At 38.6% G+C, this 72,089-nt stretch overlaps 1 pseudogene; it reads left to right on the top strand.

Moving 5' to 3' along the window:
- The first annotated feature begins 39,733 nt into the window (after nt 1-39,733).
- On the top strand, nt 39,734-54,115 carry LOC145086870 (3beta-hydroxysteroid-dehydrogenase/decarboxylase-like; annotated as a pseudogene).
- Nucleotides 54,116-72,089: the final 17,974 nt, after the last annotated feature.

Below are 72,089 nucleotides of genomic sequence, written 5' to 3'. Positions count from 1 at the left end.
TAAATGATGCAGGCAACATAAGACAGTGAATTTATGTATTAATAAGTGAGCAGGTTGTGAAAATAAGTCTCACCCCATATCCAATAATGAAGAGAGACATAAGGATTATGATCTGAGGAATAGTAGTCGTACTGAAAGCTTATCATGCGCAAAACAACTGCCAGAAAGGAATAAAAGGAAATTATGTGAGAAAAGAAAAAAGTAGCTCAAATAAGGTCATTGGACTATAAAAAGGAAATGGATGTGTTATGCTATTTCTGTGGCATTTTTGGTAAAAATAAAGAAATCCAAATGTTCTTTGTTATGGAAGTAGCAATAAGCACAAGCATGTGGAATTTCTAAAAGTGTATAGAGCTAGAAAGAGGCAGATAGAGAGAGAGAGAGAGGTAATACCAAAGTTAAAGCAGATATGCCATCTAAAGGTACCCCTAAATTTGTCCAAGTAAGCTCAATGGTCTCTACAAGTGCATTCCCAAAATAAATACAAATCCATACATGATAACACAACACAGAGTGATTAAAATTTTAAATGAAGCAACAAATGAGAAATTAACCCACCCAAAACTGGAAAATGAGTATCCCTCATAAACACGTTTATAAAGAAGAAATGATAAGTTTAAGACCCAAAGTATAAATGCGAAGTATTTTGTGCGTCCAAAAGGTTAGCTACCTGCCAAATAGATATAAGGGTAAAATGGTCATTTTCAAATTCTTTTAAATTAAACCACCATATCCATGGTAATAAGCAAAGCATTGGGACCTAGATTTTTTTTATATTATAATAAGTAAATACAATATATAGTTCTGACTCTACTGTGTCCGAAAGGTTAGCTACCTGCCAATATATAGTTCTGACTCTACTGGATTTGCAGACTCACTGGAGCTTTCAGCAGCCCTGAACACCACCAAATCAATAAATTCAGCTGTAGATTCATTCAATAGGAAAGATTCATTGAAATAACTATACAAATAAAAAGCACCGCATAAGATCAAGAAACAGTAAAAAAGAACAAATGTTCAAAGAAAAACAAAAATTAAGTATCTAAGGCACCTTCCATATGGGTCCAGTCACTACTATCCAAGCACTTGACAAGGGTATGCAAAAACTTCATTACCAATCACAATTTATTCGATTACCAAGGGAATTTTGGTTGGGTAGCTCTGCATCAACAAATATGATTTATTACAAAAAGGAATCAATCAACAATGATTAGAAAATATTGAAATAGATAATTGATTACCTGTATTAGTTTTAGGGCTTGTGTTCCCGTTTCTCTTATGCATTTTATACATGAGATTCCTCCCAAATTAAGAGATTCATGAAGATACTTTGAAACAACAAATCCAAAGTAAACAGGCTGCAATAATTTTTTTTAAATAGTAAAATTGGTGAGCAGAAAAGATCAAGTTCTTGGAGATTTCAAAAATATCAAATTTGAGAATTTGCAATGCTTAATGGCCATTGTTCATCGTCAATCCAGAATTTGCAATGTTCATTCAACGCAGTGCTAAGAACCTCAATATTAAACGCCTCTGTTGACTTCAAATTTCCACCCGATGCAGCAGCTGCAGATGCCATTACTGCAGGAATGTTGGCAGTTTTTTTACCCTTCCAACAATCCGTTTTCCCTGTTCCTATTTTTATTTCAGGTAAAAGAGAGACAACGTCTGTAGTGGGCTGTGCTTTTTGCCATGTGTTTGCTTTACAAAGTTGCTCCTGAAATGTTTATGTTTGGACACAGTCAGTTTGTTAGACTTAATAAACTACAACAAAGTGAACCTTTTGAGACTACAGGCTTGTTTCTTTTTTTACTTAAACTGGACAGAATGACTTAACGAGTTAAATTTAAAATTGATGAATATTGTGAAATTTGTTTTTTTGGAATACAAGGGTAATATGGTCATTAAGTCTCATTTAAAAGGCTTGTTCAGTCTAGAATATAAGGGTAATATGGTCATTAACGTCACAAACCTGAAGAAGACCTTGGGTGGTGCATGGAGCATAGGATAGCGAATCAACAATCCACTCCTTGACAACTCTTTGGTACAAAGAGCGAACAGAAGCTACTGAAGCAGGATCATTCACGAGAGATGAAGGTGGATCACCATTCACAGAGTACAAAAGAGAATCCAAACAAGATGATTTCCACAGAATCTGCACCCAATAGAATGTTACTTAAAGTAAAGGGCAAATCATTTACTCTTTTTACCATTATAGGTAATGTAATTTATTTTTTACAGGAGATAATATATAAAAGCTCATAAATTTGTAATATAGGTCAACAGTTTACCTGTGGAAATCTCTCTCTTAATTGAGACAACAGATTAACAGATACATCCCGAATGTGTTCTTCTCTAACAGACAAACTCTTTATGAGAAAACAAGCATGGACAGCCAAAGTTGACTCTCTGACCTCAGCAGCATCTCCTGTCTCGCATATTTGAGCCTCCTGCATCCATTACAAGATTCACCTAACATTCCACACATAAAAATAAAAATGCATAATATAAAGGAATTCATAAGAAAAAGAATCACCAGCCATGATAATGCAGTCTCAAAAGCACGATGAACAATGGCCATTAAGCATTGCAAGACAGCTGGCATAAGATTTGGGTTCATTCACATGGAATCTTTCCAGTATGTTACATTTTCAGGTGGAATCACAACCAAAAACCTAAAAGACTTCATCATTACTAGCAAGTTCCTGCTACTTCCATGATCAAATAAGCAGTAATAGTGTAATAAAGCAACAAATTTATCCTCATTAGAATTGACAAAAAACATTAGTTAACAGGTGAAATCATAAACACAAGTTCATAAGTACAAGTCAACAACTTTGACTGGAATATTATATTGAAATGTCTACATACAATTTAGGATGAACACGTTTTGGAGGGATGAGCTATAATTGCAACAAATACTCATACAAAAGGTAATTATGCATTGTTTCAGCAACAATGTTTGCAACCTGTACATATTTTTCATAGATAGTAAGTTCAAGTCTCCTCATTAGATTTGACAATAACTTAAGTTAACAGGTGAGTGAATTGGACTATGTTTTAAAAAAGTTGTTTGAAGAAAGCTATCCTAATTTTCGTTGCTATCCTAATTCTCAAGATTTCACCAAACTGTTTGAAGAAAGTTGCATAAACAGTGGAATAATTGAATCAACTTCAAGTTATAATAGATTTCCATAGAGCTCCTTTGAGGCATAAGATGTATAATTTGCTTGTGTATATATGAACACAAGTTAAAATGGCCATTTACGCATACACACAGAGAATCAAATTACACATACACACGCAAAGATATCTGTTCATACCTGGTTTGGATTGAAGAAGGCCATGGTTCAGGGGAAGGGGCAAGCAGATAATGCAACAAATGTATCATACAGGGAGGAATGCTTAATTCCATTCCTTCACACACAATCACATTTAGGGCTTCACGCCCATAAACTGCCTCTCAATATTCAACATGTCCTTATCTTCACTATCTAGATGCGAGATTTAGACATGTTGTTCATAGGTCTGGAGCAGTTGATGGTATCGTAGAGGCAGTGATCGACGATCTGTTGAACGGATGAAGCAGAGAAGTCGTCGACAAATGCTCCTAGGTTGGGGAAAAGGGAAGGGTAGGGCTGGTCAAAGAAGGCAGCAATGGCGACCACCGGAGAGGAAGGGAGGAGAAAGAATACCGATAAGAAAAGGAAGAGGAAGAAAAGAAAAATTGTACGTACCGTAGGTTTCTTGAGAGCAAAAGTGGTCTGAGGGTTGCGTTTTGCCCTGATTGGCTCCCAATTACCGTAAAGGGTTTGGGTTATGCTATTTATTTGAATCCCCTAGTTTAAGAATGTTGTATTTTACACACCATAAACTCTCTCTCTAGCTCCACTATCGACTGTGAGAACGTGGGTGAAGGCGGAGGCCCTAGGGCTTCTTCTTGCTAATTCAAAGATCAACATCGATGGTAGAAGGTGGAGGCATCAGTAGAGGGAACAATCTAAAAAGAGAGGAGATCGAACCATTTAGTGTGAGGTTCGATTTGGAAGAAATCTCAAACCCTTAACCTTAAACATGATGTGAAGCGATTGATCCATAATTTTCTTCGTCTACGTCAATTCATTGGGCTCACATAATCGGATGATGGTCGTAAATTTAGCATTCTTCGAGAAGGAAGGTGCATCGCCATAGTTTAAGGCTGGAAGAGGCAATAAGGATTGGAGGTAGTGGATGTGGATGAGGGGTGGAGACGAGGGAGAAGAGGTGGGGTTTAAAAATTTTGGGGATTTCATTTTCCCACCGAGACGCGCGTTTCTTAAAAGAAAATATAAAACGACATTCACATACGACGCACAAGTGCCTTCCGTTTTTTTAATATTTTTACATGAGACACTAATTTAAGGGCACTCAGTAATGCACGACCTAAATCCTTAAATTTTTTGAAGAGATGACACTTTTTTAAGGTCGCTCTCTAATGCGTAACATAAATCAAAGAGCGTCGTGTTTTGCGCGTCGTAAAAGACCTTTTTTCTACTAGTGCCGGTTGGAATGCTCACATACTACGAGTCCAATCATCCTCGGGATGGAATACTCTCGGCCCACAACCATCGGGTTGGAATGCCCCTATAAACAATCAAACATGTGCACCTATATAAGATAATCATATAACAGTTTATAAAGACAACATACTAGGGTCATATGATCCTCGAGATGGAATACCCTCAACTACCAATCAATTATGTGCACATATAGCAGGTAATCTCCTACCAGCATATAGACAGTTACACTAAACTATAGGTCAGTAAGCATATAACCATCCTATCTACTAGGATACCGAGCTAACATATCACAATTTTAACAATACCAAATAACAAATCAAAGGGCTAGCCTTGGTGCCTTAGACCCTTGAGTACAGTGAGGATAAATCACCTCGCAATGCTGATCTAAACTAAAGAATCGAACTCCCGAATCGCTGCCTCACCAAAAATCCCTAACTATCCAAATAATGGTTGAGAATTAAACTCTGATCGATTAGATCTCTCACATGTATGAATATTGAAATCAAACAAGTCAAGAATAGTAAAGGAATGAACACAGAATAGAATCAAATGTATGCTTATGATTCAAAATAAAGTCCCGCCTCAGCAGAGCTCGATGAAGAAATTCCGCTGTACAGGCGAGCTAGGGTTTACAAAACTTTAGAGAAAATAAACAATGAAAGCGATAACTTCTAAGTTTGCATGCATTCAACTTATATACTAAACCCTAGTACAAAAATATGCACGGTTGGACATGACCAATACTGGTAATCGAACTGGGCTAAGGACCGAGCCCATGATGCAATCTAATACACTCAACAATAATAAATACTAATTCATTACATTTACACCATGTAACATTCTTGACTAGGGGTCCGCACAATCCATCATGTCAATTCTCTTTATTGGGCCAAGGCCCAATGCCAATTCCATAACCTTGAAAGATCTTATGCAAACCCTGTTATTTGCCCAATTTACCAAATTGGGCCCAACTACCTAATTGGGCCTAATTATAAGATCCATTATAAAAACTTGGTCCAAAACATAATATTTGTAATGTCCAGCAAAGGCCCAAATCCAACTAGTCCATAAATAACCCAAAACTCGAAGCCCAATTGCCAAATGCCCAACAGATGACGTACGCGGTGTGTACTCCTCTGGTATGCGGGGTGTACTCGTCAAGATGATGACCCATTACGTTGGGCACTTAAGCCCTAATTAATGCTTAATATCTTAAGCACTTAAGCCCAAACTCCAAATCCATCAACCAAATGTACCATAGGACTATAAAGTCTCGAACTTTATGAATTTAGACGTCTAGAAAGTTCTTAACACATGGTATTAATCCATTAAGACCTTCCTACTTCATGCATGAGACAAATCTAGATATTGGGACACCGTTTTTATCACTTAGGATCTCTTCTAATGTCTGAAAGGAGAACTCATTTTGTCCAAATCATAACATGCACCATTTTGGGACTTTTGGGACAAGAATGCTTCCATAAAGATAAAATGACTAGATCTATCTCATAAAAGTATAAAGTTCCAAGCATTTTACCTTCTGGAGATTCTAGGGTACAAACCAACTTCAGATCTACAAGCTTGATCTTCTTCTAGAACTTCTTGATGCAACACTTTCTTCTTAAAAGACTGAAAGAACACTCAATAAGCACAAAAATTGAAGTAAATGGATAAGGTTTGGGGAGAACGAATCTAAGCAGTGGAGCTTAGGATATGGGAGGGTATTATGCTCATAATGTTGCTTATATAGTCCCCAAACCCTAAATATTAGGGATGCCTTCTGTCATGAGTAGGCCCAACGTACTAGGGCGTGCCTAGTACGCTCAACGTACCCCTATGTACGTGCAACGTACTCCTCCTGATCCCAAAATTGCAATTTAACCCTTAGACTTTTAATGGCTTCACCCTTCCATCCACATGGACTATAAATGGGAAATCTTGATTGTTACAACTCTACCACACTTAAACTAGGCTTCGCCCTCGAAGTCTGTTGCGGTGAACAATTCAAGATAATGCTCCCGAATCTTGGACTCTGGCTCCCAAGTCTACTCGGACCCTTTCCGATGCTACCACTAGTCTCCCTACATAGTTCAGGTATGCTTCAACCTGAACATCACTCAACGATACAACCGGCTACTCACTAAGTAGATTTTAATGGATTAGAGTTAGAAGTTGTGTAGTTGCATTCTCAAATTCGATTATGATTACAAAATCCCTTTTTATAGTTGGAATTGTGAGAAATGGAAAATAGTTTGAACATTCGGGACTCATTAGTGTATGTTCTGAAAGGTTCAAACACACACATGTTCTATTTAATATAAAAAGTGTATGGGCTTGAGATGTCTTGTAGAGACTTATCGGAGCATCAAGTATTAGAAATCCGAACTTTGGAAAGGATGTCCAACTGCTTTTTGGATACATGTCAAAGCTAGTGGGAGCATAAGGGTTATGCTATTAAGGATATAATTATCATGTTAGTAGGATCACGATTATTATATTAAGTGTTGCAAGTTATCCATGTTAATTATAGAAAACAAAAGTTTTAATTTGCAAAGTTGTAGGGTTTGAAAAGTTGTTTTGCTATAATTAAGGGAGAGGAAATTATACTTCATCCCAATTGTAAAAGCTTATATTGAGATTTTAATCAAATTTAGTCATATATATATATATATATATATATATATATATATATGAATGTTATGTTGGAATGGTTCAACATAAGGAAATTCAATATATGGAAATGTTAATTGTGTTCTCAAATTTCAATTATGATTACAACATCCCTCTTTATAGTCTGAATTGTGAGAACATGGCAAATAGAAACATTATAGCAAAAGACTGGTCGAGTATCACGTATTTATGTGAGACATTATCAATCGTATCCCATATGCTTCGGGTATAGGATTGATTGCATATACTATAATATTTCTATGTGTTCTAAAAAAGGACCAGAACTGTAAATGACTAAAATGATTAAGAAATTGTCGAGGACAATCTGAGACTTACCAAAGATTGGTTTCTCATGGGCAGTTAGAAGTATAGTGTAATTTTGGAGGGACCATATTGACATATTCTAAAAAGTGGCAACTCTTGTTTAGAAGTGATAGTCAAAATGGGAATATGGAAATGTTTCCATAGGTGGAAGTTATTTTTTAAGTCTGTGCAAGATTTGAAAACTTAATGGAAGAATGATGTTCAAATGAATGTACTTTGAATGTGAGAGTTCGTTTCCATGGAAATTCTTTCCATTGGAATACTTTGAAATGTGTGTTGCCAAGTGTCTGTGACTTTTATGTATAGTCATTATAAGAGGATAATTACATATAAGTTTAGAATCTAACAGATTTCAGTAAATGGAAAAGAATCTTGTATTCTTACATTCACGGTAAGGATTTGGAATTGTGAAGTGAGCATCATTGAATGTTATCAATTAATCTATTTCACAAAGAAAGGACCGTATGTAAACATAGTGTGCATGCTTGGAGCATGGGACAACTGTTGTTTTAATTCAAGTATTATGCTGATTATTCAAAAGAATATATAATCAAGAATGAGTAATCAATATGGCACTCAAAGGTTTTAGGGCCATATACGAATAATATTATTTCTGTATTTCACTTTGCATGTTTTGACTTCCCGAATAACTTGGTTATTCAAACCGTCCATAGTTGATCATACTTTGGAATTAGGTATTGAGGTAAGACTGTCATGAATGGGTATGTAGTTTGTCTATATGTTTTGGATATAGCTACAATATTCATGAGTGCTACTGGAATAAGATTCGAGTATTGGATTAAACCCATGCTCATTTAAATAACATCATGGATTTTATCACGAGTGATCATGAGACCAATAAGCTTCCAATTGGACTATCTTGGGCTTAGAACTCTTGAATGGGCTCTTATTGGACCCACTTTCATTTATTTTAATATTTTGGGCCATATTGGGCCTAGAATGAAACAAAATATTTAAATGAACCTTCTTGGGCTATAACTAAACTAATTTAGCCCTAATAGGTCATAAAAATCACATTTATATTTCTTTGGACCAAAAATCACTCAACATAACCATGAAATTGGGCTTAAGCATTTAAGGCCCAAAAATTCTCTTTTCTCTCTCCATTCTCGGCCCAAGCCCAACCCATTAAGAAGAGTTGACTTAGGCTTGCCACCTCATTTTTACATGGAGGTTATCCATGCAAATAACCCAAATCTCCATGCACCATCTTATCACACTCTCTCTTATTCCTCTTTCCTTTGCTCTCGGCTGAGTCCAAACACACACACACACACACACACACACTTCATTCGAAATTTTCTCAAAAAACTCTCTCTCCATTCTCTCCAAATTTTCGAGATCTAAGAGGTGTTCAAGGAATTTCTTCAATAAAAATCATCATTCAAGGTAAGTTGGTGCTTAAATCTATGATCTAACTCACTTCTTTCCATCAAAATTCATCTCTTAATCCATTCAAGTTCATGATCTTGCATCTTAGAACCCACGAAGTTCGAGATCCATACAAGGAACTTGATAGGGCCGAAAATAGCACCAAACGTCTCCAAATCTTCTTCAAAACCGATCCACAACTCAAGGTGAGTTTCATACCCCTTTCTTTTCGGTTTTTGATGAGTTTTATGGGGGAGAATACAAGAAAATGTGTAGATCTAGATCTTTTAAGATTCATTGAACTTTTCAATGAAATGTTTAATCTTGATTATGCTCTTCATGTTTGTGACGGGGATATTATGGATCACAAACATGGTCTAAATGACCATGCAAATTAGCTTGGCACTTTCGATGGTATTAATCAGTTAATCAATGTGCCGGTTAACCATACACGCTCCATTGATCAACGATAATTTACGAGAAACCCATTGCCATCCTTCCTTATTCCGATATTAATGTGCCGATTAACTACCCAGGCTCCACTAACGACCAATAATGTTCAATGTGCAATTTGATGGGTTAGCATCAAATTCACATTTTGCTAATGTAACTAAGATTGGGAATTTATAAAAGCATTTACTTACTTTATAATTCATTATACTTTTAATGAGGATTTAGAGTCCTATCCTACCTATTCGGCTAACGACTCTCCACTAGTCAAGAGTGTGGTAGGTAAGAGTGGATACTAAATGACGGCCATTTTACAGGCCCCTTCCTTAAGCACCCCTTATAGACCAACTTCGTGAATGAGGTTTACTAACGGCAAGACTAGCTTTTCTTATACATATATAATATACTAGACTTTTAATGTTATATAGTATAAGGGTGTATTTTAAACTTTTAAAATACCATGGTTTAATCTTTTAATAAATTAATCTTTTAATTTAATTAAATTTAGACCATATCATGGAATTATTAATTGTCTTTTAATTAAACTTTTAATGAAATTATTAATAAAATCATAATGATATCTTCTAGGTTTTTTCCATTTAAATATCCAAAATTAAACTTGTAATTTTAAATTTAAATCACAAAACCAAAAGGGTGTACTTTAAAACATTTCAAAATACCAGGGTTTTAGAATTTCATATTTCAAAATTAAACATTTAATTAATTTTTAAATTCTAAAACCAAAAGGGTGCAATTTGAAGCTTTCCAAAATCTAGGTTAAATCTTTGAATCAAAATAATCTTATATTATTCAAAATTAATAAAATCCTTTAATTTTGATAAGGATATGATGATACCAATCAGAAAAATCGATTTTTGGAAATAAAACAATTTATGGTAATTTTATAAATCAAAATTTAATCTAAAAATGGACGTTTTAGGTAACTGACGCGTCAACTCGTCGAGTTGGGCTTTGAACTCGACGAGCTCACCCGAATTGTCGAGTTCATGATGGACTCGTCAAATTCTTGTGCCAGACAAGCAAAAAATTCGATTTCTTGTACTACTCTTGCACCAATTCAATTGAAAAACATCATAGGCTCTGATACCACTGTTGGGTTATGAGCATATCTACGTTCTTATGTGATCATGCAACCCTAATTTCTTTGGATCTATGTTTTTCTCTATTGAGCATGCAAATATAAACACCAAAGCAATTACCCTAGATCTAGTGTATACAATTTCATGGAAATTCACACACACACACACACACATATATATATATATATATATATATATATATATAAGGGTTGAAGATTACCACACTTGTTATATTGTAATAACAAGAACAATCCTTACTTCATCTGGACTTCTAAAAGCCTAGTGCCCCAAGTGTTGAACCTCTAATGTAGTCGAAAATACTTAATGCAAAGAATGACTTGGAGAGAGGTGAAAGTTCTCTATCCTAGGGTTTCTCAAGCTTAGGGCCGAAATTCCAAGAGGCGTAGGGGATTTATATAGTTGGTTGGGCTGTTAGGGTTCTGGAGAAAACCCTAATTCCTGCTTAAGGCTTAAGAAGCCCATGGACCTCCTCTTTAGTGCCCTTAGATGAAATCTTATTGTCTTACCCATAAATTCCGTCCACTCCACTCTTTGGAGTCGATTAGCCCAGTTTTGCAACTATAAGTGATTTGCAAAATGGCCCTCCATTATTAATCAGTTCCTCGAATCCCAAAATTAGTATGTAATTAATTTCTAATTAATTACTAATTAATAATATGATTTCCAAATAATATATTAATCTTATAATATATTAATAAAATCATTGACTACCAATTTATTTTGCATATAATAAATCATACTCTCTCTCCGCTAGTCATCTGATCAAGTTGCATGAGTGAAGAACACCCAAAAGGACCATGCTACAAATCAAATAAAGTATATACAAAATATAGTTATGGGCTTAGAAACCTATTCCAACAGATGTAACACATTTTTGATGCAATGCAGTGACTAAAAAGTTTCTGCTTGCCATGAATAAAGCACAACTAATTCATCATCTTCCTTAATATTATCATTTCAATTTGCATCGCTAAATTCATATTTAAAACAAATATATAAGTAATCTACTTACCATAGACCACTTTCTTTAGGTTTGATAGGAATCAAAGTATTAGACCAATTTTTCGTCTAACCCAGGAAGGATTGAAACAAGATCAAGTAAAAATCAGAATCAGAAAAAAATCATTTTGTATAAACGTTATAGGTAGAAATAAAAAGAGTTGTGCCTAAAGAAGGATTTGAGTCATGCTCCAACGATATATGTTAGGACTAAAAACTAGTATATAAATAGTTTGTAAACTACCATTACCTGTAGAATATTGATTATATTAAAATAATAAACTGAATTACTTTCTAAAGTCCAATGTTATATGCCTAAACAAACATCATACCTGTTAATGTAATTCCATGGGATATTACCAACATGATGCCTAAAAGTTTAAAGCTTGGAGACTTCAGCCTACAAAAAAATTTATATAAATTGTCAAATATTAGGTTAGAGTAATCAAGCACCTGTTCTCTCCTTTTCAATTCAGCCTCTATAGCTTTTAGTTCCTTGTCCTTACTTATAAAATCCTGAATATATATTGTCAAATATTAGGTTAAATGAAGATTTCAATAGATTCCAACGGAATTGGAACTGGAATTGGATTTGGAATTCGAATATCTAGACATAAATTTCTAAATGAATTGAAATTTTTTTAGGATTAACATAAATTTCATTTAGCATATAGTATCTTCCCATTATAACAGAGGCCAGAGCAGATCTTATTGTATTAGGTGTTTAAGACCATAACTATAATTGGTATGTACTTCACCCGATAGTAGCTTGGTCCTTTTAGGTTGCCTTCACCGGAGCAATTTGACAAAGTGGATATTTGAGAATGAGGTTATTTGTGATTTATTAATATATTATAAAAATAATATACTATTTGAGAAATCATATTATTTAATTAGTATTGGTCAATAATTAATTTGGAATCAATTTATTGATCAAAAGAGATAGATTAAATTAACAGGGACTGATTAAGTAAATTATTAATACATATACTTTGGGCTAATGATCCATGTTGATTTGGATAGACTAATTTTATGTGGGAGTCCATGAAGAGTTAGTCCAAAGGGCTTATCATATGTATTATTGGATTAAATGCCCAAGGAAGTGAATTAGGGTTTATAAGTGAAACCCTAGGAATTCCACACTATAATTGTAACCCCTAGCTTCACCAATAATGGTCCTAAGAGTTTCAAGAAGAAGCATAGTCGTTTTATGTGCCTCAAAGCCTCACTCTCTTTTTCATCCATTTGGTTTTGGTGTTTATGACACATTAGAGGTATCACACTTGAGGTACTAAGCTCTTGAAAGGTCAAGTTCTACAACCTACAACAAAGAGGTATTCATATAACTAGTTTTTATGTTGTATATCTCCAATTGCCTACTAGCTTGGGTATATGTTTTGGATAAAATTTTATTGCATGTATAACTTAAGAATACTTAGATCCAAAGCATTAGGGTTGTATGTGCACCATAGGATTGTTATAGTGCTCAAAACCCATCGGTGGTATCAAAGCCTAGGGTGTTTTCGGTTATATTTATGAAATTATGTTATTTTCAAAGCTAAAAAAACTTCATTTTTTGCCTCTGACTGTTGGACTCAATGATTCCCATGAGGGAAATCGACACGTCCATGCCATCAACTCGACAAGTTGGATCATATGTTTGTAATTTTTCGGGTTTATTGGCCAGAATGGGATTAGGATCATTACCACAAACTGTTTTGTATCATAATCAATTTTTATGATAAGGTAATGATTATATTCATCCAATTAAATGATGATGGTCAAATTTTAAGATAATTACTTGATTTTGTAAAAACTAATTATTTGTAGAATTTTAATCATCTTGCTATATGAAATTAGATTTGATCAATTTTGTGATATAGTTAATTATATGATTATTTTAATTGTTGTCAAATTGTTCCAAGAACTTAGAAAATGGTTTCAAAATTTGTCCTCAAAATTTTGAATTTAAAAGGTTTTAATTATGAAACGTTAAATTCTAAAACCCTAGTAATTTGAAAAGGTTCAAATGTGCACCTATTGGTTTTGTAATTTAAAATTTAATTAATAGCCGTAATTTTTAAATCTTAAATTTAGAACCTTGATTATTTGAATAGTTTAAATTACACCCTGATGGTTTTATTAACTTAATTAAGTGGTTAATTAAAAGAGATAATTAATAAATTCATAATGACATGGTTTAAGTTTAATTAAATTAAAAATCTAATTTATTAACATATTAAACCACTTAGTATTTTAAATGAGTAAAATTAAAGGCCTAATATATTTTATATGTATGAGTTAAAAGTCGGTCTTACCATTAGTAGGCCTCATTCATGAAGCTGGTCTATAAAGGGTGTTTTGTAACGCCCCGATTCTCAGGTATTGAATAAATAAAAGGTTCTTTGGATTTAAGTCCTACTCGACGAGTTGGTTTCCCTACTCGTCGAGTAGCAGTGGGGTGGGATTGTATGTTTAGTGACCTACTCGCCGAGTCCTTAAGGGGACTTGACGAGTAGGAGATGGCAGATGAAACCCTAAATAACAGGGTATTTCACCCTATTTAAAGGATCATTGGCCTTCTCCAGCCTCCCCTTCACTGCTTCGTCTCCCTCTAAATCCCTAATCGTGTGTGTGAGCTCATTTTGTGCATTCTTAAGCTTGGAGGAGGATTTTCTTCGAGAAAAGAGCTTGGGATCAAGCATTCAGATGCAAGGAGCTTGATGGACCTGAAATATATTGTATTTACAATCTTCTGGAAGGTATAAATCGTTACCCAAACCAAAATTACTCTAGATCCCCTCTTTGGTCAAATTATGGGGTTTTCATAGTATGATTGCAAGCTATTCTTCTTTGCAATCTCAAATCTGAAGTTGTAACTTCGGAACTGAGCTCCTTTGGGCTTCTTAGTACATAAAGTTTCCAGCTTGTGCAAGAATGAGACTCTCCCATGGTGTAAAGCTCCATTGGGGGCATACATTGGTCGTTTAGGGCCTTTATAACCTTACATGTGCGTATAGTTTGCATCTTTACGTGATAATCATGCCTTAGAAGCTTGGATCTATAATCTGGAGCCTTGGCATGGCTTAAAAAGCATCTGCATGGAAGAAGGTCTGCGTGGACTCGGCGAGTTAAATGAAAAACTGGGCGAGCCTGATGAAGATGGCCATGAGCTCGACGATTTGGATGAAAACATCGGCGAGTCCGTTGAGGTTTGCCTTCAACTCGGCGAGTCGTTAGAAGACTTGGCGAGTCGGCTGGGGTTTCTGCCAATTCTTGGACACGTATGAACTCGACGAGCCAATCTAGGATTTCACGACTCCTTGAGTTCAGGAAGGACTCGACGAGTAGATGAAGTGCACTCTACGAGTCGAGTCAACATGGACTATTGACTTTGACTGTGGACTTTGATTTTGATCATGAGTTGACAAGTTGACTTCTGAGAGTATTCTGGTAATTTGGAGATTTATGAAAGAGGATTTTATGGTATCTATAGGTAGTGAAGTTCGTGGTGGTGATCCGGGAGTTGAGCTTTCTATTTCATACGATAGTTGTGAGGTGAGTTATCCTCACTATACTAAGAGGTCTAAGGCATCAAGGCCGTCCCATTGGATATGTTATTCTAGTAATGTTAAATGTTGAGTATGATTTAGTGTTGCATGCTAGTGGTTATGCTAGTTAGGTAGACCTGTAGGACTACCTGTGATGTTATATGATTATCGCATGCTCAGTAGTTATGTTATATGTTATGTGGGTTGAGTTGAGGTTGTACTGCTCCATGCGGTAGCCAACAAAACCTAGAGTATTTCAGATATGAGTTGAGGGCCCGGTAGGCATTCCAGACTCATACTGAGGACTCGGGAGCATTCAAGATTCGAGCTGAGGGCCCGGTAGGCATTCCAGACTCATATTGATGGCTCGATGGCATTCCAGATACGAGCTGAGGGCCCGATAGGCATTCCAGACTAATACTGAGGGCCCAGGGGGTAGTCTAGCTTGTAAAGCTGTGGACCATTACATGTTGTTTCAGATTGTTATGATTCGTTATAGTTGATATGGTTATGTGGATTGTATGTGTATCGGTATTTTGGGGGTAACTCACTAAGCTTTTTGGGCTTACATTTTCAGTTTATTGTTTCAGGTACCTCAGGGGATCGCGGCTAGGCGAAGGCGTGATCGTACGGCTCCTCCTATTACGTTTATTTTTCTGGGAAAACTCTGATAATTATTAATTTTGAAAACAAAGTTTTAATGTTTCGATGAACTTCACCTGTTTTTAAAAGTGTAAATTGGTTTGAAATTTTGGAATGTTACATGTTGGTATCAGAGCCTGGGTTTGAGTGAATTAGAGGAACATTTATGTGAATCCAGTCTCAAATCAACCCATATATTTAATTAGTCTTCTTTTGATCACTTAATTAATTCTAAATTAATTCTTGATCAATACTAATTAAATAATCCTATTAATATATTAGAACTTATAATATATTAATAATCCTTAAGTGTTATTTCTCTCATTATAGTCTATCCAAATGCATGATCCCATGCAACCCAAATGGACCATGCCGGGTCGGGTCAAGACTTACCAATTATAGTTATGGACTTAGACATTAATCCAACAGCCTCCCACTTGGATAAGTCTAAAACTATTATTGTGTATGTCTTCAAGAACCGACTGGCAATCATAGCTCTCAAAAGCTTCTGTCGAACTCTGACCTTGTAGATGAACGGTGACCTTTGTCAATGACTTGTCCATTAGATAAGGAATCATATATTTCTCCATTCTAGATATCATATGGACTGAGACATGGATTATAATCATTCTCTCTGTCCATTTGTTGTTTCCTGATTTCCGATTCATGACGACTGACTAATTGAACAAATCAAATCAGTCTTGGCCCGGCCGAGCACTTCCATTTGTCATCATCAAATCATCGAGGGGCCCACATATATCGCTTTTATCCCGAAGGTAAAAGGAATGGATAAACTTCGACTCATATTGCTTGTTCTACTATTTGTTGAATCATACACAAAGGCACATTTCATAACACCGAGTTACCGAATGTGTTTTCGTGCAATCAATGTACAACCAACTCATAGTAACAACTCATATCTCTAGGTTTTAAGAATATAAGATATTATCGTCTCATGATCACTCGTGGAAAAATCCATGAAGTGATTCCAATGAGCACGGGTTGAATCCAATACACAGAACATATGAGCACTCATGAGTGTTGTAGCCCTTTGTCCAACATCTTATACCTCTACAAGCCAACCCATGACAGTCTTGATTCATATCTACTTCCAACATATGACCGATTGTGGATGGTTTGAATAACTTAGTCATTCCGGAAGAATAACCTAGTTTATTCTGGAAGTCAAAACATGCAAAATGAAACACAAGAATAATTGAATCCAATATGGTATCAAAACCTATGAACATAAATAAAACACCTTTTATTTATCACCATATGATTACACATTATTCATTGTATACTTTTTCATTTATCAACTTTATTCTTGAATTTAAAACAATAGTTGTCCCATGCTCCAAGCATGTACACTATGTTTTCTAAACACTAGTCATGCCACACACCAAGTATGCATATTATGTTTGTCTTTGATCTTTACTTTGTGAAACAGATCAATTGAACATAACTCCAATGATTCTCATTTCACAGTTCCAAATCCTTACTGCAAATGCAAGAATTCCAAATTCATGCCATTTACTGAAATTTGTTAGATTCTACACTTAAATGCATTGATATTCTTGTAATGATTATGCACAAAATCACAAGGACTTGACAACAACAATTACAAGGTTTTCCACAGGAGATCAGCTCCTTGGGAACATTCTTCTTGCATTAAGTTTCCTAATCTTACACAGATTGAATAATTTCTAACTTTGAAACATTTCCATATTCCATTTTGACTATCACTTCTGAACAAGAGTTGCCTCCTCACAGATTATGTCAATATGGTCCTTCCCGAATTATCACTATACTTCCAACTGTCCTTGAGCAACCAATCTTTGGTAAACCTTAGATTGTCCTCGACAATTGTTTAATCCTTTTAGTCATATCCAGTTCTAAACCGTTTCGCTTCCTAATGCCCCAGGTATTTTGAAATTTTTTAGAAAGGATGAATATATAGCACATGTAATCGATCCTCTATCTGAAGCATATGGGACATGATTCATGATGTCTCACATAAAGACTAAACCAGTCTTTTGCTATAATATTTTCATTTCAATTTTCCAAGTTCTCATAATTCAGATTATGAAAAGGGACGCCATAATCATAATCGAATTTTAGAACGCAAATAATGAACCCATATATAGATTTTCCTTATGTTGAGCCATCCCAACATGAAATTCATATATATTCTTGACTAACTACGATTAAGACATCAATCTAACCTTTTAGATTTAAGATGAAGTATAATTTCCTCTCCCTTAATTATAGCAAAACAACTCTTTCCCAATTAAAACTTTTTTTTCTATAATTAACATTGCTAACTTGCAATACTTATCAGAATTATCATGTTCCCACTAACATGATGATTATTAGCATGACACTTATGCTCCCACTAGCTTTGACAAGTACTCAGAAATTAGCTAACTTTCTTACCAAAGTTCAGATTTCTGATACTAGATTGTTTTGATAAAACTTTATCATAATCATACACCTTCTCTTAGATAGCTCATGGGTGTGTCTAAACAATTTCAAGAACTACGAAAAAGGATGTTGTAATCATAGTCTTGATTGTTTTGACATTTGCCACTTCTCACAAGTCCAAGTTAGTGTTCTGGTAAACCGCACACGCCCCACTAACAACTTTGAGAATGCAAATATCACAATTTCTATCTAACTAAAATCTACTTAGTGAAAGTGTTTACTCACCATCATTTTCATGAATCGGAGAGAAACCTTATGACACTTAGATTTAATTGTGTATGTGTTCTTATCCATGTGAATTGTCAAAACCATAGTCACTAGAAAATGTTAATGACAAATCCAAACTCATATGGACTGAACTCAATCTTAATTTCTTGCCACCTGGCAACTCAATGGCCTGCCATTGCTTCCAAGTTGTTGTGCAACCAATTAAGAACTCTAAGAACTCATATGCAAAGACAACTTTAATTGGAATGGGCATAGAATATGTCAACACGATAGGTTAAGAACCTTAAGTCGTGTGCTAGTGAGGAACTTCAGGTTTCATTCTTGATAAGTTCTTGAGACTTTCAAGACCTTTAAGACTCCCACTGTCCTCTTGACATATAAGACTCTCTTGTCAGATATTCAAGAGATAGTGTGGATTCTAATCAAGACAAACACTTCACACAATTGGCCTTAGTTGGTCTTTGTTTTATCCAAAACATCACAACTTACCAATTTCAAATGTACAAGAGTAGAAAACTTTTACTCTTACATTTGACAAGTGTTTTAAACCTTCTCTAAGACATGTCACTCAAGTTACAATCTTGGAGTATGACTCTAAGACTTATATTGGAACGAACTATGAATCATCTTCTTGATTTAACCATTTCAACAATTCAAGATTCCTCTTCTTAGTCATAAAAATGCACTAAGATTCGCTTAGAGAAATAAGTGTGCTATGGTTTATTAATCATTAAGATGATCACAAACTGATACTAAAGTACTCTCCCATCTTTTCAGATTTGAGAAACTTTTATCTTTCTGCCTAAGTTGATTCTTCTTATTCCCTCTGCCTTACATTGGAACCTTTCCAATGTCTCAAAGTTACACTTAAGCTTGTAAGGATAATCATATTTACTGAGCTTTCGTAAAATATGAAGAATAGTCTTATCGATCTTTTGTGGTGGACTTGACTAGTGCACAAGAATGTGTACTCGATCCTTAGTCCTTCACTTGACTCACACATCCATGTTAACAATTAATTAGTCTTAATTTTTCAATACTTGAAAGTTCTCATTCATCATGCTATACACCTTGCATGATTCCAAGTCCCGGTCCAATTGAAACTTGGGTGATCAGAATCTTTCCTTATTTGTTAAATTTAGACATTACCACAAATGAAAGAATCAATTTCATATTTCCACTCTTGCTATTAATGGAATGATATAAGCAACAATTTTTCCTCAAATGCCATTGTAAGGATATTTTAAAATAAATAAAATCGAAAATTTTATTTTATTTTAAAACTTTGCAGAAAAACTTATCCTTACAATCCATATGAAAACTTGTTGTTATCTATTCCTAAGCAATATCTCATAACTCCTAAGAAGTAGCTCAAGAATCCGATCTTCAAACTATACGATACAAATCCATCTACGCGATCTGATTCATCATATTCTTTCTTTAAGTTTCTTCACTTTTCTTTGATTCTTAAAACATCACCATGTGACCCAGTCACATCATGTATCAAGAATCTCAGAGTACAAACTTAGGAGAGTTAGATAGTGGAATTTTTACGTGAAGTAGAGTCAAACTTAATGACTTTAACATCCTTAGGCAAATTTGTAGCTTCGAAACCAATGTCCCTTTCTTTGGCAATTCAACATATGGATGCTTTGGTAATGAAACGTGGGACTATCACAGACTTAGCCTTTCTCTTTACCATTTGGTCAACCGAGTTGACTATGGTTGATCCTTTTCCACTAGGAAGAGAGAGCTTTACTAGATATCCAATGTCATCATTGTCAATGTCCATAAAGTTTTAGGAAGTTGATCTTAGCAAATAGATAAGATGATTAAGGGTCTTGTCATAGTCTGTTTCATAGGTGTTCCAAAAGAACTCACTATGTGACATAGAAAGTAGTTGAACCACCAACATTCTCAAGACTTTGACACCCAACTCTCCCGGCTTGTCAATATGTGACTACATCTCCAAGATGTGATCACACCTAGACCTTGCCTTGCCAATGGGGCTTGAGTGACCTTGAACTTGTCAAGAACTTGTGGGTTAGGGAGAATAATTGGAGGAGGTGAAAGAAGTATGATTTCCAAAGGACATCATCTTCATTTAGGAAACCTTGTTTCAAGAGATTTGGGAAGATCACAGATGTCTAAACCAGACATCTTTTGGGAGATATTCAAGACAGTTGATCTAAAGTCCTTAATATGACACCCAATATGAAATATTAAGGCTGGTACCCAACAAACTATTTTATAACTTAGAAGAGGGATGTCGTAATCCAAGCTATAAAATATTTGAAGGTAGGTGAATGACGATTCACCAATTTCCACCAAGATAACCGAAATGTGTTATTAGGTTTTAATTGGTTTTGAAACTCCTAGATCATCGAGATTCATTGAATTGTTCAATGGCATGTTTCAATCTCATGTATGCCCTTCAGGCTTTGTGATTGGGATGCCTAGGAACACAAAACAAGGTGTGAAGTAACCATGAAAATTACTTGGTACCCTTCAGTGTTTACCCCTCAATCGATGTGCCGGTTAACCACACACGCTCCATCGATACAATGATAAACATTAAGTTACCCTTTTCCTACCTTGTTAAATACGAGTTAGTGTGCCGGTTAACCACACACGCTCCACTAACCGACTTAAACAAAGTGCAAAGTGTAATTTCATGAATTAGCACGTTATTAACATTTTCCTAAGTAACTAAGATTGGGTATTTATTAAGAGTTTAGTTACTTAGTATTTATCATTAATACTTTTAATGAAGGGAGAATTATAGTCCTGTCAAACCCGTTCGGCTAACGACCCTCCACCGGTCAAGGAAGCGGTGGGTGAGAGTGGACACCCATTAAACTGTCATTTTATAGGCAGTAACCTTATACCTCCCCTTATAGACCGACTTCGTGAATGTGGCCTACTAATGGTAAGACTGACTTTACTCTTATACATATATATAAATATTATTAACTTATAATATTATAAAGTATAAGGGTTGAATTTTAACTTTTAAAATTCTAAGGGCTAACTTGGAATTAAAGTATTCATAAAAGAAAAATTTACAAATTCCAAAACTTGAGGGCAATTTTTGAAACTATTCAAAACTAATTAATTCCATAACTTATGTGTTTAAAGTAGTTTTAATCCAAAAACTCTTCAAGTTCCATAACTTGAGGACAAGTTATGGAAGACATTAAACTAATAAAAGAATTAAATTTTCTTTATTTTATAACTAATGGAATTAATTAAGGTTACACCTTTTTTTATTTATTTATTATTTAATGAAGAGACTCTTGGTCCTCCATAACTTGAGGACAAGTTATGGAGTCATAAAACCATTTAATTAGAACTAGACTCTTCATTTTTCGTAACCTTTGCCAACTTTTATGAGTTTTATGAAACTTAAATGTGACTTTTCATATAACTTGAGGACAAGTTACAAAAACACATTTTAGAATCAACTCTTAGATTAATTTGGATTGAAAACAACTATTTCGCTCAACTTTTCTATTAATCTAAGCAACTCATAAGAACAAGATAATTCAAATCAAACTTTTTCATGTAATTAGTCTAAACCTTAAACTAATACAAAACATGAATCTATTGACAATTATATTTGAAATTGGATTAGCATGAACATTACCACATCAAAAACAAGTTTATAAGTCCAAAAACATCTTAGGGTAATGTTCCTAGTCCAATTCCAACAAGGAAAGTTGAATTTATGCTGTCTGGGATTACAACTCGTCGAGTGCACGAACCAACTCGGTGAGTTGGATGCATTTTGCCTTGGACTCGGCGAGTCCATTCACGGACTCGGCGAGTCTGCTGGGCAGACAGCATCAAAACTCGATTTTTCAGCTACTTTTGCAAGTATAACAAGAAAACAAGCCTAGGCTCTGATACCACTGTAGGTTTTTGAGCATTCTAACACTCCTAAGTGTACATGCAACCCTAAATACCTTGGATCTATGTTTTCTCTATTATGCATGGAAATATGAACATCCAAGGTATTATCCTAATCGAGCATACAAAACAACGACTAGTGCCTCAAGTGTGACACCTCAAATGGTTCACACAACATCAATTGCCATTGGAATAACCATGAGAGAAATGTGGAACACTTGAAATCGGCTAGCCCTTCTCTAGAATCATACTAGTGCCGATTTTGGTCAAGAATAAGATCTTTATATAGTGTTACAATTAGGGTAACCCCTAATTGTCATGACTTTCCATTTCCATGGATCCATGGGCTCAAATACACCATGAAGCATCCATGGAGCATCCTATGGGTTTTAGCCCAACTTGATAATCCATGGAGCATTACCCCACTATACAAGTATGGATGATTTACACAATCAACCTATATATTTATTTAGTATTCTTTTGATCACTTAATTAATTCTAAATTAATTCTGGATCAACAATAATTAAATAATCCTATTAATATATTATAACTTATAATATATTAATAATTCTTAAGTTTTATTTCTCTCATAATAGTCTATCCAAATGCATGATGCCATGCAACCCAAATGGACCATGCCGGGTCGGGTCAAGTCTTACCAACTATAGTTATGGACTTAGACATTAATCCAACAATTAGGTGTACCTATGGTTAGGTACATTCTTAGTGTATTCCCTGCCTGCTTTGGTTTTATTTGACTCGGGGGCGAGTCAGTCTTTAGTGTCTCAAACTTTCAGTAGGGAGTTTGGTGTGCCAGTGGGCGAGCTAGAGTATCGGTTGCGAGTCTCTATCGCCAACGAACATAGATTTCTTGCTTATTCGATCAATCGACGGAGCGAGTTGGAGATCTTCGGTGTGCCCTTTTCGATTGATTTGATACCGATTCCTGTAGGGGAAGTGTGTGTAATCGTACAGGTGGATTGGCTTAGCCATTTTGGTGCCATGATAGATTGCGAGGGTCAACGAGTTATAGTTCGAACCCCAAGTAGGGATAACTAATTGTTTATGGCAAGGGCACCAGAGTGGGATCAGGGTTTTGTTCAGCTGCCAGGGCTCGGCAATACATTCAGCACGGGTGTGCGGGATTTTTAGTGTATGTGGTGGATATGCGGGTCAGGGATCAGACTTCAGTTTTAGAGGTTCCGATGGTCAGGTTGTTTGCCAATGTGTTCCCTGAGGAGTTACCTGGAGTGCCTCTAGAGAGGAAATCCGAGTTCTGGATCGACTTAATGCCAGGTGCGGCCACTATCGCCAAGGCACCGTACCGATTGGCACCACCAGAGATGCAAGAGTTGTCATCACAGCTGCAGGAGCTGCTGGGAAAGCTGTTCATTCGTCCGAGCAGTTCTCCATGGGGAGCGTCGATACTCTTCATCAGGAAGAATGACGGTTCACATAGGATGTGCATTATTTATCGGGAATTAAACAAGTTAACGGTGAAGAACCATTATCCACTTCCGAGGATAGATGATATTTTCGATCAATTGTAGGGCGTGTTATGGTTCTCCAAGATAGACTTGAGGTTTGTATATCATCAGGTCAAGGTCATAGAAGAGGATATGGAGAAGACCACATTTCAGAATCGTTATGGTCATTACGATTTCGTGGTGGTCCCGTTTGGGCTCACCAATGCACCAACAGTATTCATGGACCTGATGAATAGGGTCTACAGATCGATGCTGGATCGCTCGGTCATCGTGTTCATAGATGATATCTTGGTGTATTCCAGGACTCGAGAGCAGCACGAGGAGCATTTGTAGGAGTTATTGGGCGTTTTGAGGCGAGAACGGATTTATGCCAAGTTCTAAAACTGCAAGTTTTGGTTACGAGAGGTCCAGTTCCTGGGACACCTCATTAACCAGTGCACAAGAACTTGACTAGTGCACAAGAATGTGTACTCGATCCTTAGTCCTTCACTTGACTCACACATCCATGTTAACAATTAATTAGTCGTAATTTTCCAATACTTGAAAGTTCTCATTCATCATGCTATACACCTTGCATGATTCCAAGTCCCGGTCCAATTGAAACTTGGGTGATCAGAATCTTTCCTTATTTGTTAAATTTAGACATTACCACAAATGAAAGAATCAATTTCATATTTCCACTTTTGCTATTAATGGAATGATATAAGCAACAATTTTTCCTCAAATGCCATTGTAAGGATATTTTAAAATAAATAAAATCGAAAATTTTATTTTATTTTAAAACTTTGCAGAAAAACTTATCCTTACAATCCATATGAAAACTTGTTGTTATCTATTCCTAAGCAATATCTCATAACTCCTAAGAAGTAGCTCAAGAATCCGATCTTCAAACTATGCGATACAAATCCATCTACGCGATCTGATTCATCATATTCTTTCTTTAAGTTTCTTCACTTTTCTTTGATTCTTAAAACATCACCATGTGACCCAGTCACATCATGTATCAAGAATCTCAGAGTACAAACTTAGCAGAGTTAGATAGTGGAATTTTTACGTGAAGTAGAGTCAAACTTAATGACTTTAACATCCTTAGGAAAATTTGTAGCTTCGAAACCAATGTCCCTTTCTTTGGCAATTCAACATATGGATGCTTTGGTAATGAAACATGGGACTATCACAGACTTAGCCTTTCTCTTTACCATTTGGTCAACCGAGTTGACTATGGTCGATCCTTTTCCACTAGGAAGAGAGAGATTTACTAGATATCCAATGTCATCATTGTCAATGTCCATAAAGTTTTAGGAAGTTGATCTTAGCAAATAGATAAGATGATTAAGGGTCTTGTCATAGTCTGTTTCATAGGTGTTCCAAAAGAACTCACTATGTGACATAGAAAGTAGTTGAACCACCAACATTCTTAAGACTTTGACACCCAACTCTCCCGGCTTGTCAATATGTGACTACATCTCCAAGATGTGATCACACCTAGACCTTGCCTTGCCAATGGGGCTTGAGTGACCTTGAACTTGTCAAGAACTTGTGGGTTAGGGAGAATAATTGGAGGAGGTGAAAGAAGTATGATTTCCAAAGGACATCATCTTCATTTAGGAAACCTTGTTTCAAGAGATTTGGGAAGATCACAGATGTCTAAACCAGACATCTTTTGGGAGATATTCAAGACAGTTGATCTAAAGTCCTTAATATGACACCCAATATGAAATATTAAGGCTGGTACCCAACAAACTATTTTATAACTTAGAAGAGGGATGTCGTAATCCAAGCTATAAAATATTTGAAGGTAGGTGAATGACGATTCACCAATTTCCACCAAGATAACCGAAATGTGTTATTAGGTTTTAATTGGTTTTGAAACTCCTAGATCATCGAGATTCATTGAATTGTTCAATGGCATGTTTCAATCTCAAGTGTGCCCTTCAGGCTTTGTGATTGGGATGCCTAGGAACACAAAACAAGGTGTGAAGTAACCATGAAAATTACTTGGTACCCTTCAGTGTTTACCCCTCAATCGATGTGCCGGTTAACCACACAAGCTCCATCGATACAATGATAAACATTAAGTTACCCTTTTCCTACCTTGTTAAATACGAGTTAGTGTGCCGGTTAACCACACACGCTCCACTAACCGACTTAAACAAAGTGCAAAGTGTAATTTCATGAATTAGCACGTTATTAACATTTTCCTAAGTAACTAAGATTGGGTATTTATTAAGAGTTTAGTTACTTAGTATTTATCATTAATACTTTTAATGAAGGGAGAATTATAGTCCTGTCAAACCCGTTCGGCTAACGACCCTCCACCGGTCAAGGAAGCGGTGGGTGAGAGTGGACACCCATTAAACTGTCATTTTATAGGCAGTAACCTTATACCTCCTCTTATAGACCGGCTTCGTGAATGTGGCCTACTAATGGTAAGACTGACTTTACTCTTATACATATATATATAAATATTATTAACTTATAATATTATAAAGTATAAGGGTTGAATTTTAACTTTTAAAATTCTAAGGGCTAACTTGGAATTAAAGTATTTATCAGAGAAAAATTTAGAAATTCCAAAACTTGAGGGCAATTTTTGAAACTATTCAAAACTAATTAATTCCATAACTTATGTGTTTAAAGTAGTTTTAATCCAAAAACTCTTCAAGTTCCATAACTTGAGGACAAGTTATGGAAGACATTAAACTAATAAAAGAATTAAATTTTCTTTATTTTATAACTTATAGAATTAATTAAGGTTACACCTTTTTTTATTTATTTATTATTTAATTAAGAGACTCTTGGTCCTCCATAACTTGAGGACAAGTTATGGAGTCATAAAACCATTTAATTAGAACTAGACTCTTCATTTTTTGTAACCTTTGCCAACTTTTATGAGTTTTATGAAACTTAAATGTGACTTTTCATATAACTTGAGGACAAGTTACAAAAACACATTTTAGAATCAACTCTTAGATTAATTTGGATTGAAAACAACTATTTCGCTCAACTTTTCTATTAATCTAAGCAACTCATAAGAACAAGATAATTCAAATCAAACTTTTTCATGTAATTAGTCTAAACCTTAAACTAATACAAAACATGAATCTATTGACAATTATATTTGAAATTGGATTAGCATGAACATTACCACATCAAAAACAAGTTTATAAGTCCAAAAACATCTTAGGGTAATGTTCCTAGTCCAATTCCAACCAAGAAAGTTGAATTTATGCTGTCTGGGATTCCAACTCGTCGAGTGCACGAACCAACTCAGTGAGTTGGATGCATTTTGCCTTGGACTCGGCGAGTCCATTCATGGACTCGGCGAGTCTGCTGGGCAGACAGCATCAAAACTCGATTTTTCAGCTACTTTTGCAAGTATAACAAGAAAACAAGCCTAGGCTCTGATACCACTGTAGATTTTTGAGCATTCTAACACTCCTAAGTGTACATGCAACCCTAAATACCTTGGACCTATGTTTTCTCTATTATGCATGGAAATATGAACATCCAAGGTATTATCCTAATCGAGCATACAAAACAACGACTAGTGCCTCAAGTGTGACACCTCAAATGGTTCACACAACATCAATTGCCATTGGAATAACCATGAGTGAAATGTGGAACACTTGAAATCGGCTAGCCCTTCTCTAGAATCATACTAGTGCCGATTTTGGTCAAGAATAAGATCTTTATATAGTGTTACAATTAGGGTAACCCCTAATTGTCATGACTTTCCATTTCCATGGATCCATGGGCTCAAATACACCATGAAGCATCCATGGAGCATCCTATGGGTTTTAGCCCAACTTGATAATCCATGGAGCATTACCCCACTATACAAGTATGGATGATTTACACAATCAACCTATATATTTATTTAGTATTCTTTTGATCACTTAATTAATTCTAAATTAATTATGGATCAACAATAATTAAATAATCCTATTAATATATTATAACTTATAATATATTAATAATTCTTAAGTTTTATTTCTCTCATAATAGTCTATCCAAATGCATGATGCCATGCAACCCAAATGGACCATGCCGGGTCGAGTCAAGTCTTACCAACTATAGTTATGGACTTAGACATTAATCCAACAATTAGGTGTACCTATGGTTAGGTACATTCTTAGTGTATTCCCTGCCTGCTTTGGTTTTATTTGACTCGGGGGCGAGTCAGTCTTTAGTGTCTCAAACTTTCAGTAGGGAGTTTGGTGTGCCAGTGGGCGAGCTAGAGTGTCGGTTGCGAGTCTCTATCGCTAACGAACATAGATTTCTTGCTTATTCGATCAATCGACGGAGCGAGTTGGAGATCTTCGGAGTGCCCTCTTCGATTGATTTGATACCGATTCCTGTAGGGGAAGTGTGTGTAATCGTACAGGTGGATTGGCTTAGCCATTTTGGTGCCATGATAGATTGCGAGGGTCAACGAGTTATAGTTCGAACCCCAAGTAGGGAGAACTAATTGTTTATCGCAAGGGCACCAGAGTGGGATCAGGGTTTTGTTCAGCTGCCAGGGCTCGGCAATACATTCAGCACGGGTGTGCGGGATTTTTAGTGTATGTGGTGGATACGCGGGTCAGGGATCAGACTTCAGTTTTAGAGGTTCCGGTGGTCAGGTTGTTTGCCAATGTGTTCCCTGAGGAGTTACCTGGAGTGCCTCTAGAGAGGAAATCCGAGTTCAGGATCGACTTAATGCCAGGTGCGGCCACTATCGCCAAGGCACCATACCGATTGGCACCACCAGAGATGCAAGAGTTGTCATCACAGCTGCAGGAGCTGCTGGGAAAGTTGTTCATTCGTCCGAGCAGTTCTCCATGGGGAGCGCCGATACTCTTCGTCAGGAAGAATGACGGTTCACATAGGATGTGCATTATTTATCGGGAATTGAACAAGTTAACGGTGAAGAACCGTTATCCACTTCCGAGGATAGATGATATTTTCGATCAATTGTAGGGCGTGTTATGGTTCTCCAAGATAGACTTGAGGTTTGTATATCATCAGGTCAAGGTCATAGAAGAGGACATGGAGAAGACCGCATTTCAGAATCGTTATGGTCATTACGATTTCGTGGTGGTGCCGTTTGGGCTCACCAATGCACCAACAGTATTCATGGACCTGATGAATAGGGTCTACAGATCGATATTGGATCGCTCGGTCATCGTGTTCATAGATGATATCTTGGTGTATTCCAGGACTCGAGAGCAGGACGAGAAGCATTTGTAGGAGTTATTGGGCGTTTTGAGGCGAGAGCGGATTTATGCCAAGTTCTCAAACTGCGAGTTTTGGTTACGAGAGGTCCAGTTCCTGGGACACCTCATTAACCAGGATGGGATTTTTGTCAACCCGGCCAAAATCAAGGCGGTCATGCAGTGGGAGGTTCCGAAATCTCCCTCAGACATCAGGAGCTTTTTAGGATTGGCAGGGTACCACCGGAGATTCATTTAGGAGTTCTCCAACATTGTGGTACCCCTCACTCGTCTGACGTGGAAGGGGGTGGATTTCTGGTGGGGCCCTGAGCGGCAGAGGGCGTTTAAGACCCTCCTGCAGCGATTGTGAGAGGCCCCGGTCCTGACCCTCCCGGAGGGAGTTGAGGATTTTGTAGTGTTCTGTGATGCATCCATCACAGGTTTGGCCGCGGTCCTCATGTAGAGAGGGCGAGTGATAGCTTATGCGTCGCGGCAGTTGAAGCCACATAAGACGAGATACCCTACACATGACTTGGAGTTGGGGGCGGTGGTGTTCGCCCTCAAGATATGGAGTCATTACCTTCATGGGGTCCGGTGTACCATATACACGGATCAAAAGAGCTTGAGGCATATCATGGATCAGCCGAACCTGAACATGAGGTAGCGCAGATGGCTAGATGTAGTCGATGACTGCGATTGTGAAATCCTTTACCACCCTGGTAAAGTGAATGTGGTAGCAGATGCCTTGAGCCGCAAATCAGCTGGGTCTTCCACCCCAGCGGTATGTATGAGGATAGAGGTGGATTTTCCACTGGTGAGTTTGATCAGAGATGCTCAGGTGGAGGGCATGCGACCTGAGAACTGGAAACTGGAGAGGATCAGGGGCGAGAACGCCCGGTTTGTGCAGGATAGCTGGGGCTTGTTGACCCGATGCAGTCGGGTATGGGTTTTGATATCTGGTGGAGTCAAACATACTGTCATCGAGGAGGCTCATAAGTCTCACTTCAGTATTCACTTGGGGGCCACTAAAATGTACAGGGATTTGAGTTTGAGCTACTGGTGGCCGTGCATGAAGTGAGAGATTGCTTGGTATGTCGAGAGGTGCTTTACATGTAGGATGGTTAAGGCCAAGAATCAGAGGTCGCATGGCAAGTTGCAGCCCCTGGAGATTCCCATGTGGAAATGGGAATAAATCACGATGGACTTTATTACCAAGTTGTCGAAGATGGTGCAGGGGTTAAATGCCATTTGGGTCGTCATGGAACGATTGACCAACAGTGCGTATTTCTTGGCTATACGGGAGAGTTCATCGACCGAGAAGTTGGCTGATGTGTACGTCTACGAGATCGTTTCTCGTCATGGGGTTCCGATCACCATGGTCTCCGACTGGGATGTTAGATTTACCTCCTGTTTCTGGCAGAAGTTCCACGAGGAACTGGGCACGCAATTCCACTTCAACACAACATTTCATCCCCAGGCAGATGGTCAGAGCAAGCGGGCCATTCAGACCCTCGAGGACATATTGAGGGCGTGTGTCATTGACTTCGGTGGGATAGGGCATAACCACCTACCGCTTGCAGAGTTCGCCTACAACAACAGATATCATGCTAGCATTGGCGCCCCACCATTCGAGATGTTTTATGAAAGGAAATGTCGCACACCAGTTGGTTGGGGTGAGGTCGGACACAGGGTGATGGGACGGAAAGTAGTCGTCCTGCAGACTACTGAGAAAATTCCGCAAATTAGGCAGCGATTGCAGACCGCTCAAAGTCGGAAGAAGAGTTACGCCGACAGACGTCGATCTGACTTAGAGTTTCAGGTGGATGACATGGTACTTCTGATAGTCTCACCTTGGAAGGGAGTTATTTGTTTTAGGAAGAGGGAAAAATTAGGTCCCCGCTTCATTGGGTCGTTCAGGGTCATTGCCAGGGTTGGCAACGTGGCTTACAGATTAGAGCTGTCGGAAGAGCTTAGTCGGATCCACATCACTTTCCACGTTTTGCAGCTGTGAAAGTGCATCATGGATCAGGAGTTGGTAGTATCACTGGATGATTTTCAGGTAGATGAGCGCCTGAATTACGTGGAGAGGCATGTGGCCATTCTGGAGAAGAAGAAGAAGATTTTGCGGAACAAAGAAATACCTTTGGTGAAGGTGCAATGGGAGCATCGGAGGGGGTCCGAATGGACATGGGAGCCAGAGGCGGAGATGCGTGAGCATTAACCGGAGTTATTCATTGCAGCAGACATCAAGGATGAAGTTAAGTTCAAGTGGGGGAGAATTTTAACGCCCCGATTCTTAGGTATTGATTAAATAAAACATTCTTTGGTTTTAAGTCCTACTCGACGAGTTGGTTGGCCTACTCGTCGAGTAGCAGCGGGGTGGGATCGCGTGTTTAGTGAACTACTGGCTGAGTCAATAAGGGGACTCAACGAGTAGGAGCTGGTAGATGAAACCCTAAATTTCAGGGTATTTCACCCTATTTTAAGGATCATTGGCCTTCCCCAGTGTCATAACTAGGAATTTTGATACATTGTAAACACTTAACAAAGAATGACATTCTAGCTAAAACATGTATGGTGTTTATTCAGTGACAACTAAATTATATCAAATATCCTATACAAACTTTCAAATATTCAACAAAAGTTGGAAACCCTAAAAATTTCGGTTTAAGTCCATTTTGGACTAGGATTCTCTTATTGGGCCTAATGGACCAATAAGCTCCCAATTTGACTATTTTGGGCATAGAACTCTTAAATGGACCCTAATTGGACCCATTTGCATGAAACTTAGCATTTTGGGACTCATGAGCGTAGAATGGACTTGTTTATCTCTAATGGGCCTTATTGGGCCATAACAAATCTAACTAGCACTAATCGGCCATAAAACTCATACTTTGATTTATATTGGGCCGTGAACCATCTCCAAATACCTATTGGGCCAAAAATCATCAAAATGGGCCCATAATATGGACTTAAGCACAAAAGGCCCAAACTCTCTTCTCTCTTCTCTAATTCTCGGTCCAAGTGCAAAATAAAAAAAAAATGAAAATCAAAGACATACGGAGGGTTAGCCACCTCCTTATTACATTATGGATCTCCATGCAAAACCTCACATGCCTCCATGCACCATCCCCTCACGTCTCTCTCTTCCCCTTTCTTCTTCTTAATTCTCAGCCAAAAGGAAAAACCCATACACAAAATTCACTTAAGCTTCTCTCAAGAACTCACAACAACTTCTTCATTTCTCCTTCAAAGTTTTCAAGAGTTAGGGGTTTTTCAAGAAGGTTATTCCACAATAATCATCATCATTGGTAAGTTATTGTTTAGATCCATAACCTAGTCTCTTTACTTCATTTAAACTTCTTCCTAACTCACACAATTTTCATGATCTACTCCTTAGAAGCATCTAAGTTCGAAAACTTCCTCAAGAAGTTGCTAGGACCGAAATCTTCTCTCAAATATTCATCAAAACCAAATCCAAACCTCAAGGTGAGTTCATACCCATCTATTTTCGGTTTCACATGTTTTATGGGGGAGAATACAAGTAAAAATGTGTAGATCTATGTGTCTTTGTGTGCTATGTGTGATTTTTTGTGTTAATATGGTATTTATGTGCCAAAAATGAAAGGGATTTCGAGATCTATAGTTCAAGAGGAAAAACATGTGATCTAGGATGTATTGCACATAACAAGTTAAGAAAATCTACCATAGAAGGGTTAAATTAAACAAGTTACAAGATAAGACTCATTATTGGGTTATTTTTGTCAACTAAGCAAAATTTGGGGAAAACTGTACAAATATATGTTTTTATGAATAACATACTCTTTAAAGGGCTAGAAATGTAGTTTGTAGCTTAATGGGCCAATTTTTGGGCTTTTCAGCCCATAGGCCCAAAAATTGCGAAAAAGCTGGTTTTCAAAGGATTGAAATGGTAAAATTCTCAAAACAAGGTGAAAAAGGGTAAACAAAACTAATTCAGGGATTGAAATGGTAAAATCATAAATGTAAACTTGTTGGATTTTTGGCCAAAATTTTAAAAGTTGTAAAAGTTTGGACTTTAACTGAAAAACACATTACTAGAAGGGCTAAAGCTACCAAGAGTAAATTTTGGGCTTGAATGTTCCTAATCATGCTTATTGGGCCTTTGTGACCCATTAACAAGACTTTTGGACACAAATGATAATAATAAATGTTTATTGGGCCTCCTGTGAACCAATTTCATATTTAAGGGACCCTCAATGGCTTTCAAGTGCTATTGGGCCTCAGTGGCCCATTAGCATTGCTAGTAAAGTCCTAATAAATCAAATGCGAAATGGGCCAACGTGCCCTTTGTATTCCCAATAGCCATAAATGATATGTCGGATTAGTGGGACTTTGTAATCCTCTTCTCCTCATTTGTTAGGCTTAACTTCAACTTAGTAAACATATACAGGTCGTTAATCAATGGTAATCAAATTCATGTTAGATTTAGGGAGTAATAACAGACGGCTCCTATGTGGGTCGTTTGTAGTCTTTAGTTATAATCAAAGTCTCCTGGAGGGAGAGCAAGAGTTTGTGTATGGATCTATATGGGGGTGACTCCCCCACACCTCAGCTGTTCGCTATAGTTAGACTCGACCAGTCTAAGGTGACAAAATCTTAAGATCAATTCTGGCGTTCGTAGAATGCCAAGACAGACGAACTAGGCATTATCATGCATGGTTATAACAAATCAAATAAAAAATCTAATACTATCCGAGTAATCAAGGAAAAATCATAATCATTCATTGTGACGGTATAACAATTTGAAACAATTATATTTTCTAATCGGAAAACATCGAGGTTTTCGAGGAAATCAACACCATTCATTTGTACTTTTCAATAACTATAATGAAAAACTTCTCATTTATACATGCTTTGAAATCATTCATGCATAAACCTATGGATCTTCACACTTTGGTATAAACAATTGTCTTTTTCAGAAGATATCAGATTTTCTGGGTTTTATAAACTACACAAAACATTTTCATAACAACCATGCTTATGAACTCACCAACATTCCATATGTTGACGTTTTTCAAAATAACTTGTATTCTCAGGTAACAGGTAAGCTGAGGAGTAATACAAAGTATGTTAGGGTAGTATGCTTTTAATAAACTATCAAACAATTTATGTTATGGATATGTAATATTTTAACAATGTACTTGATGTGAATAATGTCAGTTGTAATGTATTGATGCATGGTGATATTTATATGATGATTCATGTATATTCATTGTGATGATGTTCAATTTAAGTCACACGAGCCCTCAGTTCTTTCCGCCGTCAGGTTCAGGGGTGTGAAAGGTTGGTATCAGAGCTCCATTGATTGTGAACTGGCATATCTAACCACACATTGATATGCAACTATAAACCAAACAGGGACTAAAACAATTCTGAATAGAACAAAACAAATAAATCACAACGATAAAACACCTCTACTTTTACGATATAGGAAAATTAACCTAATGCCAAATCAAATAAGACGATGCTGACATCTCGGTTAAGTCGGGACTATTCTTAGTGGTAATAAGGGGTGAATGTAGTCTGGTCAATTACATTTCCTCTGAAGTACAACTATCGCATGCCCCGAGGAAATCGCAATGGTTGGTAAACCTAAAAATATACCCCTTTGTCACCAAGAAGAAAAGATCAACTCAATTTACATAATAATTAAAAAATCTTAGCAATAATAGTACATTTATACACTCTCGCAGACAGTATGGCCGACTTCCATCACCCCGGAGATATGTATTTCCCTAATCAGGGGAATAACGGATGGGTGGAGAAGGAAACTGATGAAGACCACGAGGTGGAGTCTGAAGAGGAACCTAAGGCGAAAGTCGAGGGCAGACCTGCTGAGCCAGTGGTGGACCTGGAAGAAGAGGAAATCGAAGAAGACCTTGAGGAGGAACCCAGCGATGACGATGACGGTGATTCATACACAGAGTCCGAAGTCATCAACCCCCTTACCCGATTCGGGTGCCCGCCCACCGGATGGGCACGACTGGCCCTACACCCCCCTAGGTATCGACATTTGGAGGTGGAGCGGGAAACAAGGACAACGACCCCCGTTTGGTATGGCACGCGAGTTTTATGACTTGAGGGAGGGAGGACTGGCTGTTCGCGCACTTCCAGTTGTGGTGAGACGATTGCGGGATACTGGTGATCTGGCTCAAAGCACCGCTGATCAAATGCACCAGATGCGCACCAGTGTTGAACTGGTGGAACAGGAGACACGAGAACTTCTCCGGGAATTCCATATGAGACAGGTAAGGTGGGAGGCCCGACTCCAGGACGCAGAGCGACATGTGGCCCACCTTCAGGGAGCATCCACTTCTTCAACACCACCCCCTGGCACATCCCACCATGGCTAGGATTAGTCGTACCCATCTTTAGTATTATTCTTTGTTGGGATTAAAACCCTAATTGTGATTTGATGAACAAGATGCAGAAAATAAGAACAAACACAATAATGAAGATTATGTCGAATGATCACTCGATTTATTGAAATATGAGGAATAAATTACACTTTCAGCACAGACTAAAGAATCTAACACTACATAAGAAACCTCACGTGGCGGCTACATTTTGCCACACTCTTAACCCTAATAATGAATAATACATGACTATTTATAGGGAAAAGACAAGTCTTGGGCTTTTAACCTAGAATTCATCAAAGGGGCCCATTGCCATCATCCATGGAGTGCTTTGAAACCCTACAATCTCCCCCTCAAAGTATGGAATGGATGACAATGCTTTAACTTCCAAAACAAGCATCTAGCAAATAAAAAGATCTGCAACGAGGAATATATGAAGCAATCCACGAATCTTGATTCTTCAATGGTCTTCAAACACGGGCTCTAGGATATATAAATCAAGCACTGAAGTAATGTCTTTAAACTTCATTTTCGAATGTAATGCCAAAGAATCTTCATGAAAACCAAACCCGCCATAAAACCCATCTCAGAACAAAGAAACTGAATCACTTCTTGTCTTTGAAGAGCTCCCCCTCCAAGTCACAACGATCTTCAAATAAGCTAATGATATAAGCCATCAAAAAATATCATGTAACAACCCAAACTTTAAGATTCATAACGCCACTTGATCGAGAAAATACAAGAAGTCGGAGATATAACAAGTCCTTAGCAGAGCTCGATGAAGAACTCTTGCTGTAAAGGATGCTTCTCTATAAAAACCTTAGTAGAGCTCGATGAAGAACTTCTGTAAAAAAGCTACCTTCATAATTCTCCCACAAGCTTTATCAAAAATCTTCAACTTTGAAAAGTCACAAATCCAATTTCGAATGGCCATACCAAATTCTCCCCCGATTTATAATCAAAAACATGATTATAAAGCCTTCAAATGGTCATGAGAATGATCTTGAATGGATAACAATTTACTATGCTCCCCCGCGACAAAAAGATATACACAAAAAAATCCGAAAAGATCGTGAAAACTTGACGTTAAAAAAAAACGACTTTCCGAACCGCCAAGACTTGATGGAATCTTTATTTTTCTGTTCACAAAAAAATATGAGCGTTAAAGAATCCAAAACTGTTCACCAGCCTTTAAAATTGCAAATTTTTCGAAAAATGGGCTGAAATAGTCACTTTGCTGAAAGATCCAGGACTGAAAAGGTAATTCTGCATCAAATGCCCCTTCATTTGTAACAAATTCTGGATATGGTCCATAATCGCCAAGCCATGAAAAATACAGGGACCGGAATTGACAAATCGTAGGTGTTGCAGGGACAAAAAAAGAAACGTTAAGTCATCTTCCCCAATTTAAAGAACACGACTGGAACATGATTTCAAGCGAACGCGAATTTGAGCCACTTTCGTTTCAAGCACAACCAACCGAACCAAGGTTCGTTTCAAGATCGCCATTTATTCACGCGAACCGAACGTTCGGTTCGTTTCTTATTCCAAATCAAGCTTCATCAGGCGAAACTCCTTTCGCTTTCGGTTCATCCTTCGATCGCTCCAACCATTAACAACCGAACCCAGCTTAAACACGCGAATCCAAGATCGAGGTTCGTTCCAATAGCTACCAAAGCGAATCTCCCCTCTTTCGTTCCAAGTGCTAACAAATGACCCCAAGATTATTTCCCCGTTCGTTTTGAGCACAGGCCTTCATACCGAGCCCTGAGTACTGAACACCAGGAATCTCACCCAAAGCGAACCAATTTCAAACACGAACCCAATCACAGGTTCACTTCCGAATCAAACGATCGTGGAAGAAGAACGAGCGCGAACACAGAATCACAATCACCGAACCCTTAATCTTTCTCTCATGTTCACCCGATTGAGTTACGATTCAGATCTCATACATTCTCAGGTAACGCCTTTTCTAACCAGTTTAGACTTGACAAAGCGAACTCAATTTCATTTGAACCAATCAATTAAGCCCCAAAGGTAAGACCCATTTGGCGATTAAGAACCTGATTCCAATTTGATTCCAGATCAACAACCCACAGTTCTTCGTTTGTATGAGTCGATTTTGACTTTTGAGGTTTGACTCACAAGAACATCTGCTCAATCCAATCAAGATTTTACCAACAGGGAATCGGTTTCTAGTTCCGAATGCTTCCAAAAGAAATACCGAATCAAGATCGACACTCGTTCGCATTCCAATTTTGACTTATTGCATAGGCCAATGTTCATCCCGATTAACACTCGTTCGCAGGTAAGGAATCCATTCACAAAATTGACTTTGCAGATTCGTTTTAACCTTTTGATCTGATTTTGACTTCCAGATTTAACTATTCAAATTGATCATCGACAAAAATCAAGATCAACATTTCTCATATCGATTTCAAGATCGTTTATCATCATCCGTTCTTGACTTCACAGAACGATAAAAGAATCGATATTTGATAAAAACTTGAATGAACAAATTGATTTGGTTCAAACACAAAATCAATTGATAGGATTAGAATCGATTTTGATAACAGGTGATTCGATTAGCGACAAACGATTTCATGGAATGATAGATCAATGAACAGAAATCGATCTTGGTTGGTCCAAAAACGCACAAACAGCGATCGAAACAATGGATTTAGGGAATGGATCATGAATAGTAATAGACCAATTATTTGGGCCAGATTAAAACAGTAGAATCGTTGTTGAAATTAGACGAATTAACAAACGGATCCAATCATGAATACAAACACTAAAACGAATCAGAGAAAAAAAAATACCAGATGAACCATGATAGATCTCCATGAACAGTAACATGAACAAAAATCTTGATTCCATACCGCCAAAACACCAATAATCTTCAATATATGTGCAGAAAATCACCAAATCAAGAACCGATACTTCAAAAATCAATAGATTTTCAAAGACCCGCTCTGATACCACTTGTTGGGATTAAAACCCTAATTGTGATTTGATGAACAAGATGCGGAAAATAAGAACAAACACAATAATGAAGATTATGTCGAATGATCACTCGATTTATTGAAATATGAGGAATAAATTACACTTTCAGCATAGACTAAAGAATCTAACACTACATAAGAAACCTTACGTGGCGGCTACATTTTGCCACACTCTTAACCCTAATAATGAATAATACATGACTATTTATAGGGAAAAGACAAGTCTTGGGCTTTTAACCTAGAATTCATCAAAGGGGCCCATTGCCATCATCCATGGAGTGCTTTGAAACCCTACATTCTTATATGATTTATGCTATGTACCATCGACTCTACGTTTAAGTGATTACACTACTCGTAGAGTTGTTACGCTGCCGATCTTGCACCACTTATGTATGCTCTTTCGAGCAAATTTTCATGTATCAATGTATGGATATTATTAGTGGGAAAATATATGTGTTCTATTGTGATGTTGATATCTATTATGTGTTATGCTTCCATGATTGTATGTTAATATATGAAACTACTTGATTACATGCTATAGACCTAGTCTATAGGACCACACACTCACAAAATTCTAGGCACTCAACATCTTTCCAATCCATGATAGAAAGATGCCACAATGACCTGCTCGTGGGAACCATGGGCCACCCCACCAGAAATCAACTCAACAGCATTTCAACCAGCTGTATCTGCGGCAGTCACAGCGGTGCTGGCGCAGATCAACAATGGGAACAATGGTGGAGCCAATGGACAAGGGGTTGGAAGTTCAAACAATGGAACAAATCAAGGACCTACCAAGACATGCTCTTACAAAGATTTCACCAAAGCCAAGCCGCGAACCTTTTATGGCACGGGTGGAACCTTACTGTCCGAAACTCCGACATTGATGTATACATATCAAGGTTTAGCGAATTGTCACTATTGTACCCTGGCATAATTACTTCAGAGGGAAAGAAAATCGAACGATTCATTTGGGGATTAACCTCCCCAATTCAAGGAAATGTGATAGCTGCAAATCCTGAAACATTTGACAGTGCCAAGAGGTTAGCTAAGAAACTGTACGACCATAACAACAAGAGAGGCGAGAAACAAGGGGAAACTGAAGGCAAGAAGGTGAGTGACAACAAGAAAGGAAAGAATAACAAGAGAAAGGGGAGACAAGGCTCAGAGTCGTCAAAGAAACAAGAAATAGTGACAGTCAATGTTGCAACCACCTAAGTTCCCTCCACACCACATGGTCTAGTCTCAGCTCCTCCAAGTGCCCCTAGGCAGTATTCCGGGAATCTCCCAAAGTGCAACAAGTGCAATCTCCATCACCATGGCGAATGTAGGGAGATGCATTGTACCAGTTGCAATTGAAAAGGTCACACGTCAAAATATTGCAGGACCTATCCTTCCCAGAACCAGCAGCAAGGAAACAACAACATCAACAACAACAACAACAACAAAAACCTCAACAACAACAACACCAACAACAGCAGCAACAATGTAGGACCAAGCCACACCTGTTATGGATGTGGAAAGAATGGACACTTCTGTCGAAACTGACCCAACAACAACAACCCTGGGAATGGAGGAACAGGAAGAGTGCTGACCATGGGTCAGGGAGAAGCGGTTTAGGATCCTGATGTTGTCACCGGTACGTTCCTCCTAAACCACACTCATGCATGCATCTTATTTGATACCGGAGTAGAAAGAAGCATTGTGAGTAATAGATTTAAGAACTTGTTAAAACAACAACCCCAGAAGTTTAATGAGACCTTTAAGGTTGAAATGCCTATTGGGAAAACAGAATCTACTGGGGAAATCTACATCGGATGTACCCTAACCTTGAACTAGCACACCTTTCAATTAAACCTAATGCATGTTTCCATTAGGAATTTCAATGTGATTATCGGCATGGACTGGTTAAGCCCCCACCAAGCTGAAATTATGTGTCACGAGAAGGCCATTCGCCTTCACCTTCCGAATTGCGAAACCCTATTTATATACGGAGACAAACCTAGCACGAACCTTCATCTTATCTTGTGCATTAAGGAACAAAAGTATCTACGAAAGAAAGATTTGACGTTTCTAGCTCATATAGTGGATAAGTCCAAGGGAGAGGTCAATATTCAAGACATTCCAGTGGCTTGCGATTTCCCAGACGTTTTTCCTGAAGATCTTTCGAGGATAACCCCAGAAAGATAAGTCGAGTTCCGGATCGATCTCGTGCCAGGAACTACACCCATCGCCAAATCGCCATATAGATTAGCTCTTGCAGAGATGCAAGAGTTGTCCAGCCAACTCAGTGAGCTTTTGAACAAAGTATTTATCCAGCCCACCTTCTCACCTTGGGGAGCTCCGGTTCTCTTTGTCAAGAAGAAAGACGGTTCCTTTAGGATGTTTATTGACTACAAGGAACTAAATTAGCTCACCATCAAAAATCGCTATCCACTTCCGCAAATCGACGATCTATTTGAAGAACTCCAAGGCGCAAGTTACTTCTCTAAGATAATTCTGCGATCCAGATCTCACCAACTCAAGGTCTGGGAAGAGGATATCCCTAAAACCGCTTTCCGAATTTGTTATGGACATTATGAATTTGTCGTAATGCCCTTCGGTCTAACGAATGCCTTTGCCACATTCATGGACCTAATGAATCGAATCTGCCGACCATTCCTTGACAACTTTGTCATTGTTTTCATTGACGACATTCTAGTCTATTCTCGAAGCGAAGAGGAGCATGGCCAACATCACTGGCCACTACTAGAAAACATACCTTTAATGACATGCTTTTTACGACACACACTGATTAATGATATGCAAAAGGACGTGCCCTGAAAATAATGTCAGATCTTTAGAAATTTAAAGAATTTTGGACGCGCATTTTTGCGTGCCTAGAATTAGTGTCTCACAAAAAAAACACGGAGGGCGCTTATCTTAAAGGCGTGCCATCTAGAAATGTCGCTTTATAATTTTATAAACGCGCTCTTCAGCAACTAGCAGCGGGAAAAAGGAAATAAAAAAAATTAGAAAACCCGCCTTCCTTCCTTGTTTCCCCTCAGTAGCTATGGGAGTGTTCTTTGACCACAAAAATCTTCTCCGGTCTTCCTCCGCCTCCCTACATCTAGTGTTGCTTGCTTCTTTCTCTTGCACTCTGACTGTCGCCATCGATTCTTCCCCATTCATTGACGTCGATCAAGGCTCATTTACTTCTACCCACTGGAACCACTATATCTCCCACTCGATGTTGAAATTGTCAGAAAAGGCCCTAATTCAGTATTATACTCTCAAGTCTCAATATTAGAATGCAAATATTGATTCTCGTTTGTTTCTTATTCCCCACAGATAAATCGAAAAAGGGGAATTAGAATGACGATGGTAGCGGGAGTTTTGGTCTGGTGGTCGTGGTTCATCTATCGAGAAAGGAAGATGGGAACGCAAGCAGCCATGGTGGCTCGATGATGGAAATCAATCGAGAAAGGGGAAGCACCTCTGGTGCGGGATCGATTTGACAAAAGGAGAAGGGAGAAGCAGCGACGCTTCTCTTGTCTACCGCAGCTTGGGGGGTTCTCCGGCGGTCTCCTTGGTTGTTCTTCCTTATCGCCAACAGATTACATGTAGGGAGGGGACTCAACTAGTTCGATGGAGCAGGGCAAGTAGCGACTGGTAGATCGGGACGATCGATCTATTCATGAGGAGGAGGATGAGGAAATTATCGGTTGCCGGTTAGCCTTCCTTGGCCTCTTAGACTCCGTCATCGGTAGAAATCGGGGTAAACGAGTCGGGTTCTTGTCTGATTTCGATGCAATAAATGGAGTGAGGAAAGGTTTGGGTGGAGGTCTGATCGATGAAAACAATGGGAGCATCTTGGTCTCGCCGGATGCTACTCCATCTCTAGTGGTCGTTGAGAACAAAGGGGAGGACCTCTTGGATAGATCGAAGGAAGAAGAATGAAGCTGTGGTGGTCTTTGGTGATTGAAGGTAAACGGATGGGGTTTTCTTGAACCTCACAGGTTGTATTCTATCGTAGATTTAATGCTTTCCATGAATCTTTTTTGCTTGCCCTGTTTGCACTTTAAATTAGGCTTTATGTAAAATTGCAATATTCGTTTATTTGTTGATGAGATTTAGGGTTTTAATTGTGTTGTTATTAGGGGTTGTTTTTACTTGTGTTATATGATCCCCTTTAACTAAGTCTAGAAAGTTTATTTTCAATCTTCAGATTCATGTTGTTTTAAAGAAAATTGAACTCTTCACCTTGTCTACGTAGGCTAAGCACACACGGAGATGTCCTGTATATATCTTAATTGTGTTGACTTCAGGGGTTATATGGTTTTTTTACTTGTATTATATGATTCCCATTAACTAAGTGTAGAGAGTTGATTATTCTTTCTTCAGATTCATGTTCCCTTAAAGAAAACAATGATCTGTTCACATTGTCCACTACTCTGCTTATGCTGAATAGGCATGTAGATGACCATGTATGGTCCAAATTCACTTCAATTCATGTTGAATTGCAAAGTTGATTTGTAGATGAGATTTAGGGTTTTAAGCTTGTTATTTTCAGGGGTTATCTGGATATTTTTACCTGTTATATGATCCCCTTTAAAAAGTGTAGAAAATTGATTGTGCATTCTATAGATTCATATTCCTTAAAAGAAAAATGATCTATTCACCTTGTCTCCTTAGGCTAAGCAGTAGTCAAGTCTATACATTTTCTTTAAATATACATTTATATTACATCTTGTCATTTGCAGGCCTTTGAAAAGTTTACCAGACCTATGCTTGGTAGGAAATAGCTGCTCAAGAACACGCTTAAAAAAGCTGCAAATGCATGGAAGTTGATTGTTAATCTTCGACTATCTGGTAATCTTTACTTTAATGAAGCAAAGCTGACTATTTTCTCATATAACACTTTCACCATTTTCGCTTGGCTATGCACTTTTCGTTAATCTCAAAAGAAGAAGCCAAATGGTTGCGATTTTATATTGATGAGCCTACTTATACTGATCTTCACTGGGTAATTTCTTGTCCTTCCCAACTCCCAAGTCTTAGTTATGAACATGCTTATGGATGTTTGTTTGGAGCTTTTCATTTTCTTATCAACCACAAGTGATAACTTTGCACATACAATGGAATGGATCAATGTCCCTTCTGAAACTATATAGATGATTACTTTTATCTTCAATGATTAACAAAAAGATTGTGCTCTATGATTTTCTAGGGATTGTTCATCCCGGCCATAGAAGGACAAGGCACTGAGGAACAAAAACAGAAATGGTTGCCATTGGTCCAAATGCAAATTATTGGTTGTTATGCACAAACATAACTTGGTCATGGATCCAATGTTCAAGGTCTTGAAACAACTGCAACATTTGATCCCCAAATGGACGAGTTTGTCCTTCACAGTCCTACTTTAACTTCAAGCAAAGTAAGTAACATGAAATGGATTGTTCTTATATAAAGATCCCCCCTTTTCTCTTTGTTTTTCCACTTTTTGATATCTTTTCTTATTTTCTAATTCAACTTTGTTTCCACTCTCTTAATCTTTTCTTTCGTGGTGGCCTGGTGGATTGGGGAAAGTGTCAAGATCTCATCTACAACACCACTAATAATATTCAAAGGCTGACTATCCAATAATATTTTGTCCCTGGTGATAAGTTGCTTGTTCCATCTTTAGCTGTTGCAACAAGGGCAGGGAAATCAAAGGTAATCTGAAATTCGGCTATATTTTAATGAATCTTTATTTAATTAGAATTGATTTTAATTTTTACATTTTGTGTTTGATTTTTGGATCACAAGTTTATTATAGGGGATGGAACAAACATGTATGATTTCACTTATGTTGAGAATGTTGCACATGCTTATGTATGTGCTGAAAGAGCTCTACTTTAGATGGATTTCCATCAAAGGGAGCTACAGGAGAGGTAATTTAAATAAACCTTTTCAATTTCACTTGAGATAATATATGAAGTTTTTATTATTTTTTAATTTTTCAGGCTTACTTTATACCGAATATGGAACCAATACAATTTGGGGAGTTCATGTCACTTATTCTTGTAGGGCTTGGGTATGAAATATATATTCTTCTTATTGGTTTGTTTTCAGGGAAAGATTAAGCTCCACTTTTTGTCTTTTTTTCTTATTTTATGTAGTTTGCAGGCCAAGAATCAAGATTCATGCATCTGTGATGATGCCTATTTCAAAAATGGTGGAACGTACTTACTTTGTCTATTAAATCCAAAATCTGCCTCAGCACCACCATGTACATGTGTATAAAGGTAACTTAATTAGTTTTGTAAATTGTAATTCAACTTTATCTATCCTTCCTATAGATATAGACTTTTTATGATCATTTAGCTACATGGTCATTGTTTCTAGCATTTGACATGGTTTGATGTGTGATTTTGCCATTATGCAGCTTGTGAAGGGGCAGAATTGGTTTTCCATATGGTTGCACCTGATTCCTCCATTAATAAATACCAGCTGCATCATTCAATCAATGTTGAAGGTATAAAGAAAGATAATAAACAAAGTTAGTTAATTTCTAAGAGAGTATTAGCTTTCGTTTTTGGATTTACAGGTACTTAGAACATAATCGATGCTTGTACTAAACTTAATGTGAAGAGGTGTAACACCGAGAATTTCAAAATAATTTTTCGCATAATATAAAAACATATTCATTTAATTTTCATAAAAAAATTAATGTTTAAAACTCCAATCCATGTCATACTAAATCCCAAGATCACATATCATAAATATCCCATGCGTGTGTACTGATCAAGCCGGCGCCTTCCCACGGTCATCACTAGTACCTGAAACAAATAACACCAACACTGTAAGCATAAAGCTTAGTGAGTTCCCCAAAATACCACCCATAACACATATTAGCCCCTCGAGGCTATAACTCTGTGGGTCCGTAGACCCTACTCTGTGTACCCACTGGTTCTAACTCTGGGAACCTTCCGGTTCCAACTCTATAAACATGCACAACATAAATCATATAGAAATAATGCAGTACAACACATAACATACATATAGCATACAAATACTCTGTCACATAACTCTGATTACCTACTCAAGGTAAAGTATAGTGAGAAGACTCACCTTGCATATCTCGATAACTCGCAAATCCCGAAAATCACTCGCACTCGATCCTCTGAGCTATAATCCTCCTATAACACAATATATCTCTAATTAACACTTTCCCAACTAAGGTTGGCTACCCCTATCAAGTCAACACTGGTCAACTCTGGTCAACGTTCAACGGTCAACCTTGACCGGACTCGGCGAGTGCACTAGAGCGACTCGGCGAGTCTATACGTGTTCACTGACTCCCTAGGATCCTCTTTTGACACGTCGAGTACTTCCCTAACTCGACGAGTTCCACCTGGCATGAATCGCAGGGCCACCACGACTCAACTCGCCGAGTCTCAAGAACAACTCGACGAGTTCCAGCTCGACTCAGACCATCTGTCAACCCTCTCCAATGCTCCCTAACTTACTGAGTCAACCCCTTAACTCGGCAAGACCACTCGCTGAGTGGTTAAAGACAATCTTCATGCTACTCGTCGAGTCTATTCTTCAGACTCGGCGAGTCCATGCCATGCATCAACTCAAACTCGCTCCTAAGGTCAGAACCGTCCCATTAACTCATAGATCCAGTTCTTCCAAGCACATTCATCACGTAAAGTTACAATCTTGGCTACCATGCAACGCCTACAAGGCTCCTTTTGGCGAAATGACATCTAAACTGGTAACCTAAGTCCCCAACTCAAAAGGAAAGGCATAAAGCAGGGCATTTGGGACTCTCTGGACCTACTAAGGTCTAGATCTAGGTACCATTTCCCCATGGGACCTCTCACACTCCAATTAGAAGGCAAACAAGGCATGAAGAAACCCTAGATTTGACCATATCAATAAGAACACGAGAATAAGCTCTGAATATTACCTCAAATAGCTTCCTTTGACGTAATGGAAGTAGATCCAAGCTCCCCAACTCTCCTAGATTGGCCTTCCTCTTCCTTCCTTGAAAACACACACAAAAATGGTGAAAAATGGCCTCTTATCTCACTCACAAGGACTCTCAGATGCTCTGGTGCTCTCAAGGTCGAAGGTAGCCGCAATGAAGGGTTATAAGGTCCTTTAAATAGGGATCAGGGCCAGGAAATTAGGGTTTCATTAAACAGCGTGGACTCACAGAGTCCACTCTTGGACTCGCCGAGCCCAAACGCGAACCCGCGTCCAAATCCACGATGATACTCGGCGAGTCTAGGCTCCAACTCGCCGAGTCTCCTCACAAATTACCAAAATAATTAAATGAATAATACCTCGGAATCCGGGCTGCTACGATTCTCCCCCACTAGAAGTAGACTTTGCCCTCGAAGTCTCGCTCTGCAAATAACTCTCGATCCTGCTCACGCATCTCACGCTCCGGTTCCCAAGTCATCTCGAACCCCTTCCGATGCTGCCACTGAACCAAAACCAGGGGTACCTCCTTGTTCCTCAGAACCTTGATTTTCCAATCTCTGATTGCCACTGGCCTCTCTGCATAATTCAGGCTCACATACACCTGAATATCCTCTAATGGAACCACTGCCGACTCATCGGCTATACACTTCCTCAGCTGCGACACATGAAAAGTGTCGTGAATCTGCCCCAACTCTGCTGGCAAATCCAAACGATAGGCTACCCAGCCTACCCTCGCGATCACTCAGAAAGGACCAATATATCGGGGCCCCAACTTGCCCCTCTTCCTGAATCGAATCACTCCTTTCCAAGGAGAGACCTTCAGGAGTACAAGGTCGCCGACCTGAAACTCATGCTCGGACCGGCGTCTGTCTGCATAACTCTTCTGACGACTCTGAGCAGTCAACAACCTCTGTCTGACCTGCTGGATCTGCTCTGTCGTCTGAAGCATGATCTCTGTACTACCCATCACCCGTTGTCCAACCTCTCCCCAACAAATGAGGGTCCGACACCTCCTCCCATACAACAGGTTAAAGGGCGGCATACCAATGCTCGAATGATGGCTATTGTTGTAGGAAAACTCTGCCAAGGGAAAGTTCGTATCCCAACTCCCCCCGAAATCCAACACACATGCCCGGAGCATGTCCTCGAGCGTCTGAATCGTCCACTAACTCTATCCGTCTGTCTGGGGATGATATGCGGTACTAAAATGCAGCCTAGTACCCAACTCCTCATGAAACTTCTTCCATAATTTAGAAGTGAAACGCACATCACGGTCTGAAACAATCGAGATCGGCACCCCGTGCCGAGATATCACTTCCCTCACATACACCTCTGCCAATTTCTCTGCTGAAGAACTCTCGCTGATAGCAAGAAAATGAGCGCTCTATGTCAACCTGTCCACAATCACCCAAATTGCATCAACTCCTCTGGCAGTCCTTGGCAATTTGGTGATGAAATCCATGGTGATCTGTTCCCGCTTCCATTCGGGAACCTCCAATGGCTGCAACTTACCACGCGGTCTCTGGTGCTCGGCCTTAACCCTACGGCAGGTCAAGCACCTCCCAACAAACCACGCAACATCCCTTTTCATACAGGGCCACCAATACTCCTTTCTCAGGTCCAAATACATCTTAGTGGCACCGGGATGGATCGAAAATTTTGACCGATGGGCCTCTTCCATCAAAATGGTACGCGTTCCTCCCACAAACGGCACCCAGATACGCCCCTGAAATGTCATATGCCCCCGACCATCGGTAACGAACTCTAAAACCAAACCAACAACCCGCTCTTTCATCTGTATCTTAGGTTGCACAGCCTCGGCCTATGCCCCACGAATGGCATCCAACACTGGAGCTACCACGGTCAATCTCAAACATACATCCCGAAGCGGGGTGCTCTCCGCCCTACGGCTCAGTGCATTGGCTACAACATTAGCCTTGCCCGAGTGGTACAGGATCTCACAATCGTAATCCTTGATCATATGCAACCACCTTCTCTGTCGCATATTTCGGTGGGGCTGATCCATCAAATATTTCAAACTCTTATGGTCCGTGTATATCGTACACCGAACCCCATACAGGTAGTGACGCCAAATCTTGAGGGAGAACACCACTGCCCCCAACTCTAGATCATGGGTGGGGTATCTCATCTCATGAGGCTTCAGTTGCCTCGATGCATATGTTATCACATTCCCCCTCTGCATCAGCACCGCCCCCAACGCCAAAATCGATGTGTCACAGTATACCACAAAGTCCTCCATCCCTTCCGGGAGGGCTAACACCGGGGCTTCGCATAACCTTTGGTGAAGTGTCTCAAAGGAGGCTTGCTGCTCGGGGCCCCATGAAAAAGCAACACCCTTCCGGGTCAATCTGATGAGTGGCACTGCGATCTTAGAGAAATCCTTGATAAACCTCCGATAATACCCTGCCAAACCTAGGAAACTCCTGATCTCGGAGGGTGACCTCCGCACCTCCCAACTCATCACCACCTCAACCTTGGCCGGGTCGACCAATATCCCTTTCTGGTTAATGAGATGTCAAAAGAACTGGACCTCCCGCAACCAGAAATCACACTTGGAGAATTTGGCATAAAGCCTCTCCGATCTCAGAACTCCGAGAACCTCTTTCAAATGTTCCTCATGCTGCTCTCTAGATCTAGAATATACCAGAATATCGTCGATAAATACAATCAACGACTGTTCCAGCATCGGTCTGCACACTCGGTTCGTGAGATCCATGAACACTTTCGAGGCATTGGTGAGCCCGAAAGGCATCACCACAAACTCGTAATGTCCATAACGCGTCCTGAACGCTGTCTTCTGGACGTCCTCATCCCGCACCCTCACCTGATGATATCCAGACCTCAAATCGATCTTGGAGAACCAAGATGCTCCCTACAACTGATCGAACAAATCGTCGATCCTCGGCAACGGGTAATGGTTCTTGACCGTTAGCTAGTTCAACTCCTGGTAATCAATGCACATCCGGTGTGAACCATCCTTCTTCTTGACGAACAGGATAGGCGCTCCCCACAGCGAGCTGCTCGGCCGAATAAACCCCTTCCCCAGCAGCTCCTGAAGTTGCGAGGATAACTCTTGCATCTCTGGAGGTGCAAGGCGATAAGGCACCTTAGCGATAGGCGCGGCCCCCGGAACCAAATCGATACTGAACTCCACTTGCCTCACAGGAGGCACACCCGGCAACTCCTCGGGAAATACATCCGGGAACTCATGCACTACCGGAACCTCCTCAACTGACCTCGGTCTCTCGGAATCCACCCGTGTATCCATCACATACGCCACAAAACCCTTACAACCCTGTTGTAGACACTGCCTCGCCCTAGCGGCCGAACAAAACGCTGCTCCTGAATGTGTACCCTCGTTGTACACCGAAAGAACTCCCCCACTAGGGTCTGGTATGGTCACCAGCTGTCGCTCGCAGTCGATAACCGCACCGAATCTGCTCAACCAGTCCATGCACACAATGACACAGACATCACACATCGCAATAGGAACCAGATCAATCGGGAACTCAACACCGAAAATCTCGACTACGCACCCTCGGAGAACCTTTGTGGCATATATCACCCTCTGGTCAGCTATGGAAACTCTCAGAGGCTGACTCAACGCCACACGACTAACACTGATATGCTGACTAAAAGCCAAAGATACAAAAGACCGACTCGCACCCGAGTCAAATAACACCAAGGCAGGTACATAATTCACAAGAAAAGTACCTACGCATAACATAATATAAGTATAATATCTCATCATCAAAATAAATACACAAAAAAATACATACCAACCACGACATCGGGCGCTGCGTGGACCTCCTCCGCGGTCAGCTGAAAAGCTCTCCCTCGTGCCCTCAGCGCCTCGGCCTTCACTAGCCGACTCTCGGTAGCTCTGATGGCGAAGGGGCAGATCCCTGAGGTGCTCCCAGAGATGATCCTCGCAATTGCGGACAATCTGCCTTCCGGTGTCCGGTCTGGTTGCAGTGGAAACACACTGCAAACCCCTTGGGGCAGTCCTTGGCCATACGCCCCTCCTTGCCACACTTGTAGCAAGACCCCGCTCTACAGACTCCATCGTGACCCATGCCGCACTTCCCACAAGTGCAGCCCTTCTAGCTCCCTGGTTTGGGATCATCGGGCTTGACCTGCTTGGCTGCCGGCTGAGACTGCGCCGGTCGCCGATCTCTCCCATGAGACTCCGCCTCCTCCTTGGCCGTAGTCTCTAGCTCAATCTCCCTCTTCCGGGCATTTGCCTGAAGCTCGGCAAATGTTCGGTACGAGGAGTTTGCCGCGAACTCCTGAATGTCTCTCCTCAAAATACTCAGATATCGGCTCATACGTTCCTGCTCAGTGGACATGTGCTCAGGGCAGAACATCTCCCGCTCATGGAACATCCTGGTAATCACTGTAACAGACTCAGTACCCTGCTTGAGGGTCAGAAACTCCTGGGCCAAACGCTCCCTCTCCACCTGGGGAACATACTCATCTCGGAACATAGCAGTGAACCTCTCCCAGGTCACTGCCGCAAGCTCAGCAGGCGTAAAGTGCGCCGTCACAAACTTCCACCAGTCCTTCGCTCCCAAGCGAAGCGGGTTCAGCGCGAACCGAACCTTCAAATGCTCAGGAGTTGAGCAAGTGAAGAAACACCCCTCCATGTCAGAAATCCATCTCATAGTCGCCACCGGGTCCTGGGTCCCATCAAACTCTGGCTGTTTTGTGTTGTTGAACTCTCGGAACAGCAACGCATCACCACCCTGCGGCCTCGCGGCAGCAATAGCTGCGGTGGCCGCTGCAACAGTAGCCTCAGAAAGAGCGGCATAACGCTCGTCAAAGGTCTCAATCAGCGTGGTCTTAATAGACCCGAACATCTCTGGTATCTCTGCCCTGATGGCCGCAGCCACCTCCTCGTGGATGATCCGACGAATCTCCTCATCACTGGTCTCACTGCTATCAGGCATCAGACTTGTCCTCACCATGATCTACCTCTGAAATACAAGATACGATAAATTGGAATCCATTCGAGCATACTCACACTCGACAACTCATCCCTCCATGATCCTTGGTATTCCAAAGATTCTTACTTGGGCTGTACACCGCTCCGGTGCTTTCAGTAGTACAGGCCCAATAGTACTGTCTGCACCGTATCAGAATACACCCCAAGTCCTCCTCTTCGGATCCAAAATTCCAAGTACTCTATCATGCATAATCCACTCTCTAACAGATCTCTCATAAGCCCCTCGCTGCTACCTACTAACACTCAAGCATCTCATAGCAGCTCACCTCTCCCTAGGCTAAGGCATCACAAATCAGGCCACTCTAGTCCTAATCGGACTACCTAGCCTACTCTAGCGTAAGAATACTTCATATCAATATCAATACCACATAACATGAGGGTATTTTGGGAAATCACCGTTCGGGTGCGGACTGATCGTACACAACTCTGCTCTGTGTTTTTCCAAAAATCTTTTACTCTTTTTGAAAATACTTCTCAAATCCTCAGTTTGAGTTCAAATACGCCCGAAGGTGTACTCGAATCCCTCAAACCAAGGCTCTGATACCAACTTGTAACACCGAGAATTTCAAAATAATTTTTCGCATAATATAAAAACATATTCATTTAATTTTCATAAAAACATCAATGTTTAAAACTCCAATCCATGTCATACAAAATCCCAAGATCACATATCAAAAAAATCCCATGTGTGTGTACTGATCAAGCCGACGCTTTCCCACGGTCATCACTAGTACCTGAAACAAATAACACCAACACTGTAAGCATAAAGCTTATTGAGTTCCCCAAAATACCACACATAACACATATAAGCCACTTGAGGCTATAACTATGTGGGTCCGTAGACCCTAGTCTGTGAACCTACTAGTTCTAACTCTGGGAACCTTCCGGTTCCAACTCTATAAACATGCACACCATAAATCACATAGAAATAATGCAGTACAACACAGAACACACATATAGCATACAAATACTCTGTCACATAACTCTGATTACCTACTCAATGTAAAGTATAGTGAGAAGACTCGCCTCGCGTATCTCGATAACTCGCAAATCCCGAATATCACTCGTGCTCGATCCTCCGAGCTATAATCCTCCTATAACACAATATATCTCTAATTAACACTTTCTCAACTAAGGTTGACTACCCCTATCAAGTCAACACTGGTCAACTCTGGTCAACGGTCAACGGTCAACCTTGACCGGACCCGGCGAGTGCACTAGAGCGACTCAGCAAGTCTATACATGTTCACTGACTCCCTAGGATCCTCTTTTGACACGTCGAGTACTTCACTGACTCGACGAGTTCCACCTGGCATGAATCGCGGGGCCACCACGACTCAACTCACCGAGTCTTAAGAACAACTCGGCGAGTTCCAGCTCGACTCAGACCATCTGTCAACCCTCTCTAACTCTCCCTGACTCACTGAGTTAACCCCTTAACTCGGCAAGACCACTCGCTGAGTGGTTAAAGACAATCTTCATGCTACTCGCCAAGTCTGTTCTTCAGACTCGGCGAGTCCATGCCATGCATCAACTCAAACTCACTCCTGAGGTCAGATCCGTCCCTTTAACTCATAGATCCAGTCCTTCCAAGCACATTCATCACGTAAAGTTACAATCTTGGCTACCATGCAACGCCTACAAGGCTCCTTTTGGCGAAATGCCATCTAAAATGGTAACCTAAGTCCCCAACTCAAAAGGAAAGGCATAAAGCAGGGCATTTGGGACTCTCTTGACCTACTAAGGTCTAGATCTAGGTACCATTTCCCCATGGGACCTCTCACACTCCAATTACAAGGCAAACAAGGCATGAAGAAACCATAGATTTGACCATATCAATAAAAGCACGAGAATAAGCTCTGAGTATTACCTCAAATAGCTTCCTTTGATGAAATGGAAGTAGATCCAAGCTCCCCAACTCTCCTAGCTTGGCCTTCCTCTTCCTTTCTTGCAAACACACACAAAAATGGTGAATAATGGCCTCTTATCTCACTCATAAGGACTCTCAGATGCTCTGGTGCTCTCAAGTTCGAAGGCAGCCGCAATGAAGGGTTATAAGGTCCTTTAAATAGGGCTTAGGGCCGGGAAATTAGGGTTTCATTAAACAACGTGGTCTCGCCGAGTCCACTCTTGGACTTGCCGAGTCCGGACGCGAACCCACGTCCAAATCCATGATCATACTCGGCGAGTCTAGGCTCCAACTCGCCGAGTCTCCTCATAAATTACCAAAATAGTTAAACGAATAATACCTGGGAATCCGGGTTGTTACAAGAGGCTTATCCATATAAGTTCTCGTAGTGTGGTTTTTGATGGGATACATGAAATACATAATGGAGAAGAATCATTGCCATAACCTTCTAAGCATAATGATTCGTATTCTGAAACTAAAGCTGACGGAGAGGCACTAGTTATCAAGGCCAATGGGGTTTATGGTCTTTTAACATGTTGCATTCGTCCTAGTAGTATTTTTTGCCCTGGTGATAAGTTACTTGTTCCCTCTTTAGTTGTTGCAGCAAGGGCAGGAAAATCAAAGGTAATCTGAAATTAAATTATATAAGTTTTTAATGAATCTCTATTTAATAGAAATTGATTTTAAGTTTTACATTCTTTGGTTGATTTTTGGATTACCAGTTTATTATAGGGGATGGAACAAACATGTATGATTTCGCATATGTTGAGAATGTTGCACATGCTCATGTATGTGCTGAAAGACCTTAAAGAAGACCTTAATTATCAAGAAACGTAGGATGATATGACAATCAATGTATGTGCTATAATTCATATGGATAGTGATTTTACTTTTCATGTCATTATTATTTATTTCTTTTTTTATTTGCAGTTTCTTGCAGAAACTTTGGATGTTGTTCAAGACATTGATTGGGTCATTTCTCTTGGAAATGCTTTTGCAAAGCAGTATGAGCCTTATACATATGATGATGAGCATTATGCACTACTTCACAGGTATGAACTTATTATCATTATCATTACATTTTTTTAATTAAATTATCTTATTGAGAGTATTCTTCTCCTACAAATGTCTTGGTACACTTCTTCAAAAGTTGATAACATGACTTATGTTCGTGATAAAATCGTCTGGATGTACAAACAAGCAAATAATATAGATTTCAAGTATTCTAGCACCTTGATAATGATTACATTGCTATGTTTCACATTTAACCCTGTTTTCTAATATTGTTTTGGTTGAACATGTTAATCCTCAAATTTTAACAGATTCTTGAATTGTGACTCACCCATGTAGCTTTCTGAATGCATGCTTATTTTGGTGTTGGATTAAGTGGAGTTCTGGCTTGGTGTGTGCGAGTGGGAAGGAACCAACCCAGTGCCCCCGGAGTTCTGGCACCTTCCATCTTTACTTCCTATGTATCCAGGTTAATCTACTCATATTAATTCATGTCTCAAAGTGTGTATTCCAATATCAGGTATCATGATTTGTGCATTTATAAAATTTTGAAATAGGGTCTTGTTCAATGCTTTAGCTGTGTTTGCTCTAAGGGAGATCAACTTATCAAAAGTAAGTTACTTTCTCACCCTTTTATTTAATATTTTTGTGATTGAATGAAAGTCTTAATGAAAGTAATTGACAACCCTTTCTCTGTAAATGATGTTGTGATTGTGGGAGAGGTGTTGTGTTTTTCTCTGTTGCTAGGTAACCTTCTCAACAACAACATTCTACTTAAGTAGGTGAGTAATCAATATTAAAGGAGACTTATAATCATGTTTGGCATTCCTTTCCAGTAAGAAACAGAGTTATATGATTATTTGTTAGTTTAATAGGAATGTATAACCCATGTTAGCAATGTATTATTTTTGCTTAACATTTGAATGCTTCTTTGTATGACATCATAATTTGTGCAATTTATTTTATTTTTTGTGTATGAAATTTTATTTTATAATGGTATTTTATTTCTATTATGAGAAATTAAATGCAAATTTAATTTAAAAATTAATAAATATATAAATTTATTTTTTTTAAACATTTAAATTTACGATACGCAAAAATGTGTGTCATATTCATTTATGACATGGCCTTTCTTGACAGGGGCTTTCTTGATACACATTGCGTGTCATTAACACGCTCGCCATAAGGTTACGACATGCGAATGCATGTTGTCTTCCTTTATGACAGGGCCTTCCTTGATACGCATTTCGTGTCGTAAACGCGCGTCGTAATTGCGCGTCGTAAATGTGCGTCGTAAATGTGCGTCGTCTCTCTTTATGACAAGGCCTTCCTTGACACACATTTGCGCGTCGTCTGAGCCTTTTACGACGCACAATGAGCATCGTAAAAGGCTGTTTTTCTAGTAGTGGACAAATCTTGGAAACTCTGCGAACCAAAAAGCTATACACAAAACTCTCTAAGTGTGAGTTCTGGCTGTGTAGTGTGAAGTTTTTGGGTCATGTCGTTAGTCAAGAAGGGATACATGTGGATCCTTCTAAGGTCAAAGCCATTGAAGGATGGGCGATCCCAACGACACCCACAGAAATTTGTCAAGTGTATGTCTCGCAGGCTATTACAGGAGGTTCATCCAAAACTTCTCTAAAAAAGCCAAGCCACTTACCATGCTTACACAAATAGGCGTACCCTTTGAATGGACAAATAAGCAAGAAGTTGCATTCCGAACTCTGAAGCAAGCACTCTGCAGCGCACCAGTACTATCGCTACTAGAGGGAATAAAGGACTTCGTAGTTTACTACGATGCGTTGAATCGGGGTTTAGGTTGTGTACTTATGCAGCGTGGGAAGGTGATAGCTTATGCGTCCTGACAACTAAAGACACATGAGGTGAATTATACCACCCATGATCTCGAATTGGGAGCTGTGGTCTTCGCCTTGAAGATTTGGAGGCACTACCTTTACGGTACAAAGTGCACCATTTTCACTAACCACAAGAGTCTCCAACACATTTTAAATCAAAAAATGTTGAACATGAGGCAACGAAGATGGGTTGAACTGCTAAATGATTATGAGTGCGAAATCAAGTACCACCCGGGAAAGGCTAACGTGGTAACTAATGCCTTGAGTAGGAAAGTATACTCAAATCATCGTTGGAAAACTCTCTCCATAAGCATTCGATCCCACCTGACCATGCAAATTAAAACAACCCAGTTCGATGCTTTGAAGACAGAAAAAAGAACAAGCGAAGCGTTACGTGGAATGGAAAAGAATTTTGAAGTTAAGAAGGATGTGTTGGATTAGTGTCTAAGTCCATAACTATTTTGGTATGTACTTGACCCAATGGTGCAATATATTATGAGAATAATATATTAAAGGAGAAATCATATTGTTTAATTAATATTAGTCAAGAATTAATTGGTAATTAGTTTTTTGACTAAAAGAGATTAATTAAACTTAAGGGACTAGAATTGTAATTATAAGATAATTGCAATTTGGGCCATGGACTGCCTTATATTAACGGGTGGACGAATTCTATGGGGGAAGCCCATATGAAATCGTCCAAGGCCTTAAGGAAAGGGCTCCATGGGTTGCTTAGGGCTTAAGCATCCAAATTAGGGTTTCCTTGTTAGATAACCCTAATTGCCTCCTATATAAATAGATCCCTTAAGGACCAAAAATGTGGATAAGCAACCTTCTAGGGTTTCACATGATTTTGGGCAGCCTCCATCCTCTCTCCTCTTCATCCTCTTGCTTATGGTGTTTGTGAACCATTAGAGGAGTGACACTTGTGACTCTAAGCCTTCCAAAGTCAGTACAAGGAGATTTGGGATTGTTATTGCTACATAACAATCAAGGTAACTTTATAAACCTATTCTCATGTTAATATGATTATTTGAATGCTAGAACTAGGGTTTATAGTCTCGGATAACTTGCATGTACAATAGAGAAACCTAGATCCAAGAATTAGGGTTTATATGAGCACATAGGATGTCTTATGACCAAAACCCATCAGGATGGAGCCTATTATCTCATGAACCGCATTTAGATCCCTAAGCTTGGAGGATTTATAGAAGTAGTCATTAATGAAGCCCACAAGACAATACTCCATCCATCCAGGTTCTGATAAAATGAAGTTGGATATCAAGCAACATTATTGGCGGCCCAACATGCAGGTAGAGATTGCCACTTATGTTAGCAAATTCCTTACTTGCGCTAAAGTTAACGTGGAATATCAGAAGCCCTTGGGATTACCACAACAACCAGTAATTCCTGAGTAGAAATGGGAAAGGATTGCTATGGACTTTGTGACCAAATTACCCAAGTCAGTAGATGGATTGGATACCATATGGGTAATAGTCGACAAATTGACAAAGCTGCCCCATTTACCTAAGGGCATTGGAGACGAAGCTGCCCGATTTACCTAAGAGATCTAAAAGATGGGAGATTCAAAACGTATGGCTCTAATATAGGTAAAATCCATTAACTAACTTTTTTAAGCTTCTATTCTAGATTCTTAATACATAATGTGATAAGATTACAATTGTTGTTTTGTAGGATCGAAGAAAAGAAAGGAAGCTTAAGGGAAGAAGTGAGCAGAATCTAACCGTGAAAGAATGGTTTTCGATCGCATTTCTCGAAGATTAGATTTTTGAGCTACTACTTAGAGTTAGAATTAGACTGCTAAGAAAGATGTATTAGCATAGTTTTTCAATGAATTGCATTGTAAGGACAAAATTTTTCTGCAATAAAATAAATTTGGATTTTATAATATTTATTTATCCTTGCAATGGCGTATATAAAAAATTGATGTTTGAATATTAGCAATAATGGATTTGGTTCTTATTATGTTATTTATGGAAAGTCGAGAATTTACCAAATAGGGAGAGTTTCTCATCGCCCAAAGTTTCAATTGGACAGAAATTTGGAATCATGCAACTTGGTTGCACGATGAATGAGAAATCTCATATTTGATAATTAGACTAATTCATTGACAAAGTGTCAAGTGAAGGACTAGGAGATCAAGTACACAAAGTTGTGTATTGATCAAAGTACAACATAAGAGTAACAAAGTTATTCGTCATGATTTGCTAAAAGTTTAGTAAATATGATTATACTTATAAGATTAAGTGTAATTCGAAATTGATTAAAAGGGTTTAAATCAATAGCAAAACGAATAAGAAGAATCAAGTAGGCAGAAAGATAAAAGTTTCTCCATTCTAAGAAGAAGGGAGAGTACCTTTTATACTTTATGCTAGGTCTTAATGATTAAGAACCATATCTCAATTGATCCTCTAAGTGAGTCTTAGCACAATTGTATGTCTAATAAGAGGAATCAAGAATTGAAGAAATGGTTAAATCAAAAGGTCAATCGTACTTCATTCCAATAACAAGTCTTAAAGATAAGATTGTGACATCGAGTGAAAAAGTAACGTTTATAACATTCATCAAATGTGGAAAGTTGTGAAGTCTTGGATAAGACAAAGACCAACTAGGACCAATTTATGAAGTATTTTAATATAACCTACACTAACACTTGAATAATTGTTTGTCAAGAAATGGTTATTGACAAGAGAATCCTATATGTCAAGGAGTAAGTGGGAGTCATAATGGTCTTGAAAGGTTTCAAGAACAAATCAAATAAACCTTATCGATCATCACTAGCACACGAGTTGAGGTTTACAACCCATCGTGTTGACATTATTTTGTTTCTGTGCCAATCCAATCGAGTTAATTATGCACGTGAGTCATATGAGTTCTCATTTGAATGCATAAAAGGCAAGGACCTTGATGAATGAAAAGTACATTGATAAGAAAAGGTGAGTTGCTTAACTACTTGGAAGACGTGGTGGGAAGCTGTGCTACCATAAGGCAAGAAATCCAGATTAAGAAAGTTCGATCCATATGAGTTTGAATTTGTCGTAAACTTTGGTTTTGACAAATTCACATTGATAGGAACAAATACACCATTTTAATCTAAGTGTCATAAGATTTACTCCTTCATGAAAATGATTGTGAGGAAATGTTTTCACTAAGAAAGATTTTAAGAAGATAGTGATTGTAAAATTGCATTCTCGAATTCAATTATGGTTACGGTATCCCTTTCCATGATTTGAATTGTGAGGTTTGGCAATTAGTCTTAATTGTTTAGACACACATATGAACTATCTAAGGCAAAGGTGTATAAGTTCAAGAAGCCTTGATAAAAGATTATCAAAGCACTAAGTATTAGAAACATGAACTTAAGAAATTCAATAAGCATTATTTTTCTGAAAGTTAAGTTGTTTCTAAGTACATGTGAAAGCTAGTGGGAGCATAAGTGTTATGTTTATAATAATCATCATGATAGTGGGAGCATAAATGTTATGATTGAATGATTATTAAGGAAAGTATTGCAAGGTTAGCAATATTAATTATAGAAAACAAGAGTCATACTTTGCAAAGTTGTAAGAGTTGAAAGGTTTTTTTGCTATAATTAAGGGAGAGAATATTATGCTTCATTTCAAATCTAAAGGCTTAGGTTGATAAATGTTAATAAATTTAGTCAAAGGTACATAGTGTGTTCTTAAAATTTCGATTATGATTGCGGCATTCCTCTTCACAATTCGAATTTTGAGAACATAGCAAATAAAACATAATGCATTGTGTCCTATACGCTTCGGGTATAGGATCAATTGCAAATGCTTTAATATTTGACCATTCTAAATTTTTTTCCAAATGTCTAGCACATTTAGAGGGAAAAAGGACTAGAATCGGTTTTGACTAAAATAATTAAACAACTATCAAAGGACAATCCGAAGTTCGACGAGGATTGGTTGCTTGTGAGTAGTTGGAAGCATGGTATTGAATGGACCATATCGACATTATTATGAATAGAAAAGATTCTATTAAGAATGAGTTGTCATATGGAAAATATGGAAATGTTTCCATATTGGATGGACCGTATCGACATTATTATGAATAGATAAGATTCTATTAAGAATAAGTTGTCATATGGAAAATATGGAAATGTATCCATATTGGGAATTGAATATTGAAAAATCTATGACTAGATTAGAAACTTTTATGCAAAAGGATATTCAAAGGAATATACTTTGAGTGAGAGACATCATATCTAAGGAATTGTCTTGTAACAATCCCCGATAGAAGACATTGTAATATCATTGGCAATAGTCTTTGTGACTTTGGTGCAGTGACATTACGAAAGGATCGTTGCATAGAATATTAGAATCTAGCATATTCTATAAATAGCAAGAATTTGATATTCTTTCACTTATGAAAAAGGATTTGGAGTTGTGAAATGAGAATGGTTGGAAGTGTGTTCAATTTGATCTATTTCACAAAGTAAGAACCATAGGTAAACATTGTGTGCATGCTAGGAGCATGGGACAAGTGTAATAATTCAAGTAAGAAGTTGATTACCCGAAACGACAAATAATGAGTAATCGGTATGGTGATAAATAAAAGGAGTTTTATTTATACTCGAAGGTTTGAGGCCATATGGGATTAGTATTATTCTTGTGTTTCACTTTGCATGTTTTGACTTCCAGAATAATTGAGTTTATAAAGAATAATCGAATTATTCGAACGGGCCACAGTCGTTCAAATGTTGGAAGTAAGTATGAATGAAGACTGTCATGAATTGGTGTGTGGATTGTCTAAAAGAGTATTAGACATAAGCAAATGTTTGTTGCAATGTTCATGAGTGCTTATGAATAATATTTGAGCATTGGATTAAACCCACGCTCACTTGGATCACTCCATGAATTGTATCAAAGTGATTGGTGAGACGATAACATCTTATATTCTTGAAACCGAGATGTGTGAGTAGTATCTTGCAAATCAATTGCACATTGATAATATGTAAAAGCACCAGTAACTTGGTGTTATAAAACATGTTATTGTGTGTGATTCGGTGAGTAAGTGCAAGCGAGCATTGAATCAAAGTTTATCCGTTCCTTTTATTCAATGTATTGTAAAAGTGATATCTTTGGGCCCCTCGATGATTTGTGATGACAAACGTAAATGCTCGGCCGGGCTAGGGCTAATTTGATTTGTTCAATTAGTCAGTCGTCATAAATCGGAATTGAGATATAGTTCAAAGAGAATGATTTGAAATCATGTCTCATACGATATCTAGAATGGAGGAATATATGATCCCTTATCTAAGGACACGCGTATCTGATAGGATCAGAGTTGACAGCGGCTTTAGAAAGCTACGATTGCAGATCAGGATCTGAAGTCATACGCAGAATAGTTGTTAGACTTATCCAAGTGGGAGACTGTTGGATTAGTGTCTAAGTCCATAACTATTTAGGTATGTACTTGACCAGATGGTGGATGGTCCTTTTGGGTTGCCTTCACCAAAGCAACTTGATAGGATGAATTATGGAGAGAAAGGATTAAATATGATTTATTAATATATTATGAGAATAATATATTAAAGGAGAAATCATATTGTTTAATTAATATTAGTCAAGAATTAATTGGTAATTAGCTTTGTGACTAAAAGAGATTAATTAAACTTAAGGGACTGGAATTGTAATTATAAGATAATTGCAATTTGGGCCACGGATTGCCTTATATTAAGGAGTAGGTGAATTCTATGGGGGAAGCCCATATGAAATCGTCCAAGGCCTTAATGAAAGGGCTCCATGGGTTGCTTAGGGCTTAAGCATCCAAATTAGGGTTTCCTTGTTAGATAACCCTAATTGCCTCCTATATAAATAGATCCCTTAAGGACCAAAAACGTGGATAAGCAACCTTCTAGGGTTTCACACGATTTTGGGCAGCCTCCATCCTCTCTCCTCTTCATCCTCTTGCTTATGGTGTTTGTGAACCATTAGAGGAGTGGCACTTGTGACTCTAAGCCTTCCAAAGTCAATACAAGGAGATTTGGGATTGTTATTGCTACATAACAATCAAGGTAACTTTATAAACCTATTCTCATGTTAATATGATTATTTGAATGCTAGAACTAGGGTTTATAGTCTTGGATAACTTGCATGTACAATAGAGAAACCTAGATCCAAGCATTAGGGTTTGTATGAGCACATAGGATGTCTTATGACCAAAACCCATCAGGATGGAGCCTATTATCTCATGAACCGCATTTAGATCCCTAAGCTTGGAGGATTTATAGAAGTAGTCATTAATGAAGCCCACAAGACGATACTCCATCCATCCAGGTTCTGATAAAATGAACTTGGATATCAAGCAACATTATTGGTGGCCCAACATGCAGGTAGAGATTGCCACTTATGTTAGCAAATGCCTTACTTGCGCTAAAGTTAAGGAGGAATATCAGAATCCCTCAGGATTACTAAAACAACCAGTAATTCCCGAGTAGAAATGGGAAAGGATTACTATGGACTTTGTGACCAAATTACCCAAGTCAGCAGATGGATTGGATACCATATGGGTAATAGTCGACAGATAGACGAAATCCGCCCATTTCCTGCCAATAAAAGAATCCTACAAGATGGAGAGGTTGACCAGGATATACATCAAAGAAGTGGTAAGACTTCATGGAGTGCCAATATCTATCATCTCTGACCGAGATAGTAGATTCACTTTGCGTTTTTGGCAATCACTTCAAAAGGCTATGGGAACACATCTAGACATGAGCACTGCTTATCATCCACAAACGGATGGTCAAAGTGAGTGAACCCTTCAAACCCTTGAAGACATGCTTTGTGCGCGTGTGATAGACTTTGAAAAGTCGTGGGATACCCATTTTCCTTCGATCGAATTCTCATACAACAACTGTTATCACTCAAGCATCAAAGTTGCTCCTTTCGAAGCACTATAAGGGCGTAAATGCAGATCACCATTATGTTGGGCTGAGGTAGGTGATACTCAACTAGCAGGAGGACAGACATCAAGCAATACATTAACAGGACCGGATATCATATGCGAAACAACGGAGAAAATAATTCAAATCAGAGCTCGACTACAAGCATCACGAGACCGACAGAAGAGCTACGCTGATAAACGGCGAAAGCCCTTGGAATTTTAAGTTAGGGATCGGGTGTTGTTAAAAGTCTCTCGATGGAAAGGAGTGATTCGTTTTGGGAAACGGGGAAAACTAAACCCATCATACAATGGACCCTTCGAGATTCTTTCCCGAATCGGTCCAGTGGCTTATAGACTTCATCTCCCTGCCGAGCTCAGCAGTGTACACACCGTGTTCCATGTTTCTAATTTGAAAAAGTTTTTATCCGATGAAACCGTCGTCATTTAACTTGAAGAACTTGAAGTCAACGAAAATCTCTTGTTCGTCGATGAACCAGTCGAAATCATGGACACGGAGGTGAAGAGTACTAAGCAAAGTCGCATTCCGATTGTGAAAGTTCGGTGGAACGCGAAGCATGGACCAGAATACACATGGGAACGTAAACACCAGATGAAGCAAAAGTACCCTCACCTATTCTCGCATCCTTGAATCTAACGTCAAAAAGAATTTCGAGACAAAATTCCCTCTAACGGGGGGATAATGTCACAACTAGGACTTCTGATACATTGTAAACACTTAAAAAAAATGACATTGTAGCTAAAACATGTATGGTGTTTATTTAATGAAAACAAAATACCATCAAATACCCTATACAAACTTTCAAATAGTCAACAAAAGTTGGAAACCCTAAAAATCCCGGTTTAAGTCCATTTTGGACTAGGATTCTCTTATTGGGACTAATGGACAATTAAGCTTCCAATTTGACTATTTTGGGCTTAGAACTCTTTAATGGACCCTAATTGGACCCATTTGCATGAAACTTAGCATTTTGGGCCTCATGAACCTAGAATGGACTAGTTTATCTCTAATGGGCCTTATTGGGCCATAACAAATCTAACTAGCCCTAATGGGCAATAAAACTCATACTTTAATTTATACTGGGTCGTGAACCATCTCCAAAGACCTATTGGGCCGAAAATCATCAAAATGGGCCCATAATATGGACTTAAGCACAAAAGGCCCAAATTCTCCTCTCTCTTCTCTAATTCTCGGTCCAAGTGCAAAACAAAAAAAAAATGAAAATCAAAGACATAAGGAGGGTTAGCCACCTCCTTATTACATTATGGATCTCCATGCAAAACCTCACATGCCTCCATGCACCATCCCCTCACGTCTCTCTCTTCCCCTTTCTTCTTCTTAATTATCAGCCAAAAGGAAAAACCCATACACAAAATTCACTTAAGCTTCTCTCAAGAACTCACAACAACTTCTTCATTTCTCCTTCAAAGTTTTCAATAGTTAGGGGTTTTTCAAGAAGGTTATTCCATAATAATCATCATCATTGGTAAGTTATTGTTTAGATCCATAACCTAGTCTCTTTACTTCATCAAAACTTCTTCCTAACACACACAATTTTCATGATCTACTCCATAGAACCATCTAAGTTTAAAAACTTCCTCAAGAAGTTGCCAGGGCTGACATCTTCTCTCAAATCTTCATCAAAAACAAATGCAAATCTCAAGGTGAGTTCATACCCCTCTATTTTCGGTTTCACTTGTTTTATGGGGGAGAATGCAAGTAAAAATGTCTAGATCTTTGTGTGTTTGTGTGGTATGTGTGATTTTTTTGTGTTTATATGGTATTTATGTGCCTAAAATGAAAGGGATTTCGAGATCTATAGTTCACGAGGAAAAATATGTCATCTAGGATGTATTACACATAACAAGTTAACAAAATCTACCATATAACGGTTAAAATAAACAAGTTACAACATAAGACTCATTATTGGGTTATTTTTGTGAAATAAGCAAAAGTTTGGGGAAAGATTGTCATTCATGGTTTTATTAAGGACCAAAAGAGTCAAAACTATAAAAATATATGTTATGACTAACACACTCTTTAAAGGGCTAGAAATGTAATTTGTAGCTTAATAGGCCAATTTTTGGGCTTTTCGACCCATAGGCCCAAAAATTGCGAAGAAGGTGGTTTTCAAAGGATTGAAATGGTAAAATTCTCAAAAGAAGGGGAAATAGGGTAAACAAAACTAATTCAGGGCTTAAAATGATTTTTTTTACAAACAAGCATAAAAAATGTAAACTTTTTGTATTTTGGGCCAAAATTGTAAAAATTGCAAAAGTTTAGACTTTAACTGAAAAACAACTTACTAGAAGGGCTAAAACTGCCAAAGAGTAAATTTTGAGCTAAAAACATCACTTAAACAAGTCTATGGGTCAAAAGTGTCAAGAAAATGGTTTAAGGGCTTAAAATGTCTGTTTTTTAAAGGACTAAAATTGTCATCTTTACTAATGAATGGTTGTAAGGGGTCAAACCAAAATTTTTGAGTCGGTTATTTTATTCTTAAGATATTGAGTCAAAAGCACCAAATTACAACTTACGAAAATAGAAAGATGAATATACATATAATTCTAAATATCGTTATAAACAACCGACCAGCCTCGTGCCGTTACGAATCTAAAAACCAATCTTTGCGACAATTATACAATACCTAAAACAAATAAATATTCAAATCTTTGGGCTTGAAAGTTCCTAATCATGCTTATTGGGCCTTTGTGACCCATTAACATGACTTTTGGAACCAAATTATAATAATATATGTTTATTGGGCCTCCTGTGACCCAATTTTAAATTTAAGGGACCCTCAATGGCTTTCAATTGCTATTGGACCTCAGTGGCCCATTGGCATTGCTAGTAAGGTCCAAATAAATCAAATGCGAAATGGGCCAACGTGCCCTTCGTATACCCAATAGCCATAAATAATAAATGGGATTTGTAGGACTTTGTAATCCTCTTTTCCTCATTTATTAGGTTTTCCTTCAATTTAGTAAACATATACAAGTCAATAATCAATGGTAATCAAATTCATGTTAGATTCAGTGAGTAATAACAGGCGGCACCTCTATGGGTCGTTTGTAGTCTGTAGTTATAAATAAAGTCTACTGGAGGGAGAGCAAGTGTTTGTGTATAGATCTATACGGGGATGACTCCCCCACACCTCAGTTGTTCGCTACAGTTAGACTCGGTCAGTCTAGGGTGAAAAAGTCTTAATATCAATTCCGGTGTTCGTAGAATGCGAAGATAGAAGAACTTGTTATTATCATGCATGGTTATAACGACTCACATAAACAAATCTAATACTATCTAAGTAATCAAGGAAAAATCATAATCATTCGTTATGACGTTATAACAATTTGAAACAATTATATTTTCTTATCAGAAAACATTGGGTGTTTCGAGGAAATCAACACCATTCATTTGTACTTTTAAATAACTATAATGTAAAACTTTTCATTTATACATGCTTTGAAATCATTCATGCATAAACCTATGGATCTTCAGACTTTGGTATAAACAATTGTCTTTTTCAGAAAATATAGGATTTTATCGGTTTTATAAACTACACAAAACTTTTTCATAACAACCATGATTATGAACTCACCAACATTCCTATATGTTGACATTTTTTGAAATAACTTGTATTCTCATGTAACAGGTAAGTTGAGGAGTAATACCAAGTATGTTAGGTTATTACGCTTTTGGAAAACTATCAAACAATTTATGTTATGGATATGTAATGTTTAAACAATGTACTTAATGTGAACAATGTCAGTTGTAATGTATTGATGTATGGTGATATTTATGTTACGATTCATGTATATTCATTGTGATGATATTCAATTTAAGTCACGCGAGCCCTCAGACATTTCCGCCGTCTGGTTCGGGGGTGTGACACCCAACCTCCACTTCATTGCTTCTTGTCCTGCTACAGCCCTAATCGCGTGCGTGTGCTTATTTTGTGCATTCTTAAGCTTTGAGGAGGATTTTCTTATTGAAAAGAGTTTGGGGATCAAGCATTCAGAAGCAAGGAGCTTGAAGGACCTGAAATCTATTGTATTTAGCATATTCTAGTAGGTATAAATCGTTACCTAAAGCTCATTTATTCTGCATCCTCTCTTTGGTCAAATTCTAGGGTTTTCATAGTATTATTGGAAGTTATTCTTCTTTGCAATCTCAGATCTGAAGTTGTAACTTTGAGAACTGAGCTCCTTTAGGCTTCTTCGTACATAAAAGTTCCAGGTTGTGCAAGAATAAGACTCTCCCAAGGTGTAAAGCTCCATTGGGTGCATAGATTGGTCATTTAGGGCCCTTAGAACCTTGCATGTGCGTAAATTTTGCAACTTAACATGATAATCATGCTTTAGAAGCTTGGATCTGTAATGTGGAGCCTTTCCATGGCTTCAAAAGCGTCTGCATGGAAGAAGGTCTGCGAGGACTCGGAGAGTTGAATGAACAACTCGGCGAGCCCGATGAAGATGGCCATCAACTCGACGAGTTGGATGAACAACTCGACGAGTCCGTTGAAGTTTGCCTTGAACTCGGCGATTCTTTAGAAGAATCGGCGAGTCGGCTGGGGTTTCTCCCAATTCTTGGAAACGTATGAACTCGGTGAGTTAAAGGAGAACTTGATGAGCCAATAAAGGATTTCACGACTCCTTGAGTTCAGGAAGGACTCGATGAGTAGGTGAACTGCATTCGACGAGTCGAGTCAACATGGACTGTTGACTTTGACTGTGGACTTTGATTTTGACAATGAGTTGACCAGTTGACTTCTGAGAGTATTCTGGTAATTTGGAGATTTATGAAAGAGGATTTTATGGTATCTATAGGTAGTAAAGTTGGTATTGGTGATCCAGGAGTTGAGTTTTCTAGTTCATATGACAGTTGCGAGGTGAGTTATCCTCACTATACTAAGGGGTCTAAGGCAGCAAGGCCGACCCATTGGATATGTTATTCTAGTAATGTTAAATGTTGAGTATGAGTTAGTGTTACATGCTAGTGGTTATGAAAGTTAGGTAGACCTGTAGGACTACCTGTGATGTTATATGATTATCGCATGCTCAGTAGTTATGTTATATGTTATGTGGGTTGGGTTGAGGTTGTACTGCTCCATGCGGTAGCCAACAAACCCAAGAGTATTCCAGATATGAGCTGAGGGCCCGGTAGGCATTCCAGACGCATACTGAGGACTCAGGAGCATTATAGATACGAGTTGAGGGCCCGATAGGTATTCTAGACTCGTACTGAGGGTTCGATGGCATTCCAGATACGAGCTGAGGGCCTGGTAGGCATTCTAGAGTCGTACTGAGGGCCCAGGGGGTAGGCCAGCTTGTAAAGTTGTGGACCATTACATGCTATTTCAGATTTTTATGATATGTTATTGTTGATATGGTTATGTGGACTGTATGTGTATCAGTATTTTCGGGGTAACTCACTAAGGTTTTTGGGCTTACAGTTTCAGTTTATTGTTTCAGGTACCTCAGGGGATCGCGGCAAGGTGAATGTGAGATCATACGGCTCCTCCTATTATGTTTATGTTTCTGGGAAAACTCTAATGATTAGTAATTTTGAAAACAAAGTTGTAATGTTTTGAACTTGACATATTTTTAAAAGTTTAAATTGGTTTCAAATTTTGGAATGTTACATCTTTAACGAAGCAGCCTGTAAAATGACCGTCATTGGGTATACACTCTTACCCACCGCACCCTTGACCGGTGGACGGTCGTTAGCCGAATGGGTAGGATAGGACACAAACATTCATTAATAAGTATAATGAAATAAAAGTAACTAAATGTTTTATAAATTCCAAATCTTAGTTACTTAGGAAAAATATGAATTTTGTGTTAATCCATGAAATCACACATTGCACCTTATTGGTTGTTAGTGGAGCGTGTGTGTTTAACCAGCACGCTAATATGGGACAAATGAAGGATGTAAATGGGTAGCTCGTAGGTTATCATAGATCAATGGAACGTGTCTAGTTAACCGGCACATTGATTAGGTGATAAATGACTTCGACAGTACTAAGCTAATTTGCATGGTTATTCACAGCTTGCTCGTGATCCTCGGTATCCCAGTCACAAACTTGAAGGGCATAATCGATATTAAACTTGCCATTGAAAAGTTCAATGAATCTCAAAAGATCTACTAATTTCATTTAAAACCTAATTCATCTAAAATTTCGTTTTCGTGGTGGAATTGGTAAATCGTCATTTACCTACCTTCAAATAATTTACAATTGGATTACGGCATCACTCTTCCGAATGTGAATTATTGTGTTGGATACTATCCTTAATATTTCATTTGGGTGTTATATTAAGGATTAAATCAAATTACTTGAATTTCTCCCCTGTAGATCTCAAGTGTTGACAACTATGGTCTTCCTTATCCTTTTGGAAAAAAAAGTTTACTCATGAATATGATATTCCACATGGCGATCAAGGTGAAAGATCAATCTCTTTGTCATATATTGGTGGAACTAAAAATCATACTTCACTTCCTTCACCTCCTCCAATAATTCTCCTTGACCCACAATGTTCGTTGACCTGAAAAGTTCAAGGTCACTCAAGCCCTACTGGCAAGCAAACATGAAGATGGAATGTCTGTATGTGCTCACGTCTTGGTGATGAAGTTTCATTTTGACAGGTTGGGAATGTTGGGTGTTGTTTTACCAAGAAAGTTGGCTATTGACTTGGTTCTTTAATAACTTCCCCAGTCGTATGGTTAGTTTGTTAAAGACTATTATATGACAGATCACGACGTGACCCTTATTGATCTTACACATTTGCTAATTGTTGCTGAATCAACAACGATTTGGCGCATTGGTCAAGCTAATTGGAAATTGAATTGCAATTCCGATTCTACAACTGAAAAAACAATATTATGTGAAAACTACATAGCTGAAAACCTCGATTTCAACCCATTCCAGCTTGATTTCTCTATGCGTTACATTCTTGAACTAACTATGGTTGGCCCGTTTTGATTTTTTGATGTGTAGATGCTAGCATGGGTTTGTGTTTTAGAGGAGGAGTTGTCGGGTGTTGACTTATGGAAATTCATAAAATAAATGGTAAACAATGAGGACCCAATAAGACACTAAACCAAAAATTAGACAAACTAGACAAGTGAATAAAACTTTTATTTTTTACTTTTCACAAAAGCATTGAAGTCGGAGGTTCACCCTTGAAATTGATTTGAATAACGAGAACTAGGATTTTGGGTTGATTGGATTTTGAGAGAAATGTGATAATAAAAACAAGAAACGTCGACATGTACAACCCATTTTGAGGCATTAGAAGTAGTAGGAGGTAGGGTTTCATTATTTTCGAATATGGTGGGTGATGGAATAAACGGTGACAATGGTGTTGCAGCACCCGTGGACAAAAATGGCGGAGAGTGAGAGATGGAATGAAGTTTGAAGCCTAAATCGACCAAAGAAGGGTTTTCTAATTTCTATCCTTTCCTAAATATGGTAGACGGGAGGTGGAGTGGGAGTCACTACTGGAGCAGGTCGTTGTAGATCACGTCTACATCTTCTTCACCTTCCTCTTTATCTCCTGTAAGAAAGAAAGAAAGTCCACACACAAATGGTGGTTCATTGGAACACCCCATTTTTGGTATGTAATTTAAATAAAGTACTTTCCGTTCTTAAGAGTTACTCGATGAGTTAGTAGCCCAACTCGTCGAGTAGAGGAAAGATTTGCACGTGTTTTTAGCGGGAGACTTGACGATCCCGTATTCCAGACTCGGCGAGTCTGCCTGTCCGGAAGGAATCCTAAATCCCAGGGTTTGTACCATATTTAAATGTCATTATAGCCTCCCATCCCAGCCTCCAGCACCTCTAGAGCATTTCTCTGTAACCCTAGTCTCCATTGTTGAGCTTGAATGTTTGTGCTAGTTTCAAAGTTGTAGAAGAGAAGCAAGGAAAGAAGGCCAATAGAAGAGAAAGGATATCTAGAATCTAGCTTCCATTTGCTATATATTCTGGTAATAAAGTGATCACCTTGCCCATTCTCCCATTTAACCCTCTTTTATGCTTGTTTATGTTTCTCTTGGAACTTTATATGATTCAAAATCAATATGTGAACTCTCCTTAGGATGGAAACCATAGATCTTGATGTTATTGAGCTCCAGGAGCTCAATGTAGCTACCTTTATGAAAATATAGCCTATTTCCAAACCCTAAGTGCTTATTGTTGGATGATTTTGGTGTTCTATCCCTATTCTCTTGTGCATGGATGTCGAGTTGGAAAATTTACATGTAAAACCTTCCCTAGAAGCCCTGATCTATGGATTGCATGCACTGAAATCGAATAGAATTGACTGTATACTAATGGCATGCATGAAACTCGACAAGTCGTCCTTTGGACTCGACAAGTCCAAGGTAATCTTCTTGCCTCAAGAACATACTAGACGATTTGTTCACACAACTCAGTGAGTCACAGACTGGACATGTTCATATGATGAAGGAGAACACGGAGTTGTTCATACAACTCGGCGAGTCGTATGAAGTTAGACTCGATGTTAGTATTGAAATAGAAATCGTCGAGTCTCTGCCAAACTCGACGAGTAGAAGCAGGTAGAGGATCAGAAAGAATGTTGGGGACTCGGCGAGTTGGCGGCCTAGCTCGACGAGTCTGGTCAACTGAAAGATGACTTTGACCAGGATGTTGACTAAGGGTAAAATAGTCTTTTTACCTTGAGATTAGTTATCAGTATTTGATTTAGTTTTTATGTGATTTGTAGCCAGGGAGTTCCGGCACAGCATTCAGAGACTTTCAGACTTAGCGATTCAGCAGCTAGCGTTACGAGGTGAGTTTTCCTTCCAGTAGGAATGGGTCTACGGCCACAATATTGGCCCGTTTAGTTAGAAATAGTTTTGAACTTTGGTTCGATGCAGTAACTTAGTGTGCTTGATGTCTTTGTGAGCATGTCTTTGTGTTATGTGTTCCGAACTTCGGTTCGATGC

This window comes from Lactuca serriola, chromosome 2, assembly GCF_051521515.1.
Source record: "Lactuca serriola cultivar US96UC23 chromosome 2, Lser_US96UC23_V15, whole genome shotgun sequence".
Lineage (NCBI taxonomy): Eukaryota > Viridiplantae > Streptophyta > Magnoliopsida > Asterales > Asteraceae > Lactuca > Lactuca serriola.
The sequence above is the reverse complement of the archived record's forward strand: the minus strand, read 5'-3'. Positions and strand labels throughout refer to the sequence as shown.